This window comes from Ammodytes marinus, assembly GCF_949987685.1.
Source record: "Ammodytes marinus genome assembly, chromosome: 1".
Lineage (NCBI taxonomy): Eukaryota > Metazoa > Chordata > Actinopteri > Uranoscopiformes > Ammodytidae > Ammodytes > Ammodytes marinus.
This window is the reverse complement of record NC_137230.1, coordinates 15024814-15096902: the sequence shown is the minus strand read 5'-3', so window position 1 is coordinate 15096902 and position 72089 is coordinate 15024814. Positions and strand designations below refer to the sequence as shown.

The following is a 72089-nucleotide window of genomic DNA, read 5'->3' as shown; positions in this document are numbered from 1 at the left end:
CCTGCAGATTGCTATGTGCGTAAAACAGTCCTGCAACACCACTGCAGGGATTTGGACGAAAAATGCAGCTTATACTTTGACATCATTTCGATACAAGTGAGCCCATGCGGTCTTGCTTCCTTGAAATGTTGACAGGATAGAGCTGGGAGGTTCCAAAATGCACTTGTGGTTGTCATCAATTAAGCTGGAAACACAGGGTAGGCTTCTCTGGGGACACAATCTCTCCCCCTTCTGCTGCTTATCCCTCTCTCTTTATCTGTGTCTATGTCTGCTCAGTGCCACTATGAAATGTGCAATTATAGTCACAGGGCAGAAAAAAGACAAAGCGATTTGAGAGAAGAAAGAGAGGGAGGGAAGAAAATTGGCTTGGTTGCAATTTTCCATCTGACAGGCATAATTGACAATTTTGATCCAGGCCAGAGGAGTCTCATCTGGTGCGGCAGAGGAATTTAGTAAGATTAAAGGTTAAGACAAGCTAATTACTACAATAAGACATCCAGACATGTTCAAGGCTGTTGTTACATCAACCTACGATCTAGCAGTGAAGATGACACATTAAAAACTGTATTTCACAGAAGAATCAGGGAAAAGAGAAGTAAATGTTTCTCAGACATATCTTGTTGACTGCTGAAGGAAACTGAGTAAAATCAAATCACTACAAATATTGAAAAGAGTTGGAGCAGTACAGATGAGCTGGGAGCGTAATGGTACACAGAATCCAAAATGTTAGGTGTACACACCTTCAGGGTCAGGCTTCAGTACAACAAGACATAGCGCAAACTATAAAATCTTTGCCATTAAAAATGTAAGCAGTAGTCAACAGGTAAGATTGTACGCTAAATAAATATGTTTTACCTGTAAACGGCGCCAGATGAAAAGAAACAATGAATTCATCCTGAAGGGAATATGAATGGATTTACAAAATTCAAGTCATATAGCTTTTTAGTAAAAAGTAAAACTGTGGTGGCGCTAAAGGAGAAGTTAGGGAATAAGCCTTATTATTCTCTGAGAATCATGAATGTGTGCAGAAAAGCAATCCATTTCATACCCACAGACAAATCAATATTGCTATCCATAGTCCCGTTGTTAATGTAGCTATAAAGTTCATTAACACAAGTGCATCATATTTATCATTAACTTCAATTCACAATTATTCTGCCATTTAAGCTTTTTCAACAGTTTTTCCTTAATGAAGCAAAGTTGAAGAAAAGCCTAAATGAGCATCTTGTACCAAACGGTGTTTACTGACATAGGAAGCAAAACAAAATCATAAGGAGAAGCATCAACAAAAACATGTTAACTATCACTGGCTAGGACCTCAAAAAACCTTCGACTCTGTTTGGCTGTGAGTCAGGATCCCTCATTTGCCATCCATGCCATTTTGTGACAGGGAGGGCAGACAGTCGGACAGAGAGACAGGGAGTGGTGCCCCTGCAACGCCACAGTGGCATAAACGATGAGTTGTCAAAGCCCAAGGGTAAATTGCTGTGGAGTAAATATATGCTCCACCATGGCGTGGGCCTCGCCGGGTCATTGTGGTGGGTGTATTGTGTGTATGGAGGAAGCCACAGTGGTACGTTGAGTCTCTGTATGTGTGTTTGTGTATTTGTAAAGATGTGTGGTGTGCCTAGTGGAAAGAGAGAGGAATCCACATCTGTTAATAGTCCCAAGCTCCACTTTGAGACATTCTCTGAGTGTTTTCTGTTCTGGAAGTGACGGGTAAACACAGGATTTGTGAAGTTTCCCTCTTGGACTTTGGTTTTCACAGTGTCTTGTCTCTGGTGAGCTCCACTCATCAGCAAGCCAAGAGACCGGCGTAAAGGACAGGGAAGGCCGCCCATGCCCTTTTGTGGTACAAAATATGTGACGGTCCTTCTTGGTGTCCCACACTGACCACATCTAGAGGAGTCCACCTCAAACCTCCACCCTCTGCTTTGCCGGATTAGGTCTCCTGGCCATCCCACCCAGTGACTGCACACTGAGGCCTGGGTAACTGGCAAAGGCGAGGTGGTTGTCTGAATGAGACCGCAGGCCGACTTGGCTGACTCCTCCAGCCTCCTTGGTAGACCTTCGCCTAGGCTTCATTACAGACTTGGTAGCCAAGGGCTGGACCACACTGTGTGCATGTGAATGTGTGTTTTTATGTGTGTGTATGTAGATCTGCGGCCATTTGTGTGTACATATATAACTGTTTGCTTATGTGTGTATGTGTTTACTGGTGTGTTGCCTTAATTCTCTCTCATGCACATGCATGTGCCTTGACATTACATATTTAATATGAACATGTGTGTCTTTGTATATGGTTTGTGAAAGCTAGCCACACTCCATGGCAGAGTTCAGACAAAAAAAGTACCAAGATTGATGAGTCCTCACAAGTCAGAGGCTTCACCGTGGTTTTGAGTTTTCAAAAATAGCAGAATTATCTTTAAATAGCCATCAGCAGGAGATCTTCTTGTGTCTTTCATGGACCAGAACAATTAATGACTGGCAGTTTTGGGTTATGCCGTAGAGGAATGTTCAAGATGCATCACCGACTGCGTCTCTCGCTTCATAAAAAACAAGACTTCTGATATCAACCCCTAGTAGGCACCTTAGGCCAAACCTTAGATGACAACAAGAAAAGACCCGATGTTACAGAGGACCTATGATACTTTTCGACTTTTATGACCTATACACGTTATTGTAATGATTTTTAGTCATGTTTAACCATACTAGAGTATCAAATAATTACGTACATGCATTTCGACGTATTCCCTGCTGACCGTCTGGGGTGGCTATGCAGAGCACTAAACACTATGGCAGCCGGTCGAGCCGAACTCGTTCAAATTTCCGGATTGTTTCTGTCACGCTCGGGTCGTTTCTGTCATGTTTCCATGTATGGTAATGCTGCCGCTCAGGCAAGCTCCGGCAAGCTCCGGCTGCATGCCCCCAGCTTCCTGAAAATTTCCCGCTGCTGGAAGGAAGGTAACCAATCACAACGGAGTGGGGTTTGCAGCAGGGGGGGAGGGGCGGAGAAGCTCAAAGCAGTGTGTAGAGAGAGACTGCTGTGCTCGCTAGGGTAAAAGGAAGAGTGTCCCGAAAATCTACATAGTTTTTTGTGATGTGATTCGTGTCAGGTTGCTCTATAGCAGTTTTTAACAAGAAATGAAGACCAGAAAAGTAGTATAATAGGATCTCTTTAAGGTCTGCATGAATATAATGATTAAACGTTATAGTATTTACATGTTAAATACATACAAATCCATGAACATGCATGTAGAATGGTTGCAAACAGAAAGGAAGTGGCAAGTTACTTGTCAAGAATGACCTCCAAATGTGGGGTGTGTGTGTGTGTGTGTGTGTGTGTGTGTGTGTGTGTGTGTGTGTGTGTTTGTGTGTGTGTGTTTGTGTGTGTATGTGTGGGTGTGTGTGTAACCCTGGATGTCACACAGTGCTGTCACTCAGTGTAAATGAGCACGCTGAGGGGCTCTGTTGGGTCAGGGAAGTCACACACACACACACTGTCTTTTTCTCCTACTATTTTATCCCCTCCCTCCATAGGTTGAAATGAACTAAGTACATGTAGCCTACTCAAACACTGTAATCAAGTACAACTCTAAGGTACTTGTGTTTTACTTGAATATTAAAATGTTCTTGTGTTGAAATATGATGCATTGTTGTAAAGTAAATTACACCGCCCAACAGTTTATAGAATAGGCAGAATTAGCGCTGCTGCAGCCAGCTGCGACAATAAAATGCTGCTTACTCATTAATGCATTAGTGGTAATAGTCCAGTAGAATAAAATATAATGTAATTTTACCTTGCAAAATTAGGAATGGAGTATGTATATATTTAGTGCTACTTTTTCTTTCATTAATTTCCTTAATACTTCAACCACCGCTTCCCTCATCATTTAACAGTGTGTAGATCCTCTCCTTTGATTAATATCTGACTCTGTGGTATTCATGCCCTTTTTATATTTTATTTATTCCTTTATCAAATGTTCCTCTTGCCCTCTCGTCCCCTTTCTTTCGTGTCTATTTCCTACACCCTATCTCTGCATTGAGCCCTCTCCATCACCTTCATCCTTAGACCCAAACCACTTGATGTATTATTTCTCTCACCCCTCTGCCTTCCCTCAATCTGTCTGTGTTCCCTGCCTAGGCAGTAGTGATGGAATGATGGGTGGGCGGGGGGTTCATCAGGTGTTTATTCCATGCAACACAGGCCTCTCTCACCTCCCACCACCTCTCGCTGCCATTTATCTCCATAAGCACACACTGGGAAGACTGGAAAGCCACAGGCCGTCTAGGCGTGCCAGAGCTTCACATGCACATGCTTACACAGAGTGCACATACTTAAGTGCAAACTTAACAAATGAACATGCTAGATATGGTATGACATAAACACAAACAGGCTCAAAGGCAAACAATGCTATAAACACATTGACCTCATGTCAGCATATCATAACAAATGTGCTTTTATTGTTTTAGCCACTTCACATAAGCAGACACCCACACTTTTACTGAGATGATTTCCTGCTCCTCTTTCTCAATGTCACCCCTCTCCATCTTCCTATATGTCTTTCCTTAGACAAACCCAGAAGCAATTTGTCCCTGCAAATCCTGTCTATTAGTAGCCTGAAATCAATGTCGTACAGGCAAAGGCTTCTGGCCTCAGAAAGCCTGTAGCCCAACTCCTCCACAAAGGCCACAAATCACTAGATTATTGGTTTTATGAGTGTGACCCATGTGGAAATAATTGCTAATGTTCCAAGAGTAACCAGTGGAAAGGTGGGTAATGGGGCAATTTATAAATGCTGATTGTAATACATGGGAAGCATCCAGGCCATCTCCTCACTGTTATTTTATGGCCGCTCATAAAAGCAAGCCAAGCAGCACAACAGTTGCAGCGACCACAGCTATTAAAATCAACACTGCCGTCGCAAGCTCTGTTGTTGCGGCTTATTGCTTGTTTGAGGAGAGGGAAGCCTTTAGGATGAAGAACAGCAAATAAAATGTTGACAATGTGTTATCTGTTGTATACTGCAAGAATAAACATTGGTTATGAATAATGTATATTTGCAATGACTTCAGAAATGTCACTTGGATAATCAAAACACACACAATTTTATAGAGAGGCCCATGCCCGTGTGGTTTGGCATGTACCTACATTAGAGGGCAACTTGAATCCACTTACTCCAACTATCTGAGAACATACTTTGGGACCAAAATCAGACTGGGTCCAAGTTATATTCAGTCTAATCAGAATAGGTAGGATTGACTTGAGTTATTACAGTTTTAATTCTGTCTGGCACCTTCACCGCAGCAACCGATGCTGCGGCGTAATAGTTACTTTGTTAGTTAGGGCCATCTACCACACCAAAACGACTGAAAATATGTGACTTCTCAGAAACAAAGTTTAAAGCATTTATATGACAGCTGACAGCAGCCTGTCACACACAACACAAAGCCAGACTTTGAACAACAACCCATATAGCTTTCCTGCTAAAGTCTCCTTCTTATCAAACGTACAAGGCTTATAGGTCCTCAAATGAACTGCTTCTGGATGTGCCCAAAACAAGGCTCAAAACCAGGAGGGATTGAGCTTTTTCATAAGCAGCACAGCTTACCCCTAAAAATAAGATCTGCCTCCACTCCTGAACAGTTCAAATCATTGTTAAAGACACACCTCTTCTCTTTGGCCTTCATCTCTAGATGAAGCTGGTCAGCTGCACAACATAAACATAAACAATAAATGTCATGTCTCCATGCTGGGGTGGACCTAACTCCTAAATAATATGTCTCTAGCTCCCCTGCCGGAGCTCAGCAGACATTGACACAACCCTCTAGCAGGCTGAGATGAAAAGGAGAATTTCTGATATTTCCCCAAATACTTTTTCGTGATGAGTAAATGGGATTTCAGTTGGATTTTAAATCTATATAAAACTAAAGAAAATGACACAACCAAAAAAAACTAAGTTGTCCAAGAGACCAACATGCTGCTGTACCAAATCATATCGATATTTTCATTAAAGTACATCTTTTTAGAAACAAACTTGTGAACTTGCAACTCCTCCCACCTCATCTTAAGGATTTTTTCTTTTTTTCCACTTTACTGGCTTTTACCTCTGTGGTCTGAGATGAGGTGCAGCTCCAGGGCCAAGTGTGTGTTCTGCACAGACCCCACCTGCTGTGTGGTCGTAGAGCAGACTAGAGAGAGACAGAACAGAGAGTTAAATGAAAGTCTCTGGCCTCCAGGCTAATGGCACCCCACTCTTTTCCTCTTTCAGGCTTCACCGCAGCTTTGGTCTACTCTGCTCTCCCTTGGTCCAGTCAGCAGGACACCACAAATAGCCCATTGCCTCTCTCCATGACTCCCATAACCATACAGGCGTGCTTGGGAGCCCGGTAATTTTCCACTACAGTTAGAAAGACAGTCTGTGTGTGTGCGTGTGTGTGTGTGTGTGTGTGTATATGTGTGTTCTTGAATGGTCTGGCCCATAAGAGCATATACCCATGAACATGTATTTATCTTTAATTAACATGAACATTGGTCAACATGTGTTGTGCCTGTCAGTAAATAAACATTTTAATAATTACATTGCAATTGTGATCACAAAGGTAAGCCGTGTGTGTGTGTGTGTGTGTGTAGTACAGTTGCTATACTGTGTCCTAGTTGTGTGTTTAAATGCTCAACACAGTGTTGTGTATATATATCTCTTAGCATGTCGGCATTTTTCATTAAAACAAACACACACAGTTTAGACACACTCATCCTAACACAGGCATCACACAAGCACACACACTTCTGTAATAGTATGTTCTGCGATTGCAGAACTATCGCCAAGTGGTTATACTATGTCTCCACCCCAAACACACACACAAATGTGAACCTCATTTCTAACATTCAGACTTAACAAAACATGTATTTCACCCTCCATTTTTTTAAAGACCTCTCTAAAACTTTAAAGTTTGAACACACAACTTCCTCATTATTGGAAACGTACCCTTGATAGAGTCAAAAGAAGAAGTCAACACAGGCCACAGATGCATTAGGTTCTGGTGTGGTTAATAAAAGCTCTGGGGTAACGGTTTGAGGCAAGATCTAATTCAGTCCACATTCAGTTAGAGGGAAGCCACAAAGCTTGTGGGTGGTCCAGAGCCTGTCAGCACTCACTGCCATTTTGTATTCTGATGTCACATGTTTAGATTTAAGGCTCAATTTGCTCACCATTCTCCATCCTGCAGCAATTAAATGTGCTCAGAAACTAAGGGTAAGAGATAGAATTATACGGACAGAGAGGAGAAGTCCGAATGTAAAGATTTTTTTAAAACAGAATGGCTTTTAAGGTGCTTTGTGCTGTAGGCCACTGTAGAGATATATTTTGTTTCCTAAAACCTGTGAGGCTGCTATTTGGTTTTTACAAGACAAATATCACAAACAGAGAGACAAGAAAGCAATAGCCTACAGCTCTTTCAGGGCATTGTCAAATAGGAAAAAAAAAGAAAAGTAATTTGATCCACCCCTGAAAAATTCAATAAGGCACGCGGATCTTAATCTAAAATCTCTCAGCCTCACTTTTCCATCAAATGCATCGACGTGATTTCATATCGGCCAACCTACACTTCTGCCGGCTCCTGATGAAGAGTAATCCATCTTGATCACAAAACAATATGATGAACAATCCCTCTAATGTATTGATGTTGACAACCTAGCCATGAGATTGTCAATGCGGGTTTGTGGGCGAGCAGTACAGCAAAAAAACAATGTGCTATCAATGCATTCTATGAAGCACTGTTTGCAAAAGAACGGAAACCAATACATCTAAATCTTGCAGGTGTGTGCTGAATGTGTGCACGAACACACACAAATTCACACACACCTCCACTGCTCTATTTTACACATCTGAAATACAGTGTGTGTCATCTTGCACATCGATGCACATTTACACACCCACAGACGAGTGTGCGTGCACAGTCACAAACAGACACACTCAAAACAGTTTCCATCCCACTTTTGATCTTCATCTTTGTTGCGGTGTATTACAGGTCACAGTTATGCAATTGTGTAGGGGTAGTCTATTTTCTCCAAAACTCTCTCACTTGTCATTCTTCCTCTATCTGACTCTCTCTTTCTCTCTGTTTAAAAGTTTTAATTTGTTAAAAGGGAAGTCAGCAATTAATTAATAAAATAAACTGTATTGCCTATCAACTATTTTGACAAATTATTAATTCTTTAGTTTAAAAAGAATATATATAAAAAGGTTAAAATCTTCTCAAATTTGAATATTTGGAAGTTTTCTAGACATCGCAATCTATTTGAATATGAAAGCCTAGGTATTGAAAATACTCATCAATTGCAGCCCAAGCTGACGGCCGAGCTTTTCAGTTTACTCTTAAGATATTAATTTACATGTTACAATATTTGCATTGTGTTGGGGGATCTTTTGACTTGTCAGTACGAACAATTCTGACTCTGAAAATGTCAAAAGATAAACCTGTTGGTATAAAAAACACATCACTATAACGTGCAACTGCTGATTGTCCATTTTATAGTTTATTTTTCTTCTTAATTCTGCATGTTTTGTAGGTTTTACTTGCACCTCTCCCATGTGGCCGACAGTGGCTCCCAACCACGTCAGCCAGATAAGAAAATGCACGTCTGCTCTCTGCACACATCAGCAACCACATGTCTCCACACACACACACACACACACACACACACGTACACACACACGTACACACACACACACACACACACAAAGACATCAGATATGGAAGTTGTTAGCAGTGTGTGAACCAATTTGTATATTTCTCTCAGTGCGTGTGTATGTGCGAAAGCATCCTGACACTTTGCACGAAGAAGAACTGTGGCACTTAGCAGTGGGAAGATAAGACAAAACTCATCTGCTTCCATTCTGACTAATCAGCTAGATTACCTTAACGACTCTGACAGCGCCAGACAGATAAGGGACGGATTTTGGTTAAGGTCAAAGGAGGGCAAACATGAAGAAGACACATGTTTGAGCAACATGTGTTCTTGAAGAAAAGACAAATCATGCGGAATAAGATCAAGAGAGAATAAATGCATTGCTTATTTTTTTTTTGAACGATGAAATATTCATAAGCCAAAATATCAAAATAGAAATAGAAATGCATTGGCTTACTGTTAAGTACTTCTTGGTTGTTCATTATGTTTTTTGTAGTTTGCAGCATAATAACTGTGCACACATTAACAATAACAAAGTAGATGTTCCAATGCAGGTTTTGCTCATCATGTTTGTGTGGGAGACATCTGTTTGGAGGAATAAACAAGAATCTACCTCTTCCCCATTCGCAGCTAGTTTCAGTTACGTTCGTCTGATTTAGTTTGGCTGGTAGGGGGGAGTCAATTTGCATCCTGCTTCTTGCTTTATTGAGAAGGAAGAGGAAAAGAATCACAGTGAACAACGTCTCACCAGTTGCCATGACAACCCACCATAGTCAATAACCCATGGAAAAAACCTGTGTGTAGCCGTTGCACACACAGGAGCACTCTGTCGGCCATGGTTTGAGGGCAAGAGACAATCTTGTTTACAGCGCAGAGACTCGACTCATACACACACATGCACAAACAAACTGCACGGAAACAATCTATCCACTTCACTATGAAAAAAACCCTTCAAGCAGCTCTGTCGGCACATCCTGTGTAGATGTGAGACACCAGAGAATAGAGTAACCCACAACAGCATGTGGTCTTACAGTTTCTCCGTCAGATATCCGGATTGAAACAAGCTCTTTTACACAATGAGAAACTAAAAGAAAGCTAAAAACAACAAAAAACAACTATACATTTAACCTTTACTTAAAAAACCTTCTGAGCTGTTCAGAGAGGGAGCAAAGTGCAGACAGCTCTGTAATATTATTCTGGTAGGTCAGGGTTTGAAGCATAAATGGTTTTGGTGCAGCAAAAGGAGGAGAGCTCTGGGTTTAGAGAGGCTGCTAACCTGCGGCTTTTGGGTTTGTGGGCTTTTGCATAAGATATAACGGTTCAGTTTCCCTGTCAGCATATTTAGGCCATGTAAGCCACGACCAGGGGATGTGAGACAACAGACGTGTTGAGAAACAAAAAATAAATAAAAGAAAAAAATACCTGGCCGTGTCTAGCATTGCATTCACATGAATAAGATCAGATTTGATAAGGTTGTATTTATACGGAATATGACATGTAGAAAAGCATAATGCAAAAAGTTAGAACATGTCACTCAAAGGTTCAACAAGTTAAAAGGCATAAGTATTGAGAAACAATGAAACACTTGAAGCATACTGAAGTTCATTGTCAGACCAACACATGTCTGCTTGTGAGACCAGCTTTTTATTGGCTACATTCATTTTCAAGTGTTGCTGTACTTTTGACTTCTCAATGCTTCTTGAAAGTTTTGCCAGAAATCCTCTGCTACTTTTGTATACACAAACAGCCTTGGGCCATTGGCGTATCGATCGCAAAAAAAAGTTGTTTTGTGTAATACAAGTTTAGTCTTTCCCAACAACTTTCCTGCGTTTAAACTAATGTCAGTTTCCCTGAGGCAATTATTTGAACAGAATATAGTGTTGTATTGGAGATGCCTCAATCAAGTTTTTCTGGCCCCAATCCGGAGTCCTTTGATATTAGTTATCTGATCCTTATATTACCCTAAATGTTGTGATAAAATACGTATCACGTACATTGAAATAACAGCTGCTCACAAGCTTCTTGATCCAAACACTGAAGATCCTGATTCAAAAGTTTAAAGTTGATTTGCTTAAATTATTAATATTATATAAATGAAAGATTAACTGGGGGAATGCAACTCCTGTAATTGACAAAAAGCTCTAAGCTAGCTAGCATCATATCACTATGCTGGAGATGCTGGACTTAGCAGGCAGACACACTGTATAGCCCATATCCCTTGCATGAACTCAACAACCAACAGTATAAGCTTATTCCCTACAGCTTTCAATACACTGAATCTTTGGGGACCTCATGAGGGCTTGCTGCAATGTGTTTCAACTTTAATTTACAAACCATCTTTTGTCGAAAAAAAAAAGATTATATCAAAAACATTTTATGTGCTGTTTAGATGAATGCATACAGTGATTACTGTTGTTGTGTGTTGTTGTCCAGGCTGTGATGTTATGACACATATGCTTGACCAACCATTATCAACAGCAATAATGGCAACCTTTGAATGTTTCGGATACATTTTCTTTTGGATGAAGCAAACAAAGAATGGAAAAAAAAGATATATAGACCGATAGATAGATAGATAGATTGATAGAGGGATAGATGAATAGATAGATAGATAAATAGATACATAGCCCTCAGTCATCAGTTCTGACTGGCGTGACACATATATTTAAGAATAAACACCTTTACATTCAACCAACTCCAAATTGGAACAATTTAAACAGCAGAACACAGCAAAAGACGGATGCACACGACTACAGGCATGTACGACAACTCACTCTGAAGATGAGAAGAACTCTTCACAGTCTTCTGTGGTGGTTTCACAGGTAGGATCGCAGTTCACAAGCAATTCAGTGTGTCACTATGAACTCTGAAACAATTACAGTAAATAAAAAAAAAAAAGTGTTGTAAGGAATGGGGCGAGTGGATTATGAATACTTTGGATACCGCCTCCCATTTGCGTCTGGCCACATCGCCTCATCAACATCACATGCAATGTCATCCTTTGAGAAGCAACAGCGAAAATATTCCTGATATCCAGTCTAAATGACCTAATTATGGAGCTACTGTGTTGTTGGGCTGGAATCTCAGACCAGCCTCCTATATTGTTAGGCCATGATCTATAACATGGTCCACTATAATGACCCTGTCTCCGTCTGTTGCCTCCTTTGTCATCGTCCTCCTGCCGCTCTCTCTTGTCCTCCTCCCCTGACTCTTACTGTCTCACAAAGGAGCTGAGCTCACCTGAAGTCTATTTATAATGCTAAGGCTCACACTGATTGGTATTATATTAGCTTTATTTTTAATTTTTCATGTGTGTGAGTCTGTGTGCTTTTCCAATTTTAGTTGTGTTTTGTATTTTAAATAGATGCGTTTTTCCAATGATTGCATGAGATTTAATTTTTTATCAATGTGTCTTGTGTGAAAAACAGTGTGTAGTATTTTGCAAGAAGTGTGTTGGAGAATTTCAAACACAGTGCAAAGCACTTATTGTGTTTGTAGGGTTGGTGCTTGTGTTTAGGGCTTGGTGGTCACCAAAGTTAGAGGTTGTGATGCTTTGGGCATAGCAACCACTTTTAGTGTTTAAGCATTAGGTAAAAACTGTAAGTGACATTAATGTTGGCAAACAATTACTATTTGACAAACAGTAGACAAGAAGTTGAAGGTAGTACAAAGTGTGGCAGAGAATCACATTCCTACTGATTATAGATGCACATACAATAGGAACAGAAATGTATACAGGCCCCGGTACGGACTAAAACTGTCAGCAAAATCCGCAAATTAAAATGTAAAGCTGGCTAGGCGGCACCTTGATGAAATCCCATAATAAGCCTTGCAGGGAGTCAATGAGAGTGATGCCAAGGCAACGTGGAGTTCTTCTTCATACAGTATCCCTCTTCCTTCTTTTCCCCCACTATCATTACATTGTCTGTCACTCCCCACACATTTCCTCCACTTCCTCTCCCTAATCGCCCACCCACCCACAACACAACCGCACACACACACACACACCCTTTTTTTACGTTCCTGTAAACCAGAATCCAAACAATCTTTCAAACTATGTTATTCGGGGGGTTGGTTGGATGCTGTTAAGTATCTGAAAATAGTAAGACATATTTATTGATCCAAATTAAAGATACAGTATTGTCATTTAATTTTTGTCATTTAGGTTTGATACACAAGTTTGAAATTCAGTTTAAATGACGCTGGCTACTCTCTGGTTTTTATGACACAATAAGCATTTTAATATGTTTTAATCAGATGTTTGTAGAAGCTTATTAAGAGACCCAACTTTGATATCATGTATTGATTTTTTACTATTTTAGACCAGGGGCCGTATTCACAAAACATTTTATCTTAGCGCTAAGAGTACTCCTAAGGAGCACTAAAAGTTCTTAGTAAGGAGTAATTTCTTAAAACCTATTCACAAAGCTGATAAGACCAACTTTTACTAAGGAATGGGAGGGACTCCTAAGCTAAGACTAGAGGGCGGTGTTGACCCTGTTGCTATGGATGATGATGTCATGTTCATACCTTCTATGCCCACAGTGATTGGCTGAGAGGGAATGAGAGCTAAGAGTGAATTTATGATAGAAACACTGTGGGAGATATCCATATTGTGTCGCTGTATTAAAGTAAAGAGTTTTTATATACAATTAATGACAAGTGACACTGATTTAACATGAAACCAAGATACTGCAGGGTTTCCCACACATTTGTTCACAATTAACCTACAAAAGCGACACATAGGTCTATTAATTTTAAATTGTACAATGATTTGAATCGGAAAAAATATCCCCATTGAACAGCTGCAGGCCATGCACTCTCACTGTATTTCTCTCAACGGCGAACCATGCAGCAATAGTCAGAGAGCGACAAACCAGGAAATTCACAATTTAGAAACAACAGCCGGTGAGACGCACAACTATACAGTAGCGGACCTGTGGAACGGAGGAGATGCTGCGAAGTGCCACATATAGGCCTACTCTAGTAACAAATTAAACCCAAAGGTGACACCAACAGTACCTTTCAGTGCATCGTAAACACAAAGCAACTGCATGAAAAGGAACTTAATAAATATGTTTGTGTATAAATGTAATAAATATAAATGTGTCTATACTTTCTAAATATAGCTTTACTAAGATCATTAACCCCTTACAGCTATTAAGGTACCTTTTGTAAAGCTAACTAGCATTAAATCTCTCCAAAATGCCATCAAATGGTTGTCTGTGATTTACTCTTAGTGACTTAGGAGTCCTCTCGAGGACATAGATTTAGGAGCTAGTTTTAGCGCTAAAATGCATTGTGAATTACACTTATCTTAAAAAGTTAGGAGTCCTAAAATTAGGAGTGAAACACCCCTTATTTTTGAGAGTTACTCCTAAATCAGCACGTTAGGACCTACTCTTAGCCTTAAAATGTTTTGTGAATACGGCCCCAGGTTTCCAGAGGCTTTAATGGCTATCTTCTTAATGTTACCCTGCTCCCTAACCACTTCCTTCCTCCTTTCCCCTCACAGTACCTCTCCTGCACCTTCCGATCTTTCTTCCTCCATTTCCCCCCTCCTCCTTCCCTCAGGTTGTTTCCTCCTTTCTCTATCTGAAGGTGCCACATCTGGCAGCTTTCGGCCCAGACTAGGCCTGCCTGCATGGCTGGGAGAGAGTGAGTGGGAGAGAGAGAGAGAGAGAGAGAGAGAGAGAGAGAGTGAGATAATCGGGCTAATCCCTCCGTCATCCCAGAGGCTATCACGCTACTCTATAACCCCCTAATCCCTCTAATTCCCTCACACTCTGCAGTCATCCTCGCTGTCAGACACATTGGGATCCTTATCGCCAGGAAAGAGCTGCAAGCGCTGTGTGTGTGTGTGTGTGTGTGTGTGTGTGTGTGTGTGTGTGTTTGTGTTGTTGCCTCAGTCGCTTCCTTTTAATCAGCGAGGGATGTCCGTGGCCTCGTAGCCAGAATGACCTGACCCGGGCTTTGAGGAACTTTGGCAAAATGGATAAACAAATCATCTCCATGCAAAATGAGAAATACATCGAGAAGATAAACAATTCCCCCTACCTATTTGTGCTTTTGATGCTTCCAATTAAAGTGCTGTATGACAATGTTAGTCCCCCATCTTACTCCTCCTAGTCTGTTTCTCTCCCTCTTTTTTTTCTTGGTGAGGGCGGGTGCAGAAGCTAGGGAGCGCACTCAGAAAATAGTAGAATATCTGCAAGCACACCATGATCAACAAACACATTTTATACACACACATTTGCTGGAAATGGAAAGAGAGATCGGGAAGGAAATAACAACTGCAATACTGCACTTGGAAAACATAGACAGTTCATATTGACTGATGTATCAAAGGAACCGTAGGGCGGGAGGGGAGGTAGCAAGTCATTTAAGTAGAGCTGGGATAATTCAGCCCTTGTTATCTGGCGTAAGGAAGAGCAGGACAACCTCGGAAGCTCCAGTTGTGTTTTATCAGTCGCATCGCTGACTGTGCCCTTTGAACTCTGTGAAAAGTTGTCCCACGAGGAAGGGCTGCAGGGTGGGCGAGGGGTTAGCAGGTTATTTTCTCCTGGATACTCTCACCAGAGGGCCATGTGTGTGTGTGTGTGTGTGTGTGTGTTATTGATTGGTGCTTCTATTTAACAGCCTGTTGTTTATCATGCTTGCTGCTCTGTGGGCGCCAGCAGATTGCATTATTGGAATTTGGCCATGTGCCTATGAATATCTGTCTGTCTATCTATTCATCCATCCATCCATTAGGGGTGGGCGGCATGGCAAAAAATATAAAGTCGGATTATTCTTTTTATAATAATTGATATTGATACATATCACAATATAAATTGAATCACTATACTGTATGTTGAGCATTAAGACTTTCTCATGCCTAACATTCCCGTTAAAAGGTCCCTTTTCTGCCTGAAATGTTAACAACAGGGAGCTTACATCTGGGGTCAGTTATGTTAAATTAGGGTTGTCAAATGAATGCGTTTATCTCGATTTATAAATCACAGAAAAATAACGCGTTAAAAAAATGAACGCAGATTAATCGCGCTTCTATAGTGCCCTTTGACCCGGTGCGATGATAGCGCAGCTGCACCTGTGCTGCACAGGATTAAAGAGTAAAGAAAAGAGCAGAGGAAAGGGCCGAGGGCTCTATGGATGTGTTATGGAATGCTTCGGGCAAATAAGCATCAAGGTAGGAAGAATTCTTATGTTATTCTCTGCTGTGTCTGTGCATTATTGATTTAGTGGGTGCCTAATTAACAATGTAGGTTCAAAACTCTCAGTATCTCTCAATCTTCCTACGTGTGTATCACTTTTGTTTGCTAGCTGCCTCGTCTCCCGCATAAACGGACTCCCGCCCCATGTCACTTCCTAGCCTATGCCTGCCTTTTTTCCTTTTGTTTGTTTGTGTGTGTGTGTGTGTGTGTGTGTGTGTGTGTGTGTGTGTGTGTGTGTGTGTGTGTGTCAATATTTTTGGCTACGAGTAGGAGGATGGTGAATTAGTCGGCACAAGCTATGCACACCTGTAGCAGTGCTGTTTGTTGTGGGAGATAGATAGTTGTCATTTAGCCTGCTTGGTTTTTAAGTATAGTTCCTAATTTTATTTAATGTAGAAACCTGGCTGAGGTTAGGAGACCGAAGTTACGAGAGAGAGAGAGAGAGAGAGAAGAAAAAACGGTAGGCTATACCGCTGTTTATTAACAGGCATAAAAGTTTCATAGAGGTATGCAATTAATTTAGATTATTCTCTAGGTGAGTAAGGGCATAAGGCCCTCGTGCGAGTGCTCCCTACTCAAAGGCACACCTCTTTGGCCCTGGCATGGTTCGAAGATCTATCTATCTATCTATCTATCTATCTATCTATCTATCTATCTATCTATCTATCTATCTATCTATCTATCTATCCTGTAGTCAAGAGAAAATGAGAAGACAAAAGCTCACAAGTTATATCCCTTGCCTCTTACATGCTCCATTTTATTCAGTGTCGCCAGTGAAATGTGGCATCTGATGACACATCCACCCACTCTCTGATGACTCTGGTGCTGGGGCAGTGATGTGAGCGCTGACATTGTGGCTCATGCTAGAGATTGAGCAGGGCTCCTGCAAGATAGACTGCTCATCAAGCTGGGGAGCCAGCCAAGTGGAGTGTGACAAATCTCCATTTACCATCGGCGCACAGGGCAAGGGTAAAATTAGAAACTCCGCCGCTCCTAACTCCCCGCTGCTAATTCCATTTCGTGCAAATTAATAAGTGTTTTTGTCCTCCTCCCCTCGCTCCAACCCCGCCTCTCTCCCTCCCTCCCTCCCTTGTCTGCTCTCCTTGACGAATTGCATTATCTCAAGGAAAAAAAAGAAGCTCATACACTAGTAATGAGACATTGTTAGGCAAATCCCAAGTCAGTTCCAGCATTGTTTATGGAATAAATGCCTGATTATCAGCACGAGAATTGTGTTTGTGTGTAAGAGGGAAGAAAACTGCACTGCTGTTGGCTGCAGGGCAAGATACAACTTGTGTTATGCTGTTGTTGTTCTTTTATCATCATTACCATTTCCTATTTGACAAGAAACACCCCTGATAATTTAGCAATTCATTATAAGAAATGACCCCTTTGAATTGAAGCAAGGGGAACACAGCAGTTTGTTAATGGTCCTTTAGTGAAGTGTTCTCTTGTAAATCAAGGCTCCAGGGTGTGACCATCTTCGCTGAACATGCAACCACAAATCTGTCAGGTGCAACAAACCATTTTCAGCGTGTGCACAGGTGCAACTGAAATTTTTCAGGTCTGTTCTAAGTTTCAAAAATGTATAAAAATATCTTCTAACTAACACCAATTTGGTGTGTGTCAATTTGCCTTCGAACAAATGTAATAAACACATTTTCTATTGATTATTTTGTCAGTGTTTAGCCGGATGTTATGTGCCGTGCTTATCTACATAAGATAATGTGTGAGACCGAGCTGTGTTCTCCCACATTCCCCGCGCTCGAACCAGTGACTGACTGATCGTTGACTGACTCAAGTAACGTCACTACTGCTAATGGCATACTCTTCTCTGGCCATGGACCTTTGTTGCATTTTGCATACTTGCTAAAAATGCTAAATAAATATCAAAATAAAAATATAAATTCTTTAGTCAGGTATGGCAATTATTGCTAAACTTTAATGGGAACTTTAGCTTTTTGTTATGCATTTTGTTTTCATTACATATAATATAGTATATGTAGTTAATATATGTAGCTCAACAAAGAATGAGGAGAGTTAGGAGTAGCCAATACAATCTTCAGAAATACGTAATGATCAATCATCCTACATCCTCAGCCTACAGTCCCACAGTGCCCAGAGATATACAGCAGTGCTTGATCCCATAGCTCTAATAGTCGGGCGATTAGCGGGCTGCAGTGGAAAGAAAGCATACTGGATCAATAAAGCACCAGAGAGAATCAATGGACTTCTCCATAGTGGGTCTCTATGGCTGCTCCCTCCCATCAGGCTCCTTCATTGCTTGGTTAGTCTACCATTAATTGTCATCATAAAACATGCATTTCTGTGCTGTCACAGAAAGTGATGTGTTAATGTTGGGTTGCTAATGAATTTGAATGCACCAGCCACAAATGCGATTCCATTTCATACCACTTTTTTCACTTAGAGCACTACTGATGAACTGCTGCCACCGGATAAAGAGGTAATGGAGTTACAAATGGGAATGATCTGAATAGGCAGTTTGATCTAATGCTGTTCCACAAGCCAGCTACCGGTCCATATAATCGAAAGAAAATGTTGAAACAAGTATCCATCTGTATTTGATATTGTCAAACTATAAAATGTGACATAATGTTAAGCTGTTACTTTCTGTATCAATAATTTCCTCAACATGTCACATTCAAGTCATATATATCCTTCATTTCCTTGCTCCGCTAAAAAACTATCTGTTTCCTTTTCTGTCTCCCTCCTTGGTTCACTCCCGATCTCCGTCTAATGAAAGCCAAAGCTCAGCAACTTGAACGTCTTCATAGGAAAACTGGTCTCACTATTCACAAAGAAATTTACAATATTCACATCTTGCATTATAAGGACTCCATTGCCAGCACTAAAACCCACTACTACTCCAATATAATCACTGACAACATAGGAAACTCTAAGTCATGGTTTTCCCTACTTAACAACCAATTCTGAAAAAACCTGGTGCAGACCCCTCCAACTTCAAAATCCACTTTATCCAAAACCGACAGTTTTTCTCTCAACATTGATGACTCCACTGTTTCACCATTCCCCCAGGTTAATAGTCTGGGTGTCATCCTTGACACCACACTACTTTCAACCCCACATCCATAACATTACTCGGTCTGCCTACTTCCACCTACAAAACATCAACCGCTTCCGCCCCTTCGTTACCCCCCACACTGCCGCCCTCCTTGTCCACAGTCTCGTCACTTCACGTCTAGATTATTGCAACTCTCTCTTCTTCTGCCTCCCTCACAAATCCCTCCATAATCTTCAACTGGTCCAGAATTCAGCTGACCGAATCATAATTCGAACCCCCTCCATCCACCACATCACTCCAGTCCAGTCCCCCAACAGCTCCACTGGCTCCCGGTCCAGTTCCGTAGCAAATTCAAAATCCTACTGTATTCTTACAAGGCCATCCACAACGTCGCCCCTCCATATTTGTCTGATCTCCTCCTAATTCCCACTCCCTCCTATCCTCAGATGATCTTCCTCCATACACCTGTCTGTCCCCTCCGCCCGTCTCACCTTTATGGGGAGCAGAGCATTCAGCCGCTCTGCTCCCCGTCTCTGGAATTCACCAACACCCCAACTCAGAAACATTGGTTCATTCTCCCATTTCAAAAAGAATTCAAAACACATCTGTTTAAAACTGCCTATTCCATTTGATGTCAATTGCTTTACTTCTTCCTGTTGTTTTTATTGTTGCTTTTATTTTATATTGCTCACTGCTGCTTTTTAAAAGTTTTAAATGTATGTACGGTGGCCATGTTGCCAACAAATTACTACACCACTGCAGAAAATGTACAACCGTCTGCCAGCCGACAAAGCTGCCATCACCACCAATGCATTGATGACGGTGTCTTTGAATAACAATTCTCTTTTTTTTATCATTAGGGCTTCGATGCAAATTCTGAAATCTGAACAGTAAGGCAGTCCTTGTGGTTTTTCCAGTTGCGCCAAGATCGTTTATCGGCCTGTGGCATGTGCCACAACGACCACTGACATACCATGGCATCTGCCGCTCAGTAATGGTAAATGCCGGTCCCAACAATGTTTTCTTTTATTAGTTTTTTTATTTATTTTATTGACAGTTTGCCAACAATGGTATGCTGCGGCTTCTTCCGCTCCTTACATCACACCAGCACACCCCGCCCCTCCCCTATAATATCACGACAAGTATAATGTCTATCTAAATGGCACATTATTCATAAGTTCCATGTCCGCAGAAAAACATTATGTGCCAGTATGAAATGACACATACCATTTTAAATAAGTGGCATGCCAGCGGAAAAACGGTATGTGCCATGATAAAATGGCATGCCACTTATGTAAAATGGTATGTGCAATCTCTGTTATCGATTAGTCCGACCTCCTCGGGTGGCTAGGCTAACTACAGTCACCGGAGCAAGTCCAGCTGTTTTCAAAAGCATCTGTCATTTCAAAAGCAACAACAGGTCGCAAATATGCTAACAGAACGGACCAGAGAAACGTATGCATCCCTTTATTTAACACAATTTATTGTGATATAGTGTCAATAAAGCAGTGATTCTTGAGAACCGGGACAAAAGGCTGTCTTCCATATGTAACTGCTGTTATGTAAAATTGTAGATGCTATTAGGGATTAAGAATAGAATGTCTGGAGCACAATTATCCCCTTCAATTAAATTTCATAATTTTTATGTCAAATATATGACACCTGTTATCTTCTCACAACGACCAAAAGAGTGTGTCCTCAGAGAAGGTTTCAATCTTTCATATGTAATAAAACCTATTAAAAATGTACTTTAATGATTAAAAAGAGCTTTTTTCATCAAAAGCAACACAAAATAATCTCTCATATCAATAAAAACAATTTTTCAACAACACATTCATGTTTTATAAGGATTCTAAGTGGTGGGACCACTTTACTGTAAGTCAACACCGTCAGACATTTCATTATGTAAAATGTAATACAATCAGGCGAAATACATGGCAGCTGTTACTTTGAAGGACCTCTTGTTAAATGCTACCTCTGCAGAGTACATTAGAGTCAGACAGGCTCTGATAAGTGTTGAAGTTTTAGAATATTTAACATTCCGAATCTTGAAAGTCCTGTGTCACAACCATGATATGTCAACACCGACTTACAATTTCTGAAGAAGTTATTTGACATTTTTTGATCATTTTATTTTCCTGAAGTAGTTCATACTAGCACCTAACATCAACAGAAAAACCAAATGGCTACTAGATAAATTCCATTTGTTAAGTTTAAAAAACGTTAAATATCTGACGGTGGTGATAGGCCAATGACGGTAAAAAAAACAAAAGCTGGGAGGTTGTGTCAAAGCTTAGCTCAGTAGCTTAGTATATGTTGCACATGACATGGTATGTCAGTGGTCGCTGTGGCACATGCCACGGGCTGATAAACGATCTTGGCGTCTCACTTTTTTCCAGCACCCAAACTGGTAGTGCCACTGACCTAGGTTGATCCACATTGGATGATTATTTTCAATGATGAAAATCAATAGTGTTTCATGATATATCATAACATCATCCATATGAAGCTTTTTTTGACAGTCAAGAGCAAAGAGATGAACTAGAATGAGAAAGATTGTGAGTGACACAGGTCACTAATAACACACAAACTGGTGCCATTGTGGTTCATGGTTGGTGCCTTAACCCCTGGACCGCTATGGCTCTCAAATTAATTACTTTACTTCACCTGTTCACATGGTTTGGCATTTTTATTTGAACAATGTCTCAAACGAACAATAGAAGATCACAATCGGTGCTTTTTCACCTCTGTGTCCACTACACAAAATAAACATACAAGCCAGTGTCCTTTCTTTCATTGTAAATACATTTTTCATAGTTGAACCTAGTTGATCTTCATTTACCTCAAGACAAAAAACTTAAGATGGTTTGAATTTAACCTTAGGCCCTGAAACAGGTGTCAGTGTACAGCAGAGCTGATCACCTGTCTAGAGAGTAACCAGTCTGCAGGCGCCTTAATAATTCAATAGGGGTTCTATTTGCAATCACAATATCAGTGCTCGCTGAGCCGTTTGCAGACTATCCCTCAGGCCTCAATAGTTATTAAAGACAGAAATGATATATTCATAACACAGGATATTGCTGCTTGTTTATTTATAGCTTGCGTCCAGATTTTCAGTGGTATTTTGTCAGTCGACTTCCAAGCTATCTACCTTGCTTTGCCTCGAGCCATGTATACCTTTCCCTCCCCAACTCCCCCAAAAAGGGGGAAAAAACTCTAAATTGAAAGGGGGCTTTTTCCATTATTTTCATGTTCGGCCACAGCCAAGCTATTTCCTTGTTTGCTTGTGCCCAGACTTTCTGCTGCCTTACAGACACTGTTCTTGCTTCAGCTGCTATCAAGGGACTGCCAGGGAACGTGGCAATGTAAGCATTGTTCGCAGTAGTCAGGGGCTCCCAAGGACAAGATGATATTATCACACTCAGACGGATATGTATTTGCGCACCTGTTTTCATGCAAGCAACAGCAACTTAGGTTTTTCTATTATGCTTTTTAAATTGAAATATGTAAAATACTTTTGTGTGAAACAGCAAATTTTTGACATACAATATATGAAAAATGAATAATAAATACAAACAGTCCGGTGGTTTCCAGAAACAGGTTACATTTTTGTTTAATTTCATGATAAAAAATTACAATTTCCTTTGCTGTGCTTTTGTTGACCCTACTGCAGCAGGGATCCTACCGGAAATGCAGTCTATCATCCAAAATGTCCGTGCCAACAAGTTGTGGCAATGGGCTTTATGCGAGCCAACAACCAGAATCCCCAATGAGCCAAAAAGCGACTTTCACACATATAACAAAACCCCCCTTACATCAGAGATTTTCCATCCCCTTTCCAAAAAGCTGTTGTCACGGCACATTTGCTCCCACTTAGCACTCAACATCCAGATAGACACAGTGAAATCCCTGTTGTTCAGAGTGATTAACAGTAGGGGAAGGGGGAAAAATGTCCTAAGAAATGGATGCCTTCCAAGAGACATTTGTCTTTATTTATCAAAGGTGAACCACTCTGTTCTGCTGTGCAGGGGAGTTTGACTCTGAAGGCAGCAAGTTGGCTCAATAGTGACGAGTCAATCAGCAAAGGTCAGCAGTATCAGGGGAACTGGGACACCTGAGCGGGACTTAATCTCCTTCGTCCTTTAAGTGAAGGATTTTGGATGAATAAGCAGGTAGCTGGAAAGCTATTACCTACTCACCTCCCTGATTTGTCATCATCCAAGGGCAGAAGGGCCTGGAGACATGCCAACTGCTTCTACAAACACACACGCACGCAAGCGCAAACACACACACACACACACACACACACACACACACACACACACACACACACATACACTTGCATGGCAGGAAAGCCAGAAGTTGGCACCCTGACTCTCTGATAGGCATCTAATGTAACCTCCCTATGCTCCTTTACCTCTCCTCTCCTACTCAAAGGCTCTCCCCAGAGACATGAGCAAATCAAAGTAATGGGTGTACAGCTGCAGCCTGTGTCCTCTGCTGGATAGCTGACATAATTGTCCCCCCTCCCTCTGCTGCTTAATGGGGACAGTGTGCAAATCTGACATCCGAGTAAGTGCACCAATTCCCTAAGTGACATGACAATGTTTACGACTCCACAGGCCTCAAGAGTGTTGGAAGTTTCCAAATTTGCAGTCAATTGAACAATAGTTTACAGATGATTTCACTGAGTCCAGAAACCTCTATGAGGTGGTTGAATTTATGAGGCAACACAAAGAGCTTAAATGTCTGATAGAAGGATACAAGTTAGGCAGAGATCGGCGAGCCAGTCCATATTGTAGAAAGTTGGGGACTTAATAGAATTGTAATAATAAATTACAGAGATGTTGAATGTGAAATAACTTGAATGGCCAAGATTTAACAACATTCAAAAGTGGGAACATAGAGGAATAGAAAAGATGACATGTTGTTTGTTTAAACCAAACGGTTCCAAGTGAACTGCGACAGCAGGAGGCATCTCCGTCAGATGAATGAGGCTGCTCACTTGAACTGCTAAACAAATAGGTTCCACACACACACATTTCATTGGCTGTCACAGATGTGGAGGTCAGGAGTGCCATGGTCACAATTGAAGTCTGCAGAGTGTCTTTGTTTTCGGTCTGACCTTGGTGACGTCATCCCCAGTGGATACAAACTACACTTAAACTATTAAAAGTCTAAAGAATACTAATTATAGATTGCACCCTGGGGGACGGGGGGGGGGGGCAAACATCAGGAAAATGAAGCATTTTATAATATGCTAGTTTTACTCTTCAGCACAGAATAACATAAAAAAAAATTCCACGATAGAGCTTGACTGCTAGCACAATGACGCCTTCAGCTAACTCACTCACAAAGACAATGCTTAGGTTCTGATATTAAAGCAGCTATGAGTAACATTTAAATATCTTTAAAACAGCCTCATGTTTCCTCTGAAAGTCATAAATTACCTTTAACAGCAAACGAGACCATCATTGCAAAGAAATAAGTTTTTATATAGTTTTTATTACTGCATTTGGTCTGGTCGCACAACTAGTCCGATTTTCGGTTTACGCATGCAGGCTCTATGGTCACATATTCGTATTGGTTACAGATTTCAGTGTAGCGCTGCAACGCGATTTGAGAAGCCTATCCCCCCAGATGAGGGAAGGGGAGCGGGAGCCTTGTTTGAGACAGTTATTTGTCGTCATAATGACTGATAACGGGGCTGAACCATCAAAAAAAAAAAAAGAAAATGCAATGAAGAAAAGCTAAAAGGGAGAGTGATAGACGGGCGGGAGGAGGCGAGGGCGTTGCCAAGTAACGTGTACACAATTTCACGGGAGTGAACTATGCTGTGTCTGAAATCGCGCACTTCTGTACTTACACTTACTTTTTTGAGTGCACTTTGCGCAAAACCGGAGAGTGTGCCAAAATGCAGTGCACTGTAAATTCCTCGGTCGTGCACTCAAAACGGTCTAAAACTTGAGTGTGGAGCGATGGACACTTTCCACACTCAACGGCCGCCATCTTGCCTACGTAGTGGAGAGGGACGGGACATTAAAATCAAAATAGACGAGCTTGAAGCAACTGTGGGGACGGACGCGCTCTACAAAAGTTAAATTGCACATTGTTTTTGTTTTTCCGCGATTTATGTTCCTGTTTTGGCTATCGGTAACACAAGCAGAAAAAAATACCACCGAAGAAGAACCGTCAAAATGCAAAGTCATTTCCGGTAGGTGCGCGACGGCAGTTGGGACAGTGCACTGTAGAAATGAGAGCACTGCGTCTATAAGTAAGTGTACTGTAGGGATAATAAAGTGCACTCAATGTAAGTGCACTTACCTAAGTGTGCGATTTCAGACACAGCACTAGACTGCAGTGTTTACTCCTAAATGAATGAGCGGTACTAAAACAAAGTTTACTTTGCTTCACCATCATCAGATGACCATTATTCATCTGAAATAGTCATTATTTACAACAACATAAACACATTACCTCATTGTGATCCATACTAACTGCCGTCTCTCGCTTTCTGTGAGGACACGTAATCATTCAGCTCCGTGAGAGTAGCCAGTTAGGTGACACTGCATCAACTCATTGCAATCAGGTGTGTGTGGCACTGACTGGCATTAGTTGATGCAGTGTCACTAACCACTCTCACGGAGCCGAAAAGAGTCCGTGCCATCACGGCTTTCAACACACGGACACAGTGTTAATTTCGTAAACTAAGACTATGACGAAAAATATTCGTCTACGAACCTTTTTCACGGACGTAAACTAAATAAAAACTAAATAAAAAGGCAGATGTGATGACGAAGACTGAGACTAATTTAACTGACACTATAGTCTACGAATAGGAACTAGACGAAACTGTTAGGGCGGGACGAATGGAGAAGAGATCCAATCAGAACTACTCTTTTTGTGGGACAAGTTGGGAAGAAATCCAATCAGTGCAAAGCAGTGAATGCAACCCTGTGTCGCGGCTGCATCTGGACCATATAGGGAGACGCGCAGGTGTGAGCTGGTGGAGTGAGCCGCTGTGCTGAAAAACTCTGCGGTATGATGGACAAAAATGATAGTCAGGGATATCCTGCCCGTTAACGATGTCTAGGGGAACGGCTAAGTTCCGCGATCTGTTTGTAGTAGGCTCTGTCTCGAGTTTGAATACACAGAGCCATTTGAAACTGCCGCCTCCGTCCGTTAGTTTCTGTTTTTAAGTTACAATCAACTCCGACGCATGGACAGCGTTCAATTAAAACCTCTAATTGTATTATCTAAAAGGCTTTGATGCAAAAGAAGTCCGAACACACACAGCGGCAGCAGTGTTGCTTAAAGGAAGGCGCAGTTGCTCAAATTTATCAGCACCTCAACTGCGTGCTGCTGCCCAGGGGCGGCCTTAACGATCTGGGGGCCCGTTTCAAGACCTAGTGTGGGGCCCCCACTTTTTAAAAATATTTTCTTTATTTTATTTTTTTTTATAAATAATGCTTGTGCATGCTCCCCGCAAAAAGAAAAAAGATTGTGGAATCCAGTTGGTTCATAGACAGATCATGAGATAATGGACCCCCGGGCACAGGCTCTTAAAGCCCCCCCTCCTCCCTATCCAGTCAGGTACACTGATTTTATGTGAGATTATTACTAATGAAATATAATACATGTTTTGTATTACAACCATTAAATCTGTCTGTATTGCATATTCAAACCTTAATACCATTCAATGAAGAAAAACACTTAGTCGACAAAGTCCGCTGTAGATTTAGTCAAACTAAAATCTGCTTATATTTAGTAGACTAGACTAAGACTAAAATATTTTAGATGACTAGAATAGGACTAAGACTAAATGGTGTGATATTCAAAAGACTAAGACTAAGACTAAATCAGAATTTGCTGCCAAAATTAACACTGCACGGACATGCACTATATTGCAACCTAATCAATTGAGACTGGCACGACCGGCATGCGCTAGAAAACAACTTTACAACACCTTTACAACAGCTGGCGTCGTAAAAATACTACCGCTTTTGTCCAAAGGGGCCGCCAACGGACAAAGTTACTCATAGTGGCTTTAAAGGGAAAATTTGCCGATTTTCAACCTTAACTCATCTACCATAATATCCTTTGGGTCGCATTATATCCCCGTGTATTTTTTCAACATCGTCCATTTAGCGGGACCAAGCTTCAAAAATCCATTCACCAGTGACGTTTCTGGTGATAGGAAGAGCTTGTGCGGACTACAGCCTCTCCGAGCCAAGCTCACCAACCCCCCTCCCTGTGAATCCAGGGGGCGGGCTCTAAAAGCAGTGCGAACCAAAACAAACCGTCTGTCCATGCCCATGGTCCGTGCCAGTTTACTTGTATAATTTCCTGCATTGAAAATTGCATCTTTTCACACTAGCACAGACGATATCATGGATGAGGATACTTTAAAATGTGTTTTGGCTGACTGGAATGAACCAGCAGGGTATTTAGTTGGGCCAGAGAAGCCAACACTGCTGTTAAGAAAAGAAAAAAAAAAAAAAAGAGGCCGAGGCTGCAGCTGTTTTAGCCTTGGTTAGCGTTAGCCTTGTAAGACAATACAACTGGAGGGGACCCGCTAGAAACCGAGAGGCATTTTCAATATCCCAAAAATAATTTGGAAAAGACAACAAATACCAGCAAGACCTGGAGGGCAGATGATCATTGAGTGAGTAACATTATTTTTTTCTAGCCTGTTGTAACGTTATCTTTGTCACATTGTGTTGTCTGAGCCAATACACTGATGTTGCACTTTGTAGCATGTCTATAGCACTTTTCCGAAGAACCCTTTACAACAGGTCAAATAAAATTACCAGTCTTTAGTTTGATTTAATGTACAATAAGTGTACATTAATAAATGGTGAGTTAATGCTTATTAAGGGTTAACTAACCATTAGTTAACTGTTAACTAATTGGCTGCTATTGTTACATTATAGCTTCGTGGAGAATAACCACTTGTTTTGTGTTTTACTTTCCGTAGACATAATGGACTTGTCACACGTCGGCTCTTATTGAGTGGGTGCTCCAAAGGGGAGAGACTTGGCAAGGGGACTGCATCGTCTTACCTGCTTGTGTCATACAGCGCATCAGAGCCAAATATCCATCTCCAAATGGTCACTACAGAGGACATGCTGGAGAAGACGCTACGTAGCAGCTACGGATGAGCTATGATCAAATATTTTGACCTGTAAATACTGCTGCTAACTATGGACACTGATTGAGATTTAATCATGTGAAGATGTGTTAATTCTCCTTGACTGTATTTACAAATAAAAATAATTTTGTATAAACATGATTGTTTTTTGTCATTGCATAGGTAACCATTTTAATACATAGGTTTGACTTATCAACTAAAAGTGAAATAGTTTCAGAGAATCAAACACTTTATAAGGCATAGATAGAGTTTAATATAACAAGCAAGTAAAACGATGTGCATTATTCTACACACAACTGTAAAGTATGTACATATACAAACGTAAAAAAGAAAAATAATATTTTCAAAAGCTTTGAGTTTCCAGTGTGTTGGGAAAAACAATTGGAGCATAATGCTTCCTTTGTCAAGTTAATGTTGAAATATCGAGTGATGTTTTGCAGCCGCTTCTTTAGTTGGTTTTGGACGATGTTGGGAGGGAGGGCAGGCTGAGGGAGCTCTAGTGATGATGTCAGCCTACTGTTCCCCTCACGAGTTCACTTCTAGCTGTGGCTAAGTTACCTTAGCGGCTAAGGTGCTGTGTCTGTGTGTATGTAACAATGGTAACGCGAGCAGCTCGGAATCTGGGCATGCTGCAGAGCGTAGCCCCCGCGCAATGAATCCTGGGGCCTGTAGGAACTGTAAAAACTGCTGCGTCAGCACCGCGTCATCAGTTTAAATCCGATATTGTGTTCTCTGCCAATACGGATCAATTTGTTAGGGGCTTTTTTCATTTGACTACTAATATACTCGGCCCTGATATACCATTCACATGAAAAGCGGTGAATTTTCCCTTTAAGGCCTCCTTCACAATCTAAGTATAGCATGTAAGCATACTAACATTTGCTAATTAGTGCTGAAAACAAAGCTAAAGCTTTCGGGAACTCAGACTCAACATGTATATACTCCATACTGTCTACTTAACGAGCGATTGTGTATGCGAGGTTCGTCGGACTGTTTACACTGAAGTATACAGAACCAATAAAGAATTTAAAAAAAACTTGAAAGTACGCAATGCATTGTGGGGCGGTTGAGTAGGAAAAGTAACCTGTCGATCCATACACAGAACCTTCTTGGAAGTTAGTACTCATCTGGGAATTTCTCGCCTACCCAAACTCGCATACACAACCGTCACATACTCAAATTGACATCAAAATGAGTATGAGTAGGACGTCAGTATTTAGTCACGCCAATGTGTCTTAAGTGAAACACACAAACTTTCACGTTTCAGTAGATATCTATGACCCTCTTTGTGAATATTTGTTTGCTAAACTTACCTTTACTGTATGATTATTTTACCTTATATCTCTTCGAAGAATGTTATTTATATGGCAGTTATTTTATAATTGTTTTTTAAGTAACTGATACAATCACACACATGAAGACTTCCAAGTTTTTGAAGAGATGTCAGTATGTTTGACTTGTTATTTCTGTGAAGTGACATGAACACAACATTAGCCTATGATCCTGAAAGCACACACAACTGTCCCATTAGCTTCTTACGAAACAAGGAATAATCGGATAAGAGAAAGAAACTGCTGAATAAATTAGCAATGTTGTCAAAGTGATATCTATAATAAGGACGAGATGCCAGCGGAAACTAAACCTCAAACTTGGCTCCTTCTGGCAAGCAATTAAGATTGAAGCAGACAAATCACTATATCATAGGTTTGACTAAAGATGGGGCCAAATGCACAGCTGACGATGTTATAGCTTTCAAGCCAAGCGTGTTTTACTGCGCTGACAAAATAGTTTTGTGAATCACTTATGCTTTACAGATTTAGCCATTTAGTATCACTTAGCATTGTGCAGTGGCATTGTTAGTGATCAGGATGCAAATTTATGTGGAATGCTGTATTATGCAAACATCAGCAGTCACGAGCCAGGACTGCTGATGAAGCAGAAAATGGACTTAAACGTTGGATGGAGGAATTGGTGCTTCTTCTTTTTTTTAAGACAAAAAAATTATCTACTTTAAAAAATTATATAGCAATTAATAGAGGATGTACTGCTCTGGGGGTCTTGAAACACAGCTGTTTTCACTTGTCGGCTAATTAGGCCTGTTCTCAGGACCTGTTCTCAGATGTCAGACTGCACAGTGAAGATTGACATCTCCCTCACTCTCATGCAAGCTGCTTACAAAACTAATCGGTGCAAGTGTTCCAGATACATTGATACATTGTTGTACCCTTGCTTTGCTGTCGCAAGTAAAAATCTACCTTGGGTTTTTGATAAGAGAATTCCTGCAACAGTAACCACAGCACAATCAAAGCAATTCTCTGCAGGGGAACAAAATAAATAAAACACAGCAAATCAAAGCAAAATCAAAATACAGTTTTTCACAATAGCTTAAACACATTTCTTGATAGACTACCTCAATTTTTCAAAACCATAAACACAAATCTCAAAACTCAAACACAAAATGCAAAATCCTTCACTTCTCTTGCAAAAGCACACTTTACCCTAAAAACAGTGTTAACTCTTCCCTAAATGGTGTTTTCTTTTCAAATGACAAACACATACATCATATGACTAGACATTTCTAGCAGTCATTGAACACTGGTGTGCAGAAAAATAGCCGATTTTATACGCGTCTGTACGCGTGTAACGCGTGAAGTGTGTTCGCACCTTAAGGCAGGAAATGTGTTTGGAGTTCAGCAGAATTGGTTAAGCAGTTGGTAAATTAGTTTCAGATTGTGCACATTGTTTCTGATGTTCCAAAAAATGTGTTTAAACAATTGTGAAAAACTGTAAAACAGCAATTACTGATCACTTTAAAAATAATTATATCTTAACATCTGCCCAGGTACAGTATATGCCAAAGTCTTCCTTGCAGAGATCGCTCCAGCGAATCAAAACTTGTGTCATTAGGTAACGTGGTTGGTTCGGGCGGCGATGCAGCGACAGTACACAAGGAAGGACGGAGTGTCCTATGTGTCTCGCTTAGGGATGCACCGATCCACTATTTTTAGTTCCGATCCGATTCCGATATCTGGGTTTTGGATATCGGCCGATACCGATACTGTCCGATACGATATCATAATTGTTATAATTTTTTTTGTTGGTGGTGATGTTATGTATAAGGCTAGGAGGCTTAAGCAATTCTAATTTAAAAGAGCAAGAAATATACACAAATGCATATAGGTTTATCTTAAAGGCAGAATGATTGAGTCATTCAAAAAAAATCCTTCTCAATGATCACTTCTGCCCTACTAGAATATGTGGTGGTCTGTTTGTCTGAACAGTCTTCCTCTCTCTGGCTGTATTTTATATAGTAGAATTTGTCACATTGCAGAAGCCTCTCCACTTCCTTGACTTGGATTAGCTTTGGGCTTTTAGCTCACTGGCTAACAAACTGATATGTACTGTATGTCAAATTAGAAAGTGGTGTCCTCTCTCCCTCCACTGAACGTCGGTGCATGCTCGCACGGCTCGTTCGCTCTTTCATAGTATTTATTTTTAATTTTTTTATATCGGAGCTGTCAGTCCGATATCCAATACGCAGATTTCGGCCATATCGTACCCGATCCCGATACTGGATCGGATCAGCCCCATCCCTAGTCTCGCTAACTCGCCAGTTAGGAAAGGCGGTTTCCGGCTTGTCACAACCTCAGCGTGGCCGTGGGTCGGATTTCGAAAAAGATTCAGCTGAAGACGTCGGTAGGATTTCAGATGAGTAGGGAGCGGGACGCCTACTCTTTTCCTCCGGTGTTCAGAATTAACTCACTGGTGAACTAATATTGAACAGGTTCCAACGATTGCCCTTTTTGTTTCTCTGAAACGTACAACAAAGTCGTTGATCAGACTTCACCGTGGCCAACTGGTGGAGATGGTAGAAAAACATGGTCATTGTTGTAGGTCGAAAGAGTGAAGATCATTCGTGCGCAAAGCTTTCGTTTCCCTATTCAGCAAGTTGACTTACTTATAGAGGATGTTTACGGGGGCGTTTGAGCCTTTATAGTGCCCGGGTGGTCATACAGCTGATTTGAAACTGGCGAAGTAAAGGACAGCTCAACATCCGGTTCCGGTTGGAGAGAGCAGTCTTTCACCACCGTGCGGTGGGGTAGAGTTGTAGTCTTTTAGGAGCTAGAACAGCAGCTATACATCAACTACATACCGTTTTGTTTTGCTTTACCTTTTGCACTATTTAGAATTTATTTATTGAAAATATTACTTGTCTTATTTTACCAAATGTTATCCTTTTGTTCTTATTGCACCGTGGGTCGGAGACGGACGGTATATCGATTACTTTGTATGTCTGGCACATATTTTGAATTGACAATAAAGCTGACTTTGACTTTTAGTACTTTAATTTTATGGATTTGTAACGTTAATTGTTCATGTTACGTACAAAGTCTATTAAATGCGGCAGAGTGGATGTTACTAAATGAAGAAACACCACATTTGAGTAAAGACAAATCATGGTGGCACGGCAGTTAACTGCACAGCAAGAAGGTTCTGGGTTTGAACTTGCTTTTGTGTGTAGACTTTTCATGTTTTCTCTGTGTCTGTGTGAGTTTACTTTGGGTTCCTCTGAATAGTTCAAAGAAATGGAGGTTAGTTAAGCTAACAACCTTAAATTGCCCATTGTTGTGAATGTAAGCGTAAACAATTGATTTGGGATTAGCAGGCAACCTTGGGTCTCCCCTGCCTCTTGTGCGCTGAGACAAACTCAAGCCTCATACAGCCCGTAAAAACATAAGCTTGTACAGATAATGACTTGATCGTTGATAGTATAAAAAGGTAGTATTAAATAATTTAAATATAAATAAAATATTTACATTAATACCACATTATTAATTAATTATCTAGTTCATACTATATAATGTAATTATTGTTGTTAAAAACAAAGTTATTATCCCTTCTCTTACAGTAAACAAGTTTCACTTTAACAATTTAAACTGTAAAATGTTGAAGATGTGCATAGTCAGTTGCTTATTAGTGTTTACCTGATTGCAATCGTCTTCAATGCAAACAGTTTTATTATTTAGGCTATTGACAATTATTGTCAGTTTTAGTACTGCCGAATGAACCCCTGGCTATAATTAAAAAGGACCTAATAGTCAGGTTTTATTCTTCTGGGGCCGTATTCACAAAACATTTTATCTTAGCGCTAAGAGTACTCCTAAGGAGCACTAAAAGTTCTTAGTAAGGAGTAATTTCTTAAAACCTATTCACAAAGCTGATACGATCAACTTTTACTAAGGAATGGGAGGGACTCCTAAGCTAAGAATAGAGGGCGGTGTTGACCCTGTTGCTATGGATGATGTCATGTTCATACCTTCTATGCCCACAGTGATTGGCTGAGAGGGAATGAGAGCTAAGAGTGAGTTTATGATAGAACCACTGTGGGAGATATCCATATCGTGTCGCTGTATTAAAGTGAAGAGTTTTTATATACAATTAATGACAAGTGATACTGATTTAACATGAACCCAAGATACTGCAGGGTTTCCCACACATTCGTTCACAATTAACCTACAATAGCGCCACATTGGTCTATTCATTTAGAATTTTACAATGATTTGAATCGGAAAAAATATCCTCATTGAACAGCTGCACACCATGCACTCTCACTGTATTTCCCTCAACGGCGGACTATGCAGCAATAGTCAGACAGCGATAAACCAGGAAATTCACAATTTAGAAACAACAACTGGCAAAATCGTAAAGTGCATGCGGAAGGAAAAAGGCGAGACACGCAACTATACAGTAGCGGACCTGTGGAATGGAGGAGATGGAAGCGCCACATATGGGCCTACTCTAGTAACATATTAAACCCAAACGTGACACCAACAGTAACTTTCAGTGCATCGTAAACCCAAAGCAACTGCAGGAAAAGGAACTTAATAATTAATAAATAATTTTTTATATAAATATAATCAATATAAATGTGTCTATACTTTCTAAATAGCCTATAGCTTTACTAAGATCATTAAACCCTTACAGCTATTAAGGTACCTTTTGTAAAGCTCACTAGCATTAAATCTCTCCAAAATGCCATCAAATGAGTGTCTGTGATTTCCTCTTAGTGACTTAGGAATTTAGGAGCTAGTTTTAGCGCTAAAATGCTTTGTGAATTACACTTATCTTAAAAAGTTAGGAGTCCTAAAATTAGGAGTGAAACGCCCCTTATCTTTGAGAGTTACTCCTAAATCAGCACGTTAGGACCTACTCTTAGCCTTAAAATGTTTTGTGAATACGGCCCCTGGTCTGATAATAAAAAAATAATGCCAGTCCCATATTCATTTTCCTTAGCTTCGTCTACAAACTTCCGGAACACTTTCAGCGGCGCACGGGCAGATTTGAGCTGGCAGGTGGGGGCATGGCCGGGGCGTGCCTGAGCACGTTGCAGCATCACCATACATGGAAAAACCGTATTGATCTACGTAGATAAATCCCGGAAATGTGAACAAGTGAATCGCTACCGGCGTCCCTAGTGTTTAGCGCTCTGCACAGCCACCCCAGACGGTCAGCAGGGTATACGTCTAAATGCATCTAAGTCATTATTTGACACTTTAGTATGGTTATACATGACTATAGATAATTACTACAACGTTTATAGGTCATAAAAGTTGAAAATGCATAATAGGTGCTCTTTAAGTCCAGAACAATGGGACACCTGCCTAATATGGAAAAAAAAGCTGTCTACTTTTGTGTTACTGGGGTTTGCTTTAAAATTCCAAAACACAAACAACAGGAATTTGTTAATTTCAACATGCTGCTTTTGTTCCCTTTGAACCCCCGTGTGCATTCTTGGAGTGGGATTAATAGACTGTGTGCAATTCCTGTGCCTGTTAGCAAAAAAAATTTTATTAGCCAAAGTTCTTGGCACTGTGTCAGGAAATCTTTGACTGTGTAACCCCAGGGACCACTGGTAGTGTGATAACACGGGAGCGTATATAAATGTCCCGCAAAGGTCCAATAGTCTACATGCCTGAGGAGACTGTCACACTCACCTTCAGCAGAGAAAAGGTAGGACTATCCACTGAGTGAAGTTTTACATTGAAAATATTTAGAGATGAGTGTGATAAACTTTACAGTAAGTTCATGGAGGGGTTTATCGATTGTCATTACATAGATTAAACAGTAGATGGTGGGTTTAAAGGTGGATTTCTTTACACTGCATATCCTTAAATATAAAAAAAATATCTAACATTTAAATAAATAAAGGAATTCATGATTTTCTTCTAGAATTAAATCCTCCCAGTGTGAGGTTTTAATATTTACTCTAGCCAGACAAATCGTTGATTAATTGATCTTTTGGTAAAAAAATAATATTTACAGACCAGTTTGATAATAAATAAGTTGTCCCACTAATTTATTAGGGCAAATTAGGTCCTCAAATGAGAGGAATTGTCGTATTTTTTTGTTGTATACTATTTTAAACTGAATTTCTTTGTGTTTTAGAATACAGGTTAAACAAAAAATTCAGGCCTAGGAGAATCTGGTCCAGAGGGGAATATCCTGTGCACTCAAATACAATCTAATGATGTGATAGCATTTTATTCAGCCATTTGCAGTATCAAGTATTACATTTTTCTGACTCTACCAACAGATGAATCTTCCAGTTCTGCCCTCCATCTTGCTGGTCATTTCTGCTGTCAATGCTTTCCAGTATTCAGAGCTGATTCAGTACATTGACAGCCACCAAGAAGAATATGTGGAGGTACAAATCTACTGTAGTCGTTTTTATTAGGATAACAAAATCTAAATATAATATTAAAAAAATATATAAATCCTAGTAGCAACTAAATATGCTGTAAATCTTCCCAAGTACATAGAGTTAAGAAAGTAAACTGATTGCATGGATGTCAAATAACGATATATATATTAGCCAATAACTAAATAATTGTGCAATGGATTTATCTGAGTTAAACACTCTAAATCCATGGTAAAGTTAATCTGAATTCTTGGTTCTTTAATCAGCACCGACACAGCGAGATAGTACATTTGGAGTTATTTGCTATTGTGTTTTACAGAGATGAACAGAAAATGTCATAAATATGGTTGCTTCAACACAAAACAGGTACTATACGGTCATTAGTCATTCCACACCTTCTCACCTTGTCTCAAGATATAGCAGGAGTGCCAAAGAATTTTTTCAATGTCAGGTGACAATTCCAATCATTAGTCATGATGTTGTGTATCGTGAGTTAAAAGCCAAACTATTTGGTTATCTTGCTCATAAGGCCAGAAATTAGTTCATAAGTAACGGAAGTGAATTGCAAAGATGTTTTGCAAGGACAATTCACATACTATATATGCTTCATGCTATCGTCAGTATCACTGTTCAGGAATTAATTTTTTCAAATGTACCCAAGAGGCGGCAGCATAACAACACACTTTTTATGAAGAGCAAATACTGTTTCTGATACATACTTTTTTTTATTACCTTAGATTCCTTGATTTAAAATTAATCAAGAACACATTCTGGTCATTCCGTACTGACTAAATATAAATGTGTGTGTGTGTGTGTGTGTGTGTGTGTGTGTGTGTGTGTGTGTGTGTGTGTGTGTGTGTGTGTGTGTGTGTGTGTGTGTGTGTGTTTTAGGCACTACGGGACTGGGTTGCAATAGAAAGCGACTCCAGCAATGTCTTGAAGAGACCAGAGTTACACCGCATGATGGAGTTGACGGCTCAGAAGCTAAGGCTGATGGGAGGGACTGTAGAGCTGGTGGATGTTGGAGAACAAGAAGTCAGTAACAGAGCTAACTGAACCCTCCCTACCTTTCATACATTCTACTATACAAGATATTAGAACTTTGTATATAATCATCACCCTAATTGACAGTAAATACTCTATATTTCAAACAGAGATGTTGGTTCTCATCAGGAAGGGTCAAGAGAGTCTGGCTGCAGACCTCTACTGTCAGGCTTTCCATTGCAGACCGCCACTGTCAGGCTCACCTCCACTGTCAGGCAGGAAGTAAAGCGATACATTATGTGAAGCGGAAATGATCAAATAAAATCAAGTATAGGCACTTCCGGATAAGCGTTTGTAATTTTTTAATTTGATAGTTCTGATTACTTGATATTTTTCAAGCGGCAACCTCCGGGACTTCCGTTTGAAACCCCGGTAGAGTTAAAAAAAAGTTTAAAAAGCGTTAAAATGTTAATTTTTACAACAGAATAAAACCTAAACAGCGTGGCTGCTCTCAGCCAGGCCCCCAGGACTGTGCCTTCTCCGAGCAGCCAGCATGGATATGTGGCCAACCCATTGGTATTGCATGGTTGGGGGAGGAGCTTATTTTCATGCGGTCCGTAGGCAGACTTCCCTGTCCACACAGTACAAGCGGCGAACAAGATTGTGTCTCTGCAAAAAATGTCTGGATATCAATCATAGGCTCATACTTATCTTTAGACCATATACTATTAAAATGGAAGTTTTCTCATTTCAAAACGCCACCTCAAGCTTTTTATTAGCCCAACGGCTTTTAACGGCTTTCAGTTTGTTTTCGCCAGGCTAGATGCTACAGAACGAGAACGATTCTACATCAGCTACGCTTGCCGCCCTCTTTCTTGATAGGTCCATAATACAGCTACGTCCATGCTACGTCATGCTTCCGGGCTGCATGGAATTTCCGGATTATGCTTCCTTGTTGCTTCTCTGCGCCAATGAGCAGCTTTCATAGGAATGAATGGGCGCCGTGTTTCAATCCGGTGTCCATTTCTTTATATGTCCATGCTCTCAGCTCGGCTCAGAGGCTAGTTAGCATGTTAACTCAACAGACTGCTTGTGGTGTTACCATGTTACCATAGGCTACGTGATGTTATGGCTTGCCGTGGGATTATCTGTATTAACAAACCGTTTAAGAAAAACCACGGCCAAATGGCTATGGTCCAGTTATTATTACCAGGCTTAGCTTTAGTCTGCTTTGCAAGCAAGGAGCTAATCAGGGCTAACCATTTTTTCTTTCTCTGTCCGTGCCCTTCCCGTCCCATTAACTGTATTTGTTGGTTGGAGCCTGAATAAAACCCAGCTGTTGTCAAATACCAATCAGAGTTTTTGAATCACCTAATGCTAATCACTGACCGATCCAAACAGTGTAGGCTACATTCAACCAACTTGCGCATGCGCAGTTTAGGCAAACTTCAAACAACTTGCTCATGACCAGCCTGAGAGTGGAAGTGAGCCTCCCAGTGGAGGTCTGCAACGGATGAGCCTGCGGTGGAGGTGTGCAGCCAGACCCCTCTCGGAAAGATTGCAGCTGCTTACTTCAAAAAGCTTACAGAGACTAAATCTACCTCCTCATTACTGACTAAGACATCAAAGCTGCTTCCCAAACTTTTACGGGCGCTAAACGAGAGAAAATTATAACGTCCAATTCACAAAGCATGCGCAAAGGGGGAAACTTCACTCAAATTGCGCTGCGGACAGCATCCTGGGTGAACCTGTCCATTTGCATATGTAAATTAGGGAATATTCAAAAATTCTGTGCAAAATTGTTGCCCCCTTTCCTTGCAAACAAGCCTTGTTACAAATACCACCTAATTCACCAAGACCAGCGCTACTTGCCACAGGCACCGTTAACACACCATTTTCAACAGTGTTATCCTTGACTGACAGATGAAGGAAATATGTCCAAAGATCCTTAATATGTTCATCACATCTTTACGTGAACTCAGGTGCCGGGAGCATGTTGCGCAATAATATGGAATCACTACTAGGTCAAATTTAGGTCACAATGCCTACATGCGAAAGTGAGAGGGAGAGGAGTGCACTGCAAAAACATTTATTTTGAGACTACAATTTCAATAAATAACAAATAAAAATCATAATTAAATATTTTACTCAGTTCATTGTGTCAGTCCTAATCTAGTCCTATTAAGGTAAAAACGTGGCTTGTAAAAATGTAGTGTTAAATAAAAATAGAGTTGATAATCAAATAAAACATAGATAAATGGGAAATCATCACACTATTGTTTAATCTTTTTGTATACATCATTTAACAGTTACAGACAAGTGCCTAAATTAAGTTTAAATTTTATTTCAGTTTCAATAATATAGGTGTAATGCTTCTTTAAAAAAGCAGTAGAGAAGCAGTGTCTTTGGTGATAAGTTATTTAAATCTCTCGGACACTTGTTCATAATAAGATATTTAAAGTTTTGGTTATATTTGAGTGTATGTTTTATTTTAATCAGCGGTACTATCTTTAATTTAAGGGGGTAGAAATGAATTATGCGCTTAATATGTACACTGTGCACAATTATTAGGCAAGTTGTATTTTTGAGGATTCATTTTATTATTGAACAACTACAGTGCTCTCGGTCAATCCAAAATGTTAATGAACCTAAACCTGAATGTTTAAGAAAGTAAAAGTGAGGTTTTGTCTTTCTTACGAGAATATATATGTGCACAATTATTAGGCAACTATTAGTGTGCAGAATTATTATGTAACTAAATAAAAAAACGAAAATTTTACCATCTCACTTGTTTATTTTCATCTGTTAAAGTGAGAATAATAAAACAACTCAATTTACAAATAAAAATTTCCGACACGTAAAAAAAAAATCAGTGACCAATATAGCCACCCTTCTTTTCAATAACTGTCACAAGCCTTCCATTCATGGAGTCTGTCAGTTTCTTGATCTGTTGACGATCAACATTTTGTGCAGCAGCAACCGCAGCCTCCCAGACACTGTTCCGAGAGGTGTACTGATTTCCTTCACTGTAAATATCCCGTTTAAGCAGGGCCCACAGGTTCTCAATAGGGTTTAAGTCAGGTGAGGAAGGGGGCCACGTCATTATTTTTCATCCTTAAGGCCTTTACTGGCTAGCCATGCAGTTGAGTACTTCGATGCATGTGATGGAGCATTGTCCTGCATAAAAATCATGGTCTTCTTGAAAGATGCAGACTTTTTCCTGTACCACTGCTTGAAGAAGGTATCTTCTAGAAACTGGCAGTAGGTTTGGGAGTTGATTTTGAGGCCATCTTCAACCCAAAAAGGTCCAACTAGCTCATCTTTAATGATACCAGCCCATACCAGTACCCCACCTCCACCTTGCTGACATCTGAGTCGAAGTGGAGCTCTGTGTCCGTTACTGATCCAGCCACGGGCCCATCCATCTGGTCCATCAAGAGTCACTCTCATCTCATCAGTCCATAAACCCTTTGAAAAATCTGTCTTCAGATATTTCTTGGCCCAGTTTTGACGTTTCAACTTGTGTGTTTTGTTCAGTGGTGGTCGGGTTTCAGCCTTCCTTACCTTGGCCATGTCTCTAAGCACTGAACACCTTGTACTTCTGAGCACTCCAGGTAGGTTGCAGTTCTGGAATATGGCAGAACTGGAGGATAATGGGTTCCTGGTAGCTTCACGTTCGATTATTCTCAAATCTTTGGCAGTTAATTTGCGTCTTTTTTTCTCAATACATTTCTTGCGACCTTGTTGGCTATTTGCAACAAAACATTTGATGGTTCTGGGGTCACGCCCCAATATCTTAGCAATTTCAAGAGTGCTGCATCCCTCTGAAAGACTTTTTACAATGTTTGACTTTTCAGAGTCCGTTAAATCTCTTTTTTTTAGCCCATTTTGCCTGAGGAAGAGAAGCTGCCTAATAATTATGCACACCTTGATATAGAGTGTTGATCTCCTTAGGCCACACCCTCACTCATTACAAAAATACACATCACCTGGTATGCTTAAATCCAATAAGCACTTAGGTTTATACAGCTTGAAGTTGGGAAATATGCATAAAAATTATGATATGGCCAAAATCCTCACTTGCCTAATAATTGTGCACACAGTGTATATATATATATTTTTTTAAGATATTTTTTTGGCATTTTTATGCTTTTATTGATAGTGTAGAGACAGAGTTGAAATGGGGCAGAGAGGGGAGTGGCATGCAGAGAACGACCGCGGGCTGGAATCGAACCCGCTGCTGGCCGAGGCCCATGGGGGGACGCCCTACCAACTGAGCTAAGGGCACCACCTTGCGCTTAATATCTTGATATCAATTGCAGTATCGTATTGTATCGTACTCAAAATGTCATATCGTTACATCCCTATTGAAGACCATTCATCACCATCAAATCCTGGCTGATCGTCCTCAAGTCTGGAAACACTTGGAAGAGATCCGCTTACTCAGTTAAACGCAAAAGGAGAGAACATTGCACTCGGCTGCCGAACTTTGAGCAAGTGTTTGCACCGGCATATATCATGGTTGTTGTGTCCTTGGGCAAGACACTTCACCCACCTTGCCCTGTGTGAATGTGTATGATTGCTGTATGTTTGAGGTGGTGGTCGGAGGGGCCGTTGGCGCTGAATGGCAGCCACGCTTCCGTCAGTCTGCCCCAGGGCAGCTGTGGCTACTCTCGTAGTTTACCACCACCGGTATGACTGTGTGTGAACGAATTGAACCAGGAAATGTAAAGCGTCTTTGAGTGCCTAGGCAATAAAGCGCTATATAAAACCTATCAATTATAATTATTATATAACTAGTGCAAATTATTTTGTGAATAAGGTGCTAAAACAGGATTGAGGAAATCATGGAGCTAGTAGTGCACGCAATCCATTCTTTGTGAATGTAGCTCATAGTGTCAGTCTAGAGGTCAACAATCAAAGCCTCACACCAGTTATTAGGGCAAACATAACATGAGCTTTAACTGCATTAAAGTGTCCTGTGAATAGTAAAATGACCCTTAACATCCAACTATACTGATGGAAAAATAGAAACACTTTTACGTACCACTGCCTTCCTGTAAAGTTGTTGCTGTTTTAGTGTTATACACTGTGGAAAAATATATATATATATATAATATAAAAAATATATATTTTCTCTGATAATTGAGAAATAAGCAATTATGGATTGAGATTGTCTTTCTGTAACTAATTCAGTACTGCTAAGTCTATTGTTGCAACATGTTGAAAATAAGCACTTGCTGCACTTTATGGTTCCATAGCAGAGCAACCTGAAAATCCAAACTATCAAGAAAGAAACTTCATTAACTATATGTAACACTGTACATGTCGATGTGTGCTCTCATTTAATGTTTTACAGCTTCCCGATGGGCAGACGTTAGCATTGCCTAAAGTGGTGACATCTCAGTTTGGCAACGACCCAAGCAAACACACAGTGTGTGTCTACGGTCATGTGGACGTCCAGCCAGCGAAGCTAGAGGATGGCTGGACAACGGATCCCTACAACCTGACTGACATTAATGGTAACAGCCTTAAAGCACTTCAGTTATCATTTCAATATTTATGTTTCAATCATGTTTAGATTAGAAGAACAAACGAGGGTTTAACTAATGTGGTTGTTATTTGGAGAAATGCTTAGTTAATGCTTATTTAGCATTAACTAAGCATTAACTAACAGTTAATTAATGTACTCTTGTTCTAAAGTGTATATGTTGAGTATAACAGTTGGAGATTAAGCAATGGTAACATTGCTTAATCTCCAACTGTTATACTCAACATTTAAAAAAAAACATATTATCTTATTATACTAATTTTAGATTATTGTGCATGTAGGAAACCTTTATGGGAGAGGAGCATCAGACAACAAGGCCCCGGTTTTAGCCTGGATCCATGCTGTGGAGGCTTACCAGACCCTCAATATGGTGAGAGTTAAAAATGTACAATACCAATGTTATATTGGATTGTTTTACATGCCACAGATGAATAAAATCAAATGTGTGAGAGAGAGGTAGCGGAAGAGGCACTGTTACTTCTACTAACGCGAACCAGGTTCCAGTTCCCAGTTCATCTTGGGAACCTATTAAGAACGCGTTGGCTCTTCAATGGGCCACATCAAGACGTCACTGTATAAGTCTGTGTACATTGCCGACAAGTTTTGCCTCTTTGCTCTGTGAACCAAACACAACTTATCCAGCGTATTTGCACTGGTTCTCTCGCTGTAGAAAAGCAAAGAACTGGTTCCCGGTTAGTCACCTGCTCCGAACCGGCCCTCAAACTGTGTATAAGAACTCAACTAGTTCAGTTTCCAATGTCCCCTCACTTGCGAACAAGACTCTGGTGTTTGAACTCCTTCACAAGCGGTAACTTCTCATTCCCTACTTACTGAGAATCATGTCATCAAATTTAGAGCTACTGATTTTTAAACCTGTCGCTTAGCATTCTGTAAACCAATCCATCAGGATCACATCATCTACGGAAAGCAGCAATGCAATCCTCAGTCCGTGATATCCTGTCCATGTATATAACAAACAGGGTTGGTGACAAAGCTCAGCCCTGGAAGAGGGCAACTCCCACTGAATCCCATACCTAACTAAATCACAGTACTGCAAAGAACACGGATACAACTCTCACTTTGATTGTACCAAGGGAGACCATATCATAAGCCTTCTACAGATCCACAAAGCACTTGAAGGTAAGAACGGAATCCACATGGTTCCTGTTCAATCTGAGATTTGACTATGCGCCGGACCTTCCTTTCCAGCACCTTGGAGTAGACTATACCAGAGAGGCTGAGTAGTGTGATACCCCTGCTACTGACAATCACCCTTTGGTCCCCCTTTTTGAACAGGGGAAACCCCTGTCAGAAGATGTGTCATCTAAGACAGCCCATCCCCCTAAAGCATTCGAAAGTTTTAGATGGATCTCATCAATCCCCAGGGTTTTTCCACTGTGGTGTTGTTGTTGAGTACCTCAGTGATTTCCACCAGGGAAATTGATGATGATCCCCGAGTAGCCTCCTGCTCTGCCTCTACAATAGAGGGTGGATTAGTTGAGTTTAGGTGTTCCTCAAAATGCTCCTTCTACCGCCCCATTAACTCCTCAGTTGCAATCACAAGTGTCCCATCATTCCCTGTTTCCACCTCTTGAGGTGTCGGATGGTATTCCAAATGTACTTTGTAGTAGACTGGAAGTCCTTCTCCATTGCTTCTTTGAACTCAACCCTCACCTTATGCTTTGCCTCTTCCACAGCAAAGGCTGCTGCCCTTATGGCCTGATGGTACCTTGCAATTGCATCCGGAGTTCCCGGGAAAACATATCTCGGAAGGACTCCTAATTCAATTGGACAGCTTCCATGAATACCATGGTCCACCATGCTGGTCAAGGGTTTCTGCTTAACACCAGATTGTGATTGGCCCCTCTCTTTACCAGAGTGTCCTATAGATCAAATGATAGGATCCCAAATCGATCATCAACCTTTGGCCTAGGGTGCTCTTGTACCAAGTACATTTATGAGCATCCTTGTGTTCCACCATGGTGTTCGTTACAGAAAATCCATGACTAGCAAAGATGTCCAATTACAAATTATCGCTTGTTTAGGTCAGGGAGGCCGTTCATGCCAGTCATGCCTCTCAAGGTGCCGCTACGCTGCCAACTTGTTTGTTGAAGTATCTAAGCAAAACTATGGAGTCCCCTACCGTGTTCCCGTGCAGAACTCCATTCAGGGTCTCCAAGAAGGCCGAATACTCTGAGCTGCTGTTCGGTGCATAAGCAGACAACAGTCCCCCCATAACCCGTAGGTATAGGGAGGCAACACTCTGGAATAAACTCCAACGTGGCGGCACAAAGCAGAAGTATAGGGTCCAACCCATCTCCAAAAGAAGGGTTTCTGAATCAAGACTTTGCATAGACTTCCCTCACAAGTTCTGGCTCTTTCCCAAACAGAGAGATGACGTTCCACATCCACCTGGGTCCATTCTGTCTAGCCCCTGGCATTCACTGTAAGCGCATCTGTCCCCTGTGGTTCTCCCCGTGGGTGGTGGCTCCAGAGGGTGCCTCAGCCAGAAGCTGGATGTATTAATGGGAAGGAATTGTGTGGGAGTGACAAGATGTGTCTCACATGAAGCTAATGACTCTTGTTAGTCCGCCAAGCATGTTATAACCCCATTACAATTTCATAAAAAGGCATGCTTGTCATCAATGACTAGATTATTTTCCTACTGCTCATTGTCCACTTGCTGTAACTGCCACTTTCTACCAAACATACCTAACAGTAGTAGCACCATCTTGCATTCTGTTCACCAGGAACTGCCAGTGAATGTGAAGTTTGTCATTGAGGGCATGGAGGAGACGGGCTCTAATGGCCTGGACGCTATGATCCTGGCCCAGAGAGACACCTTCTTCTCTGATGTGGATTACATCGTTATCTCAGACTGTGGCTGGCTGAGCAGACGGCCGGCCCTCACCTACGGCACCAGAGGAAACTGCTACTTCTTTGCCGAGGTTGTGTAACGATTCTACCAGAAACACAGATCCAAACTATTATGTATTGTTTCAAATGTTGTACCTTATCCTTGCTCATACACACACTCTGCACCTGGTTGTCACAGGCTGTAACATTTTCCCTAATGTGTGTTTGAAGGTCCAAGGACCTAAACAGGACTTACATTCTGGTGTTTATGGAGGCACTGTGATCGAACCAATGACTGACCTCATTGGCATTCTTGGTGAGCATATTTTAGCATTTTTAGTGGTATACTCCATTTTTCATTCACACGGTCATTCCTTACCCTTTAGCCACCAAGGAAGTTTGGTAGCAGGTTGGGAGAACAACAGCAATAATAGTCTATTCTTAATTCTTGATCTAGACACAATGATCAGCCCCAGTGGTAAGGTCCTGATACCTGGAATCAGAGAGGCTGTGGCTTCACTTTCTGATGAAGAATGGAGAATGTACCAGGACATCCATTTTGATATAGACAACTACAAGAACAAGATTGGTGTTAATCAGCTCATGTACAGCAACAAGGTATGAGTATATTCCTGAAAATGGTCCAAATAATCTTCTTGAGGCACATACACTGCCTGGCCAAAAAAAAAGTAAAAAATGTTTTTGGACCATCTTTAGCTTTGATTACGGCACATACTGTATACGTAATACATTTTGATGAGCTTTATTTGGCACAAGGTTGCTTAGAACCTAGACCTGACCAACGGAAGCAACCCCAGATCATACTGTACACTGCCACACAGGCTTTAACAGTAGGCACTACAGTGCTGGCCAAACTGATTAGAACACTTGGCATTCCAGTTGTTTTTGTTGAATTGGCCATTATAATACCCATAAAACAACTTAAATATCAACAAAGTCATCACTATGCTCTATGAAACATAGAATAGAGCCATGATAAAGAGATTTAGGTCATTTCCCTTACCAAAAACGAGTTAGGCCTATTTCACACAAGCACTGTAAAGTATACTTTGGGCCACCATGATGCCTCCAATTCACACAAAAACCAAAAGGGGAGAAGTAAAAAAAAAAAAAAAACAACTTTCAGACTAACAAATAAAGCATCTCTAAATGAGTCAGTACTGAAGAAATAGTACATGAGAACTGTGAGGAGATCAACACCACAATGACTAATGGTGCAACAGTGTCTTTAAGAACTGCGTCGGTAACTGGAAGAAGAAGGACTTGTAGAATAGCAGCAAAGAAACCCTTATTGAAATAGTAAAATAGAGTGAAATGCCTTAAATTTGAAAAAGAACACAAGAAATTGACAAAGGAAGATTGGTCTAAAGTGTTGTACTGTAGACTGATAAGTTGAAGTTCGAAAATTTTGGCAAAAGGCGAAGAATGTTTGCTCGATGTAGGGAGGGGCAGAGATATAAAAATTTGTGTCTCTTGCCAACAGTTAAACATGGAGGCGTAGTATTATGGTGTGGAGTGCCATGTCAGCCACAGTAACCGGAGACTTAGTGAAAGTAGATGGCAGCATAGAGTATACCACAACATGCTTGTGAGGCACGGAGTACCATCTGGGAGTCATCATATTGGGCCTAGATTTATTTTTCAATGGAACAATGACCCTAAACATTCTTTAACTATATCTAGCTAAACATTCTTTAACTTTATCTAGTTAAAGAATGTTTAATCTATCTGGGACATAAGGAATCTGCTGGAACATTGAACATAATGGACTGGCCCCCTCAAAGTCCCGACCTGCTGTGATTGCTGCAAAAGGTGGACATACCAAATATTAAAGTTAAAAGTGGATAAAAACAGTAGGACTGACTTAATTTGATATTTGTTGTGCTCAGAACAACCATCTGCATATCTCATGAACATTTTGAAATGAAATCATGTTTTGGAGACAAAAGAAAGGTCAATATGTTCAGATCTGTCAGATGTTCTAGTCATTTTGGCCACCACTGTAGGCATGATGGGAGCATCACTTCATCCACCTCTCTTAACCTGATCTACCCATCACTCTGGAACAGTCAATCTGGTCTCATCAGACCACACAACCTTTATCCATTTCTCCAGAGCAACATGTAAGCATTTTATCCTGATAAGCCCCACTGATAAGTGGTTTTCTTAAGGCTACATATCTGCATAGTCCATATTCAGTTGAATGCTGCGTTCCTTTATACTCGGAACTCGGAAATTTCCAACTTGGTAGTTCCGAGTTCTGACCTGTCTGTGTTCCAGTGCATCTGCTCAGGAAAGTATGGACGCCTACAACCTTTCTCATCCAAATAACTAAACGTTAGGCTCTAGCAAGTTACCGTTGCCAGCTACCAGTAGATCCATAGACTATAACATGTAGTGAAGTCGGAAATTTCCGAGTTCCCTGTATAACTGGAACGAACCGTCAGAAGCCGGCTCATGACATACGTCACGACCAAACGTTATGCGATTGGTTGGCTGATCCAGAGTGACACTGGGCAGATAGTTTGAAAACTTCAACAGACACCCGCCTCCAAGTGAGTAGACGTTTGCCAATAGGGCAGTTCCAGACCTTCTGTACAAATGAAATGAAGTGCGATGGTCTGGTTGGACCAGGCTAATGGTTCCCCCTGTCTATCCAGGTTTTTGTAATGCATTGGACCAGGGGTGGCCACTAGGTCGATCGCGATCGACCGGTCGATCGCGAGGGTAGTGTGGGTCAATCGCGTGGCATTCTTTAAAAAAAAGAAAAAATATTTAATTTATTTTTTTTATTTATTTTTTTTTTACTATGAAAGAGCGAACGAGCCGTGCGAGCATGCGCCGACGTTCGGTGGAGGGAGAGAGGACACCACTTTCTAATTTGACATACAGTACATATCAGTTTGTTAGCCAGTGAGCTAACCACAGCTAATCCAAGTCAAGGAAGTGGAGAGGCTTCTACACTGTGACAAATTCTACTATGTAAAATACAGCCAGAGAGAGGAAGACTGTTCAGACAAACACACCACCACATATTCTAGTGGGGCAGAAGTGATCATTGAGAAGGATTTTTTTTGTATGACTATAAGTCTGCCTTTAAGATAAACCTATATGCATTTGTGTATATTTCTTGCTCTTTTAAATTAGAATTGCTTGGGGGGCGCCCCCCACTGTTTGGTTATGGCAGTTTTGGTTATACACAGTTTGGTTATGGCAGGGGGGGCGCGGATGAATATGTGAGTTTGTGTTTTTATATTAAGATCACGGCATAGCTGGACAAGAGTTCTTCTGCTTCGTTCCTCTCACTGCATTTAAATGCATTCATTATATTACAGAGAAATAGGTCTTGTTAAAGAAAAAGAGCACCAAGCCCAACCCAGAGGACCCTGCATACATTTTTTTTATTTTTAATTAATATTTTTATGGAAAATCCATGTGTCTTTCTTCAATTGCTTCTAATTCATCAGACCCAGTGTCTCCAAATTATTTGTTCACACAAAATTCCTCATATTTAGCTTCTTAATTTTCCTCTCAAAGTGCACCAGATTCATGCATTTCACTTTAAAAAAGTGAAAAAAAATCTCACGGGGGGGCATACCCCCGGACCCCCCTAGGAGGGTCTGGTTCTCTGCTGGCTACTATTTTCCTCCAGCAGGAAGTATTTTATTTATTGGAGACTTTGGTTGTATGCAGCAGTTTTTTCTTTTCTATACTGGAAAATACCTTTAGGCTGCAATTCTGCAGACATGTTTCCTCTTAACTGAGAACCGTACCGTACAGAACAGAACCGTTACTTAAAAACCGAGGTACGTACCGAACCGTGACTTTTGACCCCTAATAGTAGGTGGTAGCTCACTTTGACTTGGTCATTTTAAAAGTAGCTCACAAGCTGAAAAACAGTGGCCACCCCTGCATTGGACAGTTCTTAACATGATTTTAGTAGTTTCATCTTCTCCTGAGTAGTTTTCTTTATTTTATGCAGGCCAATAATTTCACCCCTCTGAAACAGTTACATCTGTACATCAGTTAGGATTAAATAACTTGTTGTTGCTCACTGAAACATATTTATCACTGTTTTTGACGGATGGAGGGCTCTTGCGTATTTGCTTGGTAAAATCCAGGTGGCAACTTTGTGCAATGACAATAAAGGGATTCTGATTGTCACTGTATGTATCCTGTAGGTTGACCTGTTGGCCCACATGTGGCGATACCCTACTGTCTCCATCCATGGCATTGAGGGGGCATTCTCTGACCCTGGCACAAAGACTGTCATTCCTGCTAAGGTTACTGCTAAGTTTTCCATCAGACAAGTTCCCAACATGGACCCTGCTATGGTCAAGAAACAGGTAAAACAGGATGTAAATGCTCTGATTTGAAAAAACAACACAATATATTTTTTATGCTCATTAATTCTTACCATAAACCGCTTCTGCTTTTATTTTGTTGGTTAACTTTAGGTAACAGACTACCTTCACTCTGTATTTGCCAAGAGGAAGAGTCCCAATAAGCTGAAAGTCACCATGGTGATTGGAGCCAAGCCTTGGCTGGCTGACACTCAGCATCCTCTCTATGAGGCTGGGAAGGCTGCCATCAAGAAAGGTACAGAAAACACAACCAACCCTGCATCAAAATCCTTTATAGTGACAGGAAAGCTGAAGCAAACTGCAAACAAATATACAAATATATAAGTAGTAGTAATATGTCATATTTTGTAGCTTCTTGTGATTTTATCTTTGTATATTGTATCATATAGCCTCTTATTTAGTGTAATGCCATAAGCCCAAAAATAAAACACAGTAGTGCATAGTTCCTGCTGTTGTTGATGGTTTCAAAATTAGAGTTTGATGATTTTTTGCTATCAGGGTACAGAGGTTTAGAAACAACCTGCCACCAAATTATTATGGAGGTGTTTTTACGATGTTACTTTTTATTATCTTTTGGCCTCTCCTCTGTGATTCCATCTTACTCTTGTCTCTACTGTTGATTCTGTTTTAAGCGCATTGTCATTGTGCTTTAAAATTGCTTGATGTACTTTTTGCAAGCACCCATCAACCCCCCAACCACCCGCATGCACGCACGCAAACACACAGACACACATGCACACACACACACACACACACACACACACAGAATTGCTTCAGGAAATCTTTCTCAAGTCACATAGATTTATACAGTATACTGTATAATCCCTCCACATTTGCAGCTGATTTATTCTGTGGTAAGAGAGTTTTTGTCTATTAAACTTGCGTGTATTCACACCTGCCGTCTTTAGTTCGGTTGAAACAAACTCAGGTGCACTTCCGCCTTCAGTGCGCATCTTTCAGGCAGGTGTGAATACAGCAATCTCACTCGGGGGTCGGACCAAACCCCGAATGTGTTCAGCGATCAGATGAAGGAGAGGGGAGCGTCTCCTTCACAGTGCCAACAGGTTCACGCTGCGCTTTGCACAAAGTGCGTGTTTTTATTTTGCTTCCCATGATAACGGTTAGACCTTCAATACTATCCTGGTGTCAGTTTGGAGCTGAGCTGCGCCGAACTGACAGCCAGCTAATCAGCTGTGTGTCAGTTTGAGCCTATTCATCTTGTGAGCCGCGCGTCCAGCAGCAACAATACAGTAAAAATTATGTTTCACATCGTAGGCTACAAGCCACATAACGTGGCATTGACATAGGCCTATATATTATAAACATATAAAACAACAATCATTTTATGTTTTTATTATTTTTTTATAGATGTAGGCCTATGTATTTATTATTTTTAACCCATATTATACCAAACTTTAGATCAGGCAGTAGTCCCCCCCCCCCTTCCTCTCTCTACAACGTAAATGACTAGCAGTCTAGCCTACAGATTTTAATGACTTACAGTGGTTATTTGCTGATGGCACAAAATAAACACGATCGCAGTATATAGGGGAGAACGGTGTTATATGTCACACAGGTTGGTTGTCACAATCGTTATATCTCTGAACCAGAAGGCGCTGTCTGTTAAATTTTGGTATGTAAATATCCACAATTGGGATCAGAGGTCACCTACATAGTCTTCCTTGGAGTTAGACTGCTGAATTTGAGGTGAGAGGACTGTTTGTGTTTTTCATGTCAAATTGAAAATATTTAGCTCCTCACTATTTTTCTTCTAGGCTTTTACACAATGGGTTTATAACAAAACACTTGTTACCCTAAAAAAGTGTGAAGGGTAAACTATAGTTTAGATTGTGGTTAGCAAGCTAATTAGTTGTCAGATGGTTGTTGGCCTTGATACTAGCAAGAAATTCCAGTTGGGGTTGGTTGTCACATTTTTTGGGGGGTTGGTTGTCACATGTTCTCTAAAGGGTGCAGCCAGGAAAGGAACCCACACGCAAAATAAAATGTCAAGCTGTATCCTCATTGACACCCCAGAGAAGGAGATAATAGAGCAGGAAAAGGCAGCTAGCATTCAAAAGAGAAAAAGCAACAAAATCAAAACGACCCAGTGCATCCCAAACTAGACCAGTTGCAAAGGCTACTGCACCCCAGTGCACTCCACACCAGCTGGGGAAGAATAAACATAAGAGAAAGAGACAGGAGGGGGAATCTTCATCAGATGAAGAGGATAATTTGTGTTTGGTTTGTATGGAAACGTTCTCCAGCAGCCGTTCAGGGTAGGTATGGGAGAAGTGTTGTATGTGCAACCAGTGGGCACACAAGCTCTGCTTAGTTAGAGTGAGCAGACCCTACATTTGCCATCACTGTAACTCAGATAGTAAATGTGTGTAGCCTAGTTGAGTAGGATATTATTGTTAGACCTATTTGTTTTGTTCTTTATGTTGTTACATACAGTAGGTTGGTCGTAATATGGATTTCCTTTTTGTTTATTCCTTGCTCATTTTGTGTTAAGATGCATAAAGTTATGTAGGTCTATTTTTCAACTAGACAATTAAATTCAACTTTCATATTTAGTTCTGCTTTCTTGCCTTCTTTTTAAGATTTTTCCCATTAAGATAACATTGTGACAAACAACCCCATAGTGTGTGACAACCGACCCCTTGATGGGGTTGGTTGTCACAATGTGTTAGAGTGTCTTTGATGGTAAATTTCTTCTTTATTACAATAAGTTAGAAAAAGTGTGGGGTTCAAATTTCAAGCCAACACCTTAAGCTTCAATGTAATGTAGGAATGACTATTGAAAGATGTTTAGGTGATGAGCAATTCTCACTAAAGTAAAAGGTGTGCCTACTTACCCCGGTCTCCCTTATCTCCATGATTGTTAACAATTTCGCAGTTTTCACTGCTTCTCCCCACCCCAGAATGTCTATCCAATGAAACGTGTAGTTTTGCTTCGTCATGCTGGTTCACTTGCAAAAGGGTCAATATGAAAGTGGACAACACCAAAAAAAACATTTTTTAATTCTATTTGGTCTGAACCAAAGCAAGTGAACTAGCGGACTTTCCCAATGTGAATACACCCTTAAAGCTCCCATATTATACACTTTTCGGTACTATTATACACCATATTATATGGTCTTAGTGGTCCCTGTTACGGCCGGCCATCCCAGGCTCATTCAGCCGGCCAGTAAACATTAAAGTAACCCAGACAGAACCAAGAATCCAAGTAATAAGGTGATTTATTAGAAAACAAACCCACAACACAACTCGAGCAGGAGGCTGCAAAAGAAAAAGGGTAAACGGGAGGAAGACCTGGGGAGGCACAGTTGGACCACAGTATTGCCCAGGCCTTCCTCCAAATAAACTATTCCCCTGCCCCTTCTAACAACTACGATAAAATAAACAGAACACAACCTAGCAGCCCCCCCATTAACTAAACAACCAAAACTAAGGAAACCACAATCAAGCAGCAGCAGGTCAGCAGCACACCGTCCAGTCAGGCAGGCAGAGAGAGTGAGCCAGCCGCCCAGGCCACGCCTTTAAGCTCTGCATGATTGGGAGCACCTGCCCCCAATCAGGCCCCAGAACACCTGAGAGAGAGAATGTGAAGGAGGCAAGAGGAGGGAGGAGAAAACAAGGCGGGAGCCGTAACAGTCCCTAATACGTTTTTCTTTAATTGTTTGCTGAAAAAAACTTTCAGATAATTTATTGTACTATGCTGATGTTCAGCTAATCTCACAATGGCCTATTTTTTAAAAAGAGCTGCAGCTCCCCTCGTAAATATACAATCTTTGAGCTCTCCCCGCCCCCTGTCCGGAAGCGAAGCCAGATACGCCTCGCCCTCTGTCTGTCGGGGCAGTGGACCAATAAGAAATGGGGGTGTGGGCTGCACAGTGGAAGCTTCTGGCTTTCCAGTTTGTGAGGTCAGAAACGAGGATAATTCTGACTGGAGTATATTGGGGGGGAGGGGTGGGGGTTTCAGAAAGGGGGAGAGTGAGAAAAGGAGAGATTGTTATTTTCTTAAATATTTTGGCAGTCTCTAGGCACACCGTGGACCCATGGATATGTTAGAACACATTTAAAAAGTGCATTTAGCATAATATGTGACCTTTAAGATGACCTCCCTTCTCCAGTTTTTGATATGGAACCTGATCTGATCCGTGAGGGTGCGACCATCCCTATTGCCAGAACCTTCCAGGATGTGACAGAGAAAAGCATCATCATGATGCCCATTGGAGGCTTTGACGACGGGCTGCACTCACAGAATGAAAAAATCAGCAGGTTTGACACCACTTGTTTTACCGAATGCTTATACCCATGTTCCAGAATTTTGCCCACTGTGTCAAAACTTAATACACAGGCCGAATAAGACACTGCTTTTCCAATTTTAGTTGTGCTTTGTACTTAAGATAGAAGTGTTTTCCCAATGATTGCAGGAGGTTTCTTTTTTGAACAATGTGTCTTATGTAAAAAAACAGTGTGTAGTGTCTTGCAAGAAGTGTGAGAATGTCAAACACAGTGCAAAGCATATATTGTGTTTGTAGGGTTGGTGTTTGTGTTTAGGGCTTGGTCACCGAAGTTAGAGGTTGCTTTGGGCATAGCATTTTTAGCTTTTTGCCTCAAAAACAGTTCCTGTACCTATGAATTTTGATGAAGAAATGGGCAAAGGGATCAAACACTGTTTGTAAAGTTTATCTTTTGACTGGCTCCCCTTGACTACAAGTGTTTGAGCTAAGCTAACCTGGAAGAGTGACCTATGCCCATTCCTTCACCAAAAATGCAGGCACAGTAAAAGGAAAGGTTTCTGTCATTTATTTCTTGAGCCAGAGTGACGAAAAAAGCTAATGATTAAAATTGTTCAAGTATTCCTTTAAAGCTGTTAGCGAGTTAAGGGAAAACAAGATACAGGAGAGAAGCTGAGATTTAATCAGAAGGAAAAGAACAGGACTCAACCCGACCTCAAGGGCTTAAGCAGTCTTATCCTCTCCTATTTATATACATCCTTAAATAATCCTTTGCCCTCATATTCACCAAATGAAGGAGATACGACTGCAAGATAATGGGGGTTCCAGGAAAAAAATAATTAAATCAAAGGTAGTAGACATGCAAGAATTCTGACAATGCCAAATGAGAAACTGACTATATTTGTGTACAGCTGTTCAGTAATTATTCAAACAATAGGCAGAGCAGTTCTGACACATTCAAGGCTCATGATGATGATAAAATTCAACACCACGGTCACAATAGAATAGCAGAAATGCTTCGTACATATTGGTCAAGTCCAAAAATGTTTCCTTCCTAGCTGATGGCAGCAGCAAAGTGGAACAGGAACTTTATTTTGTTGTGCTTTGCGGGCTTATAATAATGTCCAATAAAATATGAAGTAAGTGTAAATGTGGCTCTCCATACGTACTCTGTTACCGTTAGTGTCTCCACAAAAGTAGCAGTCCAACATTTGTTTTAAATGTGTTGTGTTTATTCACCCAACAGCCTTTTAACCATATTCTTCCTTTAACTCTCTCTCCCAGGTACAACTTTATTGAGGGAACCAAGTTGTTTGTTGCCTTCCTGAATGAAGTATCGCAGATTAGGAGGACCAGTGTGTGATGTTAAATGGCATCATTACATTACCTCCTAAACCAGCTACACTACTCTCGCCAGGACGCAGTGCTGCTTTAACTGTGCTTTTAAGTCCCCTTTGTCCAGTTATTTTGCATCTTGCCAAGCTGTTATTTATCTGCAACTCAAGCATCTCCTCTTGTGCCTCCCTCTCTTATGTTGTCTCTGTCATTCTGGCCATTTAGTGTATTAAGGTATTTTTAAACACCATAATTTATAAATGAAGACTATCTATCTATCTATCTATCTATCTATCTATCTATCTATCTATCTATCTATCTATCTATCTATCTATCTATCTATCTATCTATCATTTCATTGTGACTACTGCTTATGATTGGTTGAAATGTCTGTGGTCATCTCATGTTGCTGTTCTCACTCATTTAGCATATGATGTCAAACAGTACTGTAAGTGTGTGCATGTCATGTAGTAAAAGCTGTGCAATGCAACCATTGTGTACTTTTTTAAGAAAACATATCAGTGATTCTTGAGAAGTGGGACAAAACAGGGTGCAATTTTGAAAAAATACAAACCCTATGTGTAGGCAAATTAAGTTACAGTATTACTAAGTACTAGGGATGGGAATCGAGACCCGGTTCCACTTCAGAACCAGTGCAAAGTCAACCAATTCCTTGGAATCGTTAACATGCCTGCTTAACGATTCCATTTATCGGTTCCGCTCGTTGCAAATGCATCATGACTTGACACTCACGCTGTGTTGGTTTGGTTCAGAACGCAGCAAACATGGCGTTGAGACAGAATCTCTCTTTTTACATTTTAATGGATTGTCTTGACGGTGGTGACAAAAAGTGTCCCACCACTTAGAAACCTAATAAAACATGAATGTGTTGTAGAAAAACAGTTTTTATGATATGAGGGAGTATTTAGTCTTTTAAAAATCATTAAAGTACATTTTTAATAGGTTTTATTGCATATGAATGATTGATCCCTTCATTGGGGACACACTGTTTTGGACGTCGTGAGAAGATAACAAGTGTCATATATTTGACATAATAATGATAAAATTAAATTTAAGGGGATAATTGTGCTCCAGACATTCTATTCTTAATCCCTAATAACATCTCACGTTTTCAATATGTTTACTTTTAAATTAAATTAAGTTAAGTTAATATTGTTAGACAGCCTTTGGTCTCGCTTCTCAAGAATCACTATAGATATTTTTTAATGTTGTTCCTTCAGTCATTAGACATTTATTTACCACTCAAATACTTACTGAAGACCCCTTTAGGAACTCATTGCAGAGGCAAGACTAAACTATGTAAATGATGTACAGACAGATGATGTTACAGTACTCAAGAAAAGTCATCTTCAGGCAAACACATATATGCATCTGAAAGTAATCAAGGTTGAATAAGAATGTTGAAAAACATATAATAATAATAATAATAATTGATTGGATTTATATAGCGCTTTTCAAGGTACTTGGTGCTTTACAGGGTTCCAGGTTCAATTCGTTCACACACAGTCATAAACAAGTAAGTCTCATCCTGTAACACAAGAAACGATAACAATTCCACTTATTTATGGTCAAGTTTTTATTTTAGTTTAACTTGCTAAATCTTATTATAAAACTAGAAAATCCTGCTGAGTTTTTAAAAGTGCGGGCCCCCCGGCGCCGACCGCCAGCCCTGCATCGGCGGCGCCCCAAACGTCGGCCCGGCCCAAACGCTTCTACGAACCGCCGCTGCGTACTTTCCAAACTCGAATTTGTGGCCAATTGAATGTTGCAATCGTGGCAAATCTGCAGAAAAATGGTCGCTCTTGCGAAGACGTTTCCGTTAAGGGCGGCCATGTTCTTTGAGCTATGTAGCTTAAACTTTATACACATGTGTATGTTGGTCCCTTAATGCTGTGTACACAATTTGGTGATGATAGGTTGGAAATCCATAAAGTAGATGGCACTTGACTGTATTTCAGGTCATGCAAATTACGGAAGAATCGTGGCTGACCCCTATGGTCCGATAGGCTTTATTGTAGAGCACCATGAGCTGTACATGTGTAAGTCATTTCAAGTCAATCAGAGTCAGGGGGCGAGGGGCGTGGCCTGTCAAACATTGCATTTTTTAATTATTGTTTTCGCATTTGTGGGGCCCCCTATGGGTTAATCATGACAAGCTTTGAGGGAAATGCTACCACATGTCTTCTGCACATATCCAGCAAGTGTTATGATGATAGGACCTATGGTCAATGAGTTATGGCCAATTTGCTGATAAGCCCCGCCCCTGCATAAATGTTTTGGTCAATGGCGGCCATGTTTTTCAAGCTATCCTACTAATATTTTTCGGAGACGTGTGTCATATAGTCTACTTGCCAGCCCATAGGGCCCCACTGTGAACCCTGATATTTTGAGTACACCAAAGTTTTATGTTAGAAATGTAAAGTATGGGTCCCCAGTAGGTAGAAACTGCCAGATGCTAACTTGCATATGTTGGGCAATTAGCGTAACATAGCATAATAAGCATTTGTTAGTATAATAACCATATTGACAATATTTCAGCAACTGCTTTGCCAATTTGGACACATTTGGTGTGGTTTTAGGGGTTATTGATGATGATGAATCCATTTCTGACATTTTCTAAATTCAAAATGGCCGTTAAAACCGGAAGTGGCCATATTTCAACTCAAGGTGGGACGATTTTGATGAATTTGGAGTCTATTTTCCGGGTTATCTATATGCTTAATACATTGGCTATCTCAATAACCTGTGTGCTAATATGATACAGGAAAACCTAGTTAATTCCTAGATTAGTCCCCAGATCCAAAGTTAGCTAGCTAGCTAGTTAGCACATTAGCTGGCATGCTAAGTTAAAGCAGAAGTAAGCAATTTGATAATTTTAGCTTACTTACTTTCATGTCGTCCCTACAAACATTTTACTGTCGCGGAACTCTCAGGTGTCAGGGGCGGGATTATTCTGACCAACCAGAACAACTACAAATTAGTGACCACCATATTTAAAAACAAAAAGCTACTACAAGACGTAGTCAAAACATAACCCCTGACCGTCGATTTTGATGAATTTGGAGTTGATGTTCAGGTTATTTATATGCTTAATACATTGGCAATCACAATTAGCTTTTTGCTAATGGGATATAGGAAACCCTACTGAGTTCCTCTCCAGGGGCCGTATTCACAAAACATTTTATCTTAGCGCTAAGAGTACTCCTAAGGAGCACTAAAAGTTCTTAGTAAGGAGTAATTTCTTAAAACCTATTCACAAAGCTGATAAGATCAACTTTTACTAAGGAATGGGAGGGACTCTTAAGCTAAGAATAGAGGGCGGTGTTGACCCTGTTGCTATGGATGATGTCATGTTCATACCTTCTATGCCCACAGTGATTGGCTGAGAGGGAATGAGAGCTAAGAGTGAGTTTATGATAGAACCACTGTGGGAGATATCCATATCGTGTCGCTGTATTAAAGTGAAGAGTTTTTATATACAAATAATGACAAGTGACACTGATTTAACATGAAACCAAGATACTGCAGGGTTTCCCACACATTCGTTCACAATTAACCTACAATAGCGCCACATAGGTCTATTCATTTAAAATTTTACAATGATTTGAATCGGAAAAAATATCCTCATTGAACAGCTGCACGCCATGCACTCTCACTGTATTTCCCTCAACGGCGGACTATGTAGCAATAGTCAGACAGCGACAAACTAGGAAATTCACCATTTAGAAACAACAACTGGCAAAATCGTAAAGTGCATGCGGAAGGAAAAAGGCGAGACACGCAACTATACAGTAGCGGACCTGTGGAATGGAGGAGATGGAAGCGCCACATATGGGCCTACTATAACAACATTTAACATATAAAAGGATGATTTCAATAAGTAACTTTGGAGCTGAATGTCACCTGTAGAATGTGGTCCCCATCAGCATCAAGTGGAGCCTGGGCCAGCTAGTAACAAATTAAACCCAAACGTGACAACAACAGTAACTTTCAGTGCATCGTAAACCCAAAGCAACTGCAGGAAAAGGAACTTAACAAATAATTGTTTATATAAATATAATAAATATAAATGTGTCTATACTTTCTAAACATAGCTTTACTAAGATCATTAAATCCTTACAGCTATTAAGGTACTTTTTGTAAAGCTCACTAGCATTAAATCTCTCCAAAATGCCATCAAATGAGTGTCTGTGATTTACTCTTAGTGACTTAGGAGTCCTCTCGAGGACTCCTAGCTTTTCATAGATTTAGGAGCTAGTTTTAGCGCTAAAATGCTTTGTGAATTACACTTATCTTAAAAAGTTAGGAGTCCTAAAATTAGGAGTGAAACGCCCCTTATTTTTGAGAGTCACTCCTAAATCAGCACGTTAGGACCTACTCTTAGCCTTAAAATGTTTTGTGAATACGGCCCCAGATCCATAGGTAACTAACTAGCGTGCTAAGTTATTATGTTGTTTAAGAACTTGTAATCAAGTTATAGCAACAACTGAAATGACAATGGACATTAGCTAGCTAGCTTATTAGCAAGCCAATATAGCATCAGAGAGCCCCAGTTTCAGGTGATTCACCTTAAAGGTTCAGTAAGTGATATGGTCCTTTTAGCTAACTACCTGTCAGTGACTAGCAGTTAGCAGTCCCCTCTATCGTCCCTACGTCACCACCACATGAACACACAGCCGTCTTCATCAGATATTGCAGCGATGGAGAGCAGCGAGTCATCGTTCGCAGGCACAGAGACCCGCCTCTTTATAGCACTCTGTCTCCTGATTGGATAAAAACGAATAGCAGAGTCTCAGAGTTATACATCTGGAAATTGATGGCGTACCATAACAAACAGCTCCTGCTCTTTCCTACAAACAGTAATCACAATCAAAAGGTATTATAGATGAGTTTTTCTCCTGCATCCAAAGCATAAAAACAAGATACTAGAAACCATTTTTATCTTAGAAGATCAATCAAACCATTGACCATATAACAGATGATAGTATTGTTTTTCATTTTCAGAAGTGGATTATTATTCTGTGTATCCAGTAAAATATAATTATGACTCTGGAAGGTTTGTTTTGTCCAAAGTGAACATAAAATATCAACATGTATAATCCCATTCCCAGCCATAACTGACAGTGCAACTATATCCAGTCTCCATGGTGATTTATTTTACCACAATCCAGGGAACCATTGTCTTAGTTTTCTCTATTTTACAATGATTGAAAGCAGTTTAAACTAATGGCGTTATCTTTATTCAATTATTTATTTTCTGTAAAAACTTTTGACAGGAACACAATATGAGAAACCCCATTGTTTCAGGTTGTTCACCATCTGCACAGCCATTTTAGGTTTCTTTGATCAATAATCTGTGAGTATCAAAAGGTGGCGGTGTGCCTGTCAATCGGCGCATGTAGCTGTGAACACACACTTAGTGAGCTCAATTCAATCAGGGAAGCTCTGGTAACAATACAAACCATTCACTTACTTACTTTTCAAATTACCAACATCATGAGGGAATTATCAATTTCCTGACAACCTCAGATGAAACATGTCATCCATAGAGTTTATGACTTTTTTAAACAAAAATACATATTTTAGGTTAGATTAAATCCATGGATTATTTCTCATCTGATCCATCGCGATTGGCTTTAAGGGTTTTATTTGTTTTTCTAAATTGTCTATTTCGTACACACCAAGATAAGCCACCACCAAGATAAGCCACCAGACTTAAAAACTTACCACAAAAACAACAGCAAAAACTAGCAAAAACTGATTTGAAATCAAAACAAAAATACATAATGATTGTGGTGAGAGCATATTTTTACCAGCCTTTTAAAGCTAAGAAAAGGTACTGAATGGTTAATAAAACAGAGTTTTTATGTTAAAACACATGGATGAGATATTTTGGTATTCTATGCTTAAACATCTGTACAATTCATCTTAAACCTCTCTCCAGTTTTCCAAGGTCAAATGTCACAATTTGCCAGAAGCTCGTCTGGGCCGCTAACATCACAGCTGTAGGGTGAAGAAGAGTAAAAATGTTAAATTGTATGCTGGGATAAAAAAAGGCCTCACTTTCATTTGGTATTAAGGGAAGACTATGGCTTACTAAAACTTGGCTTTAGCTTTACCAATTAGTTATGATAACTGTGTTCCAGAGTAATGGATCTTGGAACTTGGCAACTAAAATAGGTCCAGTGGGGCAAAGCTCAGACCATTAAACCGATTATAAACAAACTCTCAGGTAGTCAAATTTATTTTGAAGAAGTACTGGAATCAAGTCTGTTGTAAACATCTATTCCAGCTAAAGTCCCATTTCCCAGATTCCATATTTGCCTATTGTACTTGCTATAGTTGTGCACACTCATGGCATGTTGCAATACCCATTCTTACATACTATTTACTGTGCCAGAAATAGGTTTAAGAGCCGGCGATGTTACTGTTATCCTTATCCAAGTCTCTTTGATCAACAAACTAACCATGATGTAGGCAACATTACGAGGTGACAATCAAGGGTTGCAAAGTTCATAGGTTACTGTACAACATGTACTTTTGCCTTTGCATAAAGAGTGCAAGAGTCAGTTCTCTAGTGGGGGGTATAGTGATTTGAAATACCACAGTGACATTTCTACCTCACGGGTAGGCATCATCTCAAGAATGGAAACAATGTACAGTATGTGCTGTTCTATATGATGGACTTTATTAGAGTCCGACTGGAGGTCGTTTCACGAATCTGATAAATTTCTTATAGCCAGGAGAATTGCATTGATTTACACCTTTCACTGGCACTTGCAGTTCCTGATCAGGATTAAACTATCAGCCAAATGGGGTCAAAACTATTCTGCTTTGTTCACTAACAATTGGAAAAGTTTCACTGTTTTTATATTATATGACAAACTCAAGAATGTTGTTAAAAACCTATTTGGGAAAAATATATTCAAATGAAAAAGAGTGTAATGATTATGATTACGAGTGATCATCGAGGTAAAAAGGGAGACAAATGTGGGAGATGGAGAAGAGAAATCTGCATTAGAAATGGAAGAAAGCCAGCAGGAGAAAAATAGCAACTCAGGGGGCAAAGAAAGCATAAACACAGGAAATTATTCATAGACTGAAAGTTGTGTTATGCGCAAGCTTGGCACAAACACTGAACGAACACGACTGAACACACACACACACACGGCTTTGTGCACCGTGTTTGGGAGACACATCTCTGGAGTGCGGTGCAGTATTCCACTCTACTCAATATTGCATGAGCCCCCGCTAAAGTTCATCCCTTCCTTTTGTTTTAGTTAAGCAGCAAAATAAATAGAGCATAGCCGCGGCATCATAGGGACAATTAAATAAACAGCAGCACAGGGTTTTAGTACACATTGTCGTGCTAATCACTCGCTGCACTGAGAGTAGTGTGCTGTGCTACAATTAAATCACAGCTATTTATTAAACTGTAAACTAAAGCCTAGAGAAAAAAAAGGATGGGGATTAGGGAAATATTTTTTTCTAAATGTGTAACAGTCAAGAGATTGTGTAGGTGTGTGTGTGTGTGTGTGTGTGTGTGTGTGTGTGTAGGCACTTCTCAAGCTCAAGACTTTAAAACAGCACAAGGGATATTTGAAATAATAACTGATGCAAAACAGCGGATTTGAAAAGGGATTTATTTGGTTCTGCATCACAACTTGTGAGTCAGCCTTCATTCCATAAACCAAAGCTTATCTGTCGGTTAGGATGGGTATGATAATACTGTACCAAAGAATAGACAGGATCTGAGAGGGTGGATACACACACACAATTATCAATGGTTTGTCACGTTTGCATGTTTTGCTGCAGGCATACATATACTCGCATGTAGCAAACCGGTTGCTGGCATGAAAAAGAATGGAACGCATCTTATCATTTGTGACATGATTAAGGCTGGATGACCTCTTTGGAACAGAGCATAATGTGCACAGGGCTCCCAAATTACATTAGCCAGCAGAGGAAATTGGTGAAAAGAGACCAGCAGCCATTAACCCACTCATCTGGCAATCAACTACTGTAATGTGATAGAATGCCTTGTTGTTGTTAAATGTTGAAATGGTGGCCGGCGCATGGAGCTAAACGCTAACATCAGCGTGCCAACTTGCTCACAATGAAAAGGCAAATATGCTAATGAAAAGCTGATGGGAATGTGTTAGATATTTGGTCATACACAAAAGTATTGGATTAATAGAAATTTAGATTTTAACAAATATGTTCATTTTAGTGACAAGTCATTTGTGACACCTGTTTATTAGGAAATTAGTTATTCCATTGTTTGTGTATAGATGACTAAAAAAATGCTGGTAATGCGCCTTGGTTTATTACAAGTGACAACACTCCACCACAATTAGCCGTCAATTCACTCGGATAAATATCGTTTCCGTTATTTGATTGTATTTGCTTCAAAGCAGATGCAACAAGTACATAATTATGGCTGTAATTAAACTGAGAAAAAACACACACACATACACAAAAGCCCTGCCACATGAGCACCTTTGAAACAATGAGTGTGCTCGATTCATTAGCATCTGCTGTAAGCTTATTAATCATCTAACAGGCAATTAGCAAGCTGTTACCATTGGCGGCTGGTATGTAAATATATTCCTGGGTTAATTTCTTCCTCGGATAATAAAAGAAACATTATGAAAATGAGCTCTGCCACTATGTAAATGATCTATGCCGTTAATTGCACTACACTGTTTCAACTTGGATCGGCGAATGGCAATGTGATGGGCTGGCAAAAAGGTTGTGTGCCAGGCAGCCTGGGGAATGAAACTGGTAGGCATCGGACTGCAGCCTGCATGACAATTTATGGGGTGTTCAAATGCCTTCCACCAGCCCTTCTGTCAAATAGATAATAAACCTTGGCTAGCAGAGGTGGGCCCAGAGGAACTGGCCATGTGTGAAAGAGTGGGGGAGTAAAAAAGCAATACATGAAAGAAGAGGAAAAAAAGAAGTGTGTGTGTGTGTGTGTGTGTGTGTGTGTGTTTTAGAAATCATGTACCAAATGACTCCACTTAAGGCTACTCTAAACAACAGCATTATACCCAAGATAGTTATTGTGAAATTGAAAAATAAGGTGCGAAAAAAACTAACCATGTTAACTCACACAAATAAGTTATATTTTTCATTAGCAAATGACTCTTCCCTGCACATGTCTTATGCCACGGTTAGCTATACTAACAGGATATAAAACCATGCTGAGGGGATTTTCTGGCAATCTACTGCTGAATTCACAGCACAACAGCACTAATGACACTAGGGCCCGACATCCATCATGGCAATGTTCATAACGTCTGTGCCAACATGTAGCTTCCCTTCGGCCTTGGGTGCTAATCTATGCAGTGCAGGCGCGAAGAAGCCATTACAGCTCTGAATACATGATGAAGCTCATAGCTAATACTCCTCTCCACACCGGGGGGAGGTTGGAGGACGAGAGGCAATATAATTGAGGCCAGGAGGCAGATTGTGATCTATTGACATTAAGCTAGGGCTCTTAATCTGACAGTTGTCCCCTCAGAGATGTTGACAGACAGCTGGGTGGGCCGCCGCCACATCCTCTTGCATGAATGCATGCCACATAGCTATGACTGTAATATTTACAAACCCCACCGCCCCAGTCCTCGTTCTTTCTGTTTAACATGAATACTTAAGGAGATTGTTGACTGTGCATGTAAGAACAAAGGACAAACTGATGAAGAAAAACCTTCACATACAGTATGTATTACCATCCAGTGCTACACAGATATGCTATGTGCTGTTGAGCTCAAAACTGGAAAAAATGCATACATTCATACGGTTGTTGTGTTCAGAGTGTTTTAAGAGTAGAAGTTGATTGCCATTCTCTCACATTATACTTCCAAATTACAGACTCCAAGGGTAAGTGCAATGTATCGTCTTGAAGTAGTTTGTCTTGAGATCCCGCAGAGGACACTCTCAAAATTGCCTTTCAGCTTGACCTATGGCATGCTTTATTGACGCATCACCAAACTAAGCTGCTGCTTTCTGTTCCCCACACTCATCCCGATGACCACAGACAGAAGCTCATAAAAAAGGCCACTCAATAAGATGGCAATATTTTTATGCAACGACATGTGGCCTATTGGCACTGTACAAGGAGACTATTTTCAGGATAATGACAGAACAAATATTCTAACATTGGTACCGATTCCTTATTGGACTGAATCATAATAGATCTGCATGTAGAGCCGACAATCAGCCCAGAGGCAGCTGGTGTTTCAGATAGATTATAAGAATAGCACTAAAACACCAACTTCGTACTGATCAGTCATTTGCACCCACACACACACAGCTACTGTCATCATCACACTGTGAAATTCTGTCCTAAATTTCACAGGCACTGCTCAGTGAAAGAAAAACACAAACATGCTCTCTCACACAAACCGCTCTGCTGTCTGTGGTTTGCAGCCAATTACATTAGGTTGGCGAGTCACATGCTAAATGGCTTCACCACTTTAAGTGTTCCCAAACGGCAGCCATTTTTTCCACTGTCTTGGGTACGCTGGGCAGTGATGTGTGGCCCAATCAGCAGCAACATAGAGCCCTTGTATACTTAAATATGCGTGACTACGGGGCATGTTATTCTCCCCACATGTTCCCCTGGTCTGCTTGTAGAGTGTGGTGATTTATTGACGCTCAGTGACATGGAGAGAAGATAGCAGATAGCGTAGCGGGAATCCAATGCACCACAACTGATGTGAAAAGCAGCCCAGCGTCTGAAATCATTTGCAGTTGCACTCCCAAGGCCCCAGTGATTTAAAGAGACATACTTCAGAGGGCCTTGATGCCTGGCGGGGAAATGTAGTCACATCACATTAGAACCAAAGACATGCAAATAAATGTTGGGCCAGTGGAATCAATCCAGGCACATCACTGTTTCAAGGTTCCATTTGGAGTCCAAGATACTTCATAGTGGTGGCTACTGGGTTTCATTTTGCATAGCCCATACGCCTGCATCACAGCATGTTTTAACATTATTTAATGACACAAGTACCTTGAGATGACAGGCTGAACCAGTCCACAGAAGGGAAAATCCTTGCATATCTAAAAAGAGGCTCCTTTGCGACAGCCAAATTGACGGAAAGTTCGACCTCTCCTTTTAAAATCCTTTACCGTGCAATCAATGTGGAGTTTGAGTAATGCCAGGCCCATTAGAGCCAACCAAATTGCTACAGGAGGTAGGGGAAAGAGTGTCATCTATTGTGGGAAACGATTGCTTAATATAGCAGCGGGGGCTTGAAGTAGTGCTTACCAGAGCACAATCCACTAAAATCAATAGCAACAGTCAGGCTATATTGTTTCAAATGAGGAAAAAGTGTGGCTACGATAAAAAGCACTCAATATTGGTGTCTGGGCTGGTGAGACGCTGAGTCAGGAGTCAGGGGTAAGTAATGCAGTGCTGGAGGGAAAGATGGAGGTAGGGAGGAGGGTAGGGAGGGAGGGGAATAACACTGTGAGCAAGCTCCATCCATCCTGAAGGTCAGTTAACTTTACAAGTTACAGACTTTACAGATTTCATCCATCCCACACGTCCATTTACTTTGCTAAAATGAGTCAGCTCAAAGTCACTCACTCACAGTTCTGTAAACAACTGCAACCAAGTCTCTTTTAACAGGAGAGCGTGCCTGCAGTCACTCCGAGGTGATATATTGGGTTTTTGCTCATAATAAATAAACGCTACTTCCAAATTCAGTTAAAGCTGGGGTGGAGGATTTGGGGAGAAAATGGCAGTTGGGATAGAGATTCAAATTAAAATACCTAAACCGCTCCACTTGTTCTCTTTGGTCCCTCTCCTATGGTCCCTCCCTGACACGCTCTACACCAACAAAGTGTGCCAAAGTGAATGGACAGTCCCAACAGCCAATAAGAACAGAGAATCGGAGCCTCGCTCTGATTGGTCAAAGTGTACAACTCAGTGACCAATCAGAAATCATATACCCCAGCTTTAATGTAAGCACCACCACAACAAGTTGTTTATAAGGAAAACATAAACATAGGCTGTTTACTGTAATGTTAAGTCTAACCTATCAATATATTGTTTAAATATTCATCAGGTACATATCTGCCTCTCTCCCATTGATGTTTGAAGTCTACACTAGATAAGATGCTAAATTAATGATTTAATGATTCAAAAAAGATAGCTGCTGGGTTTGTGCGTTTGTGACTGAAGTGGAATGCCTCTTTGAGCAACAGTCTTGAGTCCAGCTCACCTCATCAGTATGTATGCACCCTCTTCATCCTCCCCACAACAACAGATGATCCCTAAAAAAAAACAGAGCTGGATAGGGCCTTGTGAAGCCACATTCCCTTCATTCTGGAGCTGATATTTGTTGAGCGCAGACAGCAGACTCTTCAAAGGCATGGAACATTCCTGCAGGCCTCCTCAGATCTGAGACTATGTTGCTCTGGCGGTGCCCACCAAGCACACACACAACACACACAGACACAGACACACACACACTCTCAATCTCTTATGTCCGCTGCTTACCTGTAAGAGCAGGTCATGACAAAGTTAATTTGTATGCATTTCTTTGTTTACCTATACATAATTCCCTAGTAGATGTGCTTCTTCTGTGCATCATAGCACAACTGATAATGTTCCTCTTATTGACGCTCAATTACTACCATGAAACTACTCTACGTGTTAATGACTTAAGTGGTGGCGGCTGCACAGCAACCGCAGGGATAGAATTACACACTTATAGATGATTGTTTCGCCACTATGCAGATGTATTGACATGGCAAAACAGTGGGTCTCACTTGCTCTCTATTCAGTAAAACATTACTGTATACTGCATGTTTGAACAAGCTTAGAATCAAAATGAGGTGCAGCCTTTGTAGTTTCTGTTGCTATGTAAACGTAATTACAGCTCCCAGTAGACTGTACATTCCATACTTAAAGCTCTCAGTTGACTGTAGATGACATGCTAAAATTAAAGCATTTGTTTTTTTAAAACACAATGTTCTTTGTAAACTGAAAATAAAAAGGTGGTCATTTTTGTTATAAAACTGAAATTATTAGTTGATTAGGATTAGATAATATTGCTAGAATATTCTAATGTACATAGTTTGAATCCTTTCCAAGAAAAAATGCCATGTATTACTTATTTGCACATACTCAGTACTTCAGTCTTTTTGTATGCTGTTAACTGAATATTGTTGCATTTTGGACTGTTGTTGAGACCAAAGAGAGAACGATGTAAGACAATGTGAGGTATTTCCCCATTAATACAATATGGCGTATTTAGATCAAAAAGGCAATGTTAAAAATGGTAAAGGGAAAAAAATAGATCAGTAAAGCATGATTCAGTCAGAGTGCATGTTGAAATTAATTAATTACGCTAATATTATTAATTACTGGATAACAACAAACAAACCAGAGCAACATACATTCCCATCAGAAACGTATCTTACAAAGTTGAGTAGAAAAACATCTGTGCATGTAATTTGGGTACTTCTCCACTTTCCATCATTGCATCCACTTCAATCATCACAGGGTTATTTATTTAACCAGTTACTGTAGCTGTACAGTTACAGTTATACATTTACATTAATGTGTGGGGGGGTTCAGTGCACAGCCTAAAGATGCGTGACTATGTGCACTGTAAGAAGATAAACACTACTTCTGCTTGTGCATGGACATGGCACTAACGGCATATTAGTCCTGTTGCTTTGTTTGCCTCGGGGCTCAGCTTTCCTAGAGGCTACTAAATTAGCATTAGTCAATAAGGCAATGTGCAATTTAGCCCAGTCTGCCCCATGTCACAGGCAGATCAACACCATGCAAAGTCATACTAATTGGCTTAGCACTAAGCTTGTTTGAAGTGTGCAAGGTAGTGGCACTGGCTTATGACTGATACAAAAATCTGGCCTCATCAAAGGGATGCCCATTCAGCCTAACAGTCGCTTTAGTCGTACACCAGTGACTGATTCGCTCAGGAGCTACTCTTTTGTGGATTATTGAAGTTTCTCAATAAGGTGGCAAGACTGTGGCAGGGGGACTCCTGGTTTAAAATCACAGCTGAAGCAGACAGTGTGAGGGAAGGGAATAATAAACAACCACCACCCCTCCCTCCCTCCAGCATGACAAAAATGCACCACATTGTTAAATTGCAGGCTGCTTTTGTGACGTTTTTCACTTATTTCAGGAAGAATCTTAAGGACATGAATTTGGATCTGCTACTGCTTCTTTGCTTTCTCTTCACCTGCCACATTTACATTCAGCATTTTGCTTACCGGGAAGGCGATAATAAATCTGAATTTATTTGAAAGGGATGGCGTGCACAGGTGAGAAAATGGAGAGAAGAAACTCTTGCTTGATCTCCTCTTGTCTGCCAAAAAGCTGACAGTGTCTCCCTTTCCATATTAGCATTCCTGCAGCGCACACCAATCCCAATACTCCTAGTTGGGTCAGAGAAATCAAAGGGGTGCACATCAGAGGAATATCACAGAGGGTGCGCATAGATTAGTGCCCATGGGTTGTATCCCTAATTAAGGAATAAGAGGGAAAGTGTTGCTTGGCTGATATCTAAGGATATGCTAAGTGATTGGCTTCAGGTAATCAATAGGCTGTCTGTGTGGTGGTAGAGGCTGCGGGATGCCTTCACTTTTGAATTTCTAATAAATGATAAGGAAATTGATTAAAGCGAAAAGATGTATACTGTTACTGTTGCTTTTATCAAATGAACCTTTTGTATTCTGCAATATGCCTTACTGTGTTTTATTTAGGTTTGTGTTTTGTTTCTATGCTGAATTTGAAATATATATATATACACACTGTATATATTACTGCTATATACACTTTATATGGATACGACAATGTTGTGTTTTCAGTGTGCCACTGCACCAAAGGGACCCAAAAAAACAACTTAATACTGTACTTTTAGCATCTGACTGCTGTCTCAAGCAGGCTGTGTATTTCACCAAAAAAATCTAATTACTGTGGCTATGCTCTTCAAAATGATACACTAAGAAACCATTGTTCCTTTATTTGGTTTATTTGCTACAACTGTTCAATGCCCTAAATATTTAATATGCAGACACTGTCTAATAGCTGTGAGATGGAACAGTTGTGGCAGCCAAACATGTGGATGATGGCAGGATTGTTACAGCAACCTTCCCATGTAAAAAGAAAAAGTCTGAATCCTGTCTGCAGGCCTAACAAGGCTCTCTAGACACACAAGTCATTGCTAGGGTGATACGATGGGAACAGAACCTCTCCCCTGCCTTATTTATCCCACAAACCCCTGCTGTGATCATTGAACATGTCCTCGGGGATGCCGGCAACAACAGAGCAGGTAGTTCTCCCTCACCCCCCCCCCCCCCCCCCCCCCCCCCCGAGTCCATCATGTCCACAGTACAAAACAAGCCAATGTCCCTGCGGTATTGACCCTGAATTAAACCCAATACTTTAACCTTCTCTATCCTCTGAACAAAGGCACTGTTTATTACCTAATGTGCACTGATGGCTCTGCAAAAGGGAGGAAATGCTATGCAAGGCTAGACAGAGGACGAAGGAAAAGGGATTAGAGTGCGGGCAAGGACTGGATACAGCCCTTATTTACAAACGACAATGTTTTCCTGTGGAGAAAGCCAGCCTTAATTTGCTGCTTAATAACTGACTTCCACAATCATGTTCAAAATCCCCCTGAGAGGCTTCTGTGGTTTGTTCGCAGGATGTCTCCACTGCCTGCACTGCAAATTAGGCTTTCAGAGGCACCTCACCTTCTGGCCACATCAGCTTGCAACATGCAAGGTCTTTTTTTCTTCTACTTCTTCTTACCCTGTGCCTTTCTGTCTACCAGTAATAACCTTCAACTAACCTTTAAACCACTGTGAATAATTTTAATCTTATTTTCATATCAATGGAGGAGTCAAGCCAGGCAATTATCTTTTATCTATGTACTTTGCTGTCGGAGCAAGGCATAATAAAGAAAGAGAGAGACAGAAAGAGAGAAAGAGAAAGAGAGAGAGAGAGAGAGAGAGAGGGCATAGATAGTGTAGAAAAGCCATAGGCCAAAAGGGCTTACTAGGGGAAGATAGGAGAAGAAAGTTGATGAGAAAGAAAGACAGCAAGAGAGTCACATAAAGAAAGGAAACAGAGAGTGTTGGACGCGTGTGATGCTATCTGGAAAACACTAATGAAAAGAATGAATAATTCACTAATGAGCAGCAGATCTGTCATGGAAAGAAACACGGCTTCTTACATCTGCACAGGTTTCCGGGAAGAGGATGTGGCGGGCGCCACATGTGTGGTTGGTGGTTGGTGGAAGACAGTAAAGATAAACATGACAAATTGGCAGTTCAATTAGGACTTTTGGGTCGCTGTTTTCTTGGTGTGTAACTGATAGCTCCATTTTTTGTGACACGCCACAGCCAGACTGTGTTAAAGCTCATTTGTGTGACAGTGATTTAGAGCTGTGTAGTAGACGGGTGCATCCCAGGAAGAAAAAAATATAAAAAATGGAAACGGATCAAAAAAAAATGTGGAGAAGAAATTCCCCTTGGTACTCATTAAAATTCAGCAGAACAGCAACACCTTCCTCGCCTTGCTCCTCTTACCCCTCCCTCCCTTTCTTTTTCTCCTTCTGTTCCAACAGCCATTGTCTCGCCTTGTTGCCTCCCTGCATGCCTCCCTGGACCGTCCATGATCATTCTGATGAATTCATATAACTTGCTCCACTTGATTGAGATGAAGCAGTTGAGAGAACAAGTGTGATAAAGAGAAGAAAAAGCAATAGCCTCTATGGTGTGGTGCAGGTGAAGAAGGGAATGTGTTTGGCAGTGATCGGATGCAGAGATAACAAGAGAAAGAGGAGAGAGAGGATGGAGGGTAGCAGCAATAGGCTTTTGCAGTATTAATCCATGGTGCAAAGATAAAAGACAGGT

At 40.6% G+C, this 72089-nt stretch overlaps 1 protein-coding gene across 1 annotated transcript; it reads left to right on the top strand.

Moving 5' to 3' along the window:
• Nucleotides 1–35694: 35694 nt before the first annotated feature.
• LOC307254282 (cytosolic non-specific dipeptidase-like) lies at nucleotides 35695–55182 on the top strand (the record flags this gene model as incomplete). Its single annotated transcript, XM_080032588.1, has 11 exons — nucleotides 35695–35805; nucleotides 36691–36834; nucleotides 42143–42305; nucleotides 42616–42704; nucleotides 45085–45282; nucleotides 45422–45506; nucleotides 45648–45808; nucleotides 49393–49557; nucleotides 49669–49810; nucleotides 53709–53856; nucleotides 55104–55182. 11 exons carry the CDS (start codon nucleotides 35695–35697, stop codon nucleotides 55180–55182), a joined length of 1485 nt encoding a protein of 494 aa, XP_079888714.1.
• Nucleotides 55183–72089: the final 16907 nt, after the last annotated feature.